Source organism: Bufo bufo, chromosome 2 (assembly GCF_905171765.1).
Source record: "Bufo bufo chromosome 2, aBufBuf1.1, whole genome shotgun sequence".
Lineage (NCBI taxonomy): Eukaryota > Metazoa > Chordata > Amphibia > Anura > Bufonidae > Bufo > Bufo bufo.
This window is the reverse complement of record NC_053390.1, coordinates 625,356,962-625,429,050: the sequence shown is the minus strand read 5'-3', so window position 1 is coordinate 625,429,050 and position 72,089 is coordinate 625,356,962.

Genomic DNA, 72,089 nt, shown 5'->3' with positions numbered 1-72,089 from the left:
CCTCAGATACTGAGGTCAGGACTGTGTCAAATATTCTATATTCTGCCCTTGGGTTTTTACGCCCCAGGTGCATTATCTTGCACTTATCCACATAAAATTTCAGTTGCCAGAGTTCTGACCATTCTTCTAGTTTTCCTAAATCCTTTTCCATTTGGCGTTTCCCTCCAGGAACATCAACCCTGTTACATATCTTTGTGTCATCAGCAAAAAGACAAACCTTACCATCGAGGCCTTTTGCAATATCACTTATGAAGATATTAAACAAAATTGGTCCCAGTACAGATCCCTGTGGAACCCCACTGGTAACATGACCTTGTTTTGAATGTTCTCCATTGACTACAACCCTCTGCTGTCTGTCACTCAGCCACTGCCTAATCCACTCAACAATATGGGAGTCCATGCTCAATGACTGCAGTTTATTTATTAGTCTTCTATGTGGGACAGTGTCAAAAGCCTTACTAAAATCTAGATATGCAATGTCTACTGCACCTCCACCGTCTATTATTTTAGTCACCCAGTCAAAAAAAATATATAAGATTTGTTTGACATGATCTCCCTGAAGTAAACCCATGTTGTTTTTCATCTTGCAATCCATGGGATTTTAGATGTTCCACAATCCTATCCTTTAATAGGGTTTCCATTAATTTGCCTACTATTGATGTCAGACTCACTGGTCTATAGTTGCTCGATTCCTCCCTACTACCTTTCTTGTGAATGGGTACGACATTTGCCAATTTCCAATCTTCCGGGGCGACTCCTGTTACTAATGATTGGTTAAATAAATCTGTTAACGGTTTTGCCAGCTCACCACTAAGCTCTTTTAATAATTTTGGGTGTATCTCATCAGGCCCCTGTGACTTATTTGTCTTCACTTTAGACAGCAAACTTAGAACATCTTCCTCTGTAAAGACACATGCATCAAACGATTTATTAGTCATCCTTTCTACTGGAGGTCCTTCTCCTTTTTCTTTTGTAAAAACTGAACAGAAGTATTCATTAAGGCAGTCGGCTAGCCCTTTATTCTCTTCTACATACCTTCCGTCCTTTGTTTTTAATTTAGTTATTCCTTGTTTTAATTTCCTTTTTTCATTTATATATCTGAAGAATGTCTTATCCCCTTTTTTCATAGACTGAGCTAGTTTTTCTTCTGCCTGCGCTTTAGAAGTTCTTATAACTTGCTTGGCCTCTTTCTGCCTAATCTTGTAGATTTCCTTATCTTCATTGCTCTGGTTTTTTTTATAATTACAAAATGCTAGCTTTTTATTTTTAATGATTTAGGCCACTTCTGCTGAGTACCACAGTGGTCTCTTCCTTTTTTTGCTTTTGTATCATTTGTGTCATCTGTAACCCCCCAGTCACGCTCCAGTGATGCCCATGAGCTGCTTTGGGTGCCACCCTGCTGTGAACACGGTTCCTCCTCCTCATCATTTTCCTTATCCTCCAGAACTGTGCAGGAAACCACCCTCCGAGCCACTTGTGAATTACAGGCCTGATAACCGTGGAAATGATCCTTCTTCCTTCTCCTCTTCCTCCTGTGCCACATCCTCTTCCATCATCGCCCAAAGCATTTTCTCAAGGAGACATAGAAGTGGGATAGTAACTAGTGTTGAGCGCAAATATTTTAATTACAAATTTTAATCTTGAATATCGGCACTTCGAGAATTCGCAAATATTTAGAATATAGTGCTGTATATTCGTAATCACAAATATTTGTATTTTTTTTTCATCCAATGACTCATTGGCCCACAAGCAAAAAGCAGGGAGGAATCATGTGTTCATGTTCAGGTGGAAAAAAAATGACGACTATTCTAAAAAACGAATATAGCACTATATTCACTATATTGCTATATATTTGTTTTTTTTAGAAAATTTGCTATTCGCTATATTGGTATATATTGTACATATTCGCCCGCAAGCTAAAAGAAGGGAGGATCAGTGTCCGACTGTGTACTGAATATTGAATATAGTGCTATATATTCATAATGACGAATATTCAATATTTTTTTTTTTACACAGTACATATCACAATGATGTGTACTGTGTAAAAAAATAAAATAAAATCAGTAGTTATAGATCTTTATGTTAATTAGTTTTAAATTAGAGTGGCAAAGGTTTAAAAGTAATATAAGGAAGTATTACTTTACTGAGAGAGGTGCCGGTCTTCTGTTCCATATTGTAAGTGGGCTTTTCATACCCTGGACGCGTGCACCACGACTCTGCCAGAGGAGTGCCGACTGCTTTCCCCTTTTTGGTATTTACTGAGAGAGTAGTGGATGCATGGAATAGCCTTCCTGCAGAAGTGGTAGCTGCAAATACAGTGAAGGGGTTTAAGCGTGCATGGGATAGGCATATGGCTATCCTTCATATAAGATAGGGCCAGGGGCTATCCATAGTATTCAGATATATTGGGCAGACTAGATGGGCCAAATGGTTCTTATCTATTCTAACATTCTATGTTTCTATGTTTCTATGTTTCTATTATAGTGTTGTTTGCTTAGTGATAGTTTGGATAGAGTATAATGTTATTTATTTGGTTAGTTAATATTTTTAGGTAGTTTACAGAGTTATGGTGCAGTATTGTTGTTTTCTACTACTGTAGTTTCTGTTGTCCCCTCATTGTTGGCACTTTTAAACAATTCACGACCGGCCCATAATAGTACGCCGCAGCGGGACATGACTTGATGCACAGGGACGTACTATTACGGACCAACAAACACCTGGCCCCCAGGCATAATCGCTTGGGAACCGGGGTGCAAAGGCTGCTCAGCTAAACAGGCAGACATGTTAACTAAGGGCTGCTATTGTTCGGATTCCTTACACATGTGCATTACAGCTCCGGAGATGCAGGGTGGTGATGGGATCGTGGGATGTTTGTGAATATGTTATGCATAGAGAATTATATTGATGTGCGCACATATTTACCCTCCTGTGGAGGGTGTAGACATCCTCCTCCTCTTCTGTAGGTGTGGGAAGGGAATCCCATGGCTGGGAGGGTCCGGGCTGCTCTGCCTCTACCTCCACCTCTACAGTATCGAATGCGAAACCAGGCCACACACGTAAATTACGTCATTACGTCATGTGCTTGCGTACTCACTTGATCATTACGTTCCCGATTTTCACGTAAATATCAGGATGTCGAATATAACGAATATTTGAATTCACGAATACGGATGTAGCAGGGTTAACACACATGCTTTATGAGACATGTTATGTAAACTAAATGCAACTAAATGTGTTAAGCAATTGCTTTTCAATGGCTTTTGTTTCAAGATAAGGCGATGAGTTAAGAAATGTAAGAGTGTTTGTGTCATCCCAGCTACATCTGTATATGACGAATATTCTACAAAATATTTGTGATATATCGCAAATTCGAATATTGCCCCTGCCGCTCATCACTAAAGCTGAGGACGGCGTCATTGGCACAGGCCATGTTGGTGGAGTACTTGAAACAGAGCAAAACTGCACATACGTCCCGCATGGAGGCACACTCGGTGGTGGTAAAGTGGTACTGTTCCGCAGAGCGACTCACCCGTGCATGCTGCAGCTGACTATCGCCTGCTGCTTGCACAGTCTCTCCTTCATATGCAAGGTGGAGTTTCACCTTGTGGGTATGTTGCATTTGAGGTGGTGAGCGAGAAGTGTGAAGTTACGCTGCAGCGCAGACAGGTGAGAAACAGCAGGGTGAGAACGCCGAAAGCGCGCACAGATGGCCTGCACTTTCTGCAGCAGCTCTGACATATCGAGGTAATTTTTCAGGAACCTCTGCACCACCAAATTCATCACATGCGCCAGGCAAGGGATATGCGTCAAAATGGTAGGCCAAGAGCTGCTACGAGATTTTGCCCGTTATCGCACACGACCAGGCCGAACTTGAGGCTCAGTGGCACCAACCACTCATCATTCTGCACGGTGTGGGTTTTTTCTCCCAAACAGATAATTTTCAAAACAGCCTGCTGTCATTGGCTGTGCTGTGCTGAAGTGGTGCAGGTGTTACGCTCACCGGATGAGGAGGTAGTAGAGGAGGAAGTGGAGTAGGATCAGGAGGCAACAGGAGGCAAAAAGAAACGTCCTGCAATCCTTGGTGGCGGAAGGACATGCGCCAAACTGCTATCTGCCTCAGGCTCAGCTGCCACTGCATTTACCCAGTGTGCTGTTAGGGAGATATAACATCCCTGCTCATGGTCTCAGTTGGTCTGTATCGGTGGTTATGTGGACCTGCCATAGATGGCGTTGCACAGTGCACACCTGATTTTGTCCGCCACTTGGTTGTGCAGGGCAGGGATGGTTCACCTGGAAAAGTAGTGGTGTCATGGAACCACGTACTGTGGGACAGCCACCGCCATAAGGTTTTGATAAATCTTCGTCTCCACCAGACGGAATTACAGCATTTCAAAGGCCAGGAATTTTGAAATGCTGGCATTCAGGGCCAGGGATCGTGTGTGTGTGTGTGTGTGTGTGTGTGGGGGGGGGTACTTCCTCTTTCTCTCCAGTGTTTGGGAGATGGACAGCTGAACGCTTCCATGGGACAGCGTGGAGATGCTTTGATGATGGTGATGGAGGTGGTGGCGTTGCTGCCACTGCCACATCCTCTGTTTGTGTGACCACCACCTCTTCCTCCAAACTGCACACATCACTCGCATGACCTTGATTCCATGTGGGGTCTAGGACCTCATCATCCTCCACATCATCTTCCACCCACACTTCTCCCCTGCCCTCCTTGCCGGTCTCCACACTGCAGAAAGCCGCAGCAGTTGGCACCTGTGTTTCTTCATCATCAGAGACGTTCAGTGGTGGTCCTCCCATGTCCAAATCCTGAAACATAAGTGGTTGGGCATCAGTGCACTCAATCTTTTCCACTTCTGGGGCAGGGCTAGGTGGATGGCCCATGCCATCAGAGTCATCAAAAAGCATAAGAGACTGCTGCATGACTTAGGGCTCAGACTGCTTGGCTAATTTGCAAGGGGGTTAGGTGAAAGACCCATGGGCTGCAGGTGCCAACTCTGCGCTTTCAGCAGGGGACCGGGTGGGAGACAATGTGAAGAAACTGGAGGCACTGTCAGCCACCCAATCTACTACCGCCTCTACTTGTTCTGGTCTCATCATCCGTACACGTTCTGTCTCGTACGTGCACCTGAGGGAGGTGTTTCATTTGAGCGTGCATCACGACCAGGGCAACGTCCCTTATTTGACACTCATTCTTTGAGGTCACCCACTGAACTAACAGACAGATTAACTATATTAATTTCCCTGTCACGGATGCATTGCAGGCGTACCTCACTCCAAAAAGGGTATATGTCATCCACCGAAAGATATTATATTTATAGTATATATAATATTATATTTCTGTGTCAGGGGTGCAACGATGGTGCATTGTATCAATAAAAGATCGCTATAGGTCACCCACAGAATTAACAACCAGATAAGTTTCCTTAAACTCTCCCTCACTTCAGCTGCCTGTTTCCTGTCCATGCAGTACTCAGAGCTCATGGGTGGTGCTACATGTGATCCAGCTTGTATAGAGGCTGGGTCACATGATGCACCAGCCAATCATAGCCATGCCATTTCTAGGCATGGCTGTGATGACTTCTAAGAGCCCACAACTTAAAAGATTGTTAATTGGCTGCACTGCATCCTTTCAACAAGCTTTATTAAATGCCTGAAGAGCAAACCCGAACTTTTGCATTTCAGGTTCGCTCAACACAAAATATTTGTTTCAGCCGAAATCACGCAATAATTCGGTGAATTAATTCGGTATTCATTTCTGCATCTGTAAAAACATTTCAGATTCGGAATTCGAGGCCAGGTTTGGTACTGGATGGTACCTTGGTACCAAACCTGACTTCGGATTGCTATTTTAAAATGTTTTTAAAGATGCAGAAGTGATTACCGAATTCATTCAACGAAGTGTTGCGCGACTTCGGGTGAAACAAATTTTGCCTCCACGGAGGCAATACATTTTAATTCTGTATGGAGACAGGTCTCCATACTGCATTAACATGAAGTGTTTGAATGAATCGACTTTGGATCGATGATCTGAAGCTTGATTCGCTCAACACCATTTATGAATCATTTCCATCTGGGTCTTACCCCTTGGGATGTGTCCTTGAACAGTATGACACTATCTACTAATTTCTATTTCAGGCGTAGCAAAGGAAGGAAGCTGTCTTACATTTAGAACTGGCGCTGGATGCACTGAAGTTCTGAAGACAGAACCACCGTCAGCTATGGGGCTTTATTAAGACGGGCGTCTAAAACGCTGGTATTGATAAATGTGCCCGATGGTGAATAGATCTGGCAGAATACATTAATTAGCATTACTGTTTCTGTAATTTATTTGCTAGTGCTGTATATGCAAACCCTCTACTGTCATTCTGCAGTAATTAGAGGATATTAAAAAGGTTGATATTATATAGTATATGTCTTTATACACTTCTCTCATCTGTTACAAGATGCTTGTTTATGGACATGACATGAAAGTGATAAAACTAACACAATTGTCCACATGAACAGCAGTTTTAATTTATTGTCCTAAGCTATAAAACAATGCGACATAGGCATGTGTCCTGGGAAAACTCAATAAAAAAAAAAGAAAAGTAAATGGGGGTACGAAGTCTAAGGCCAGCCCTGCTTTGAAGATATTGTAGAGGAGGTGATCAGCACCGACAGAAAGTGCAACATATGGGGGCCACAGTACACTTAATGTGAGTGCTGATCGCTGACCAGAGCTTCCTGCTCTGGTCCTAGTAGTCATGTAATATAATGTTTGAATGCCCCCTTAAAGTGTAAAAAAATTATAAATAAAAACAGGCAGCACACACCACACCGGTTTGTTGCCCCACCCTGGTGACCATAACAAGTGTTGAGCGAAACGAGGCATCCATAGTGGAATTCAATTTGAAGTTTAGGAAAAATTTGATACACCACAAATCTGAATTTCGTCGCACTTCATGGTAACAAATTATTATTATTTTTTCTAAAATAGCTGCTCCACTTGTTACAAAGTGAAAGTAGGAATACTGCGAACACATTATGACCTAAAATGCTGTGCAGCCAGCCATATAAAAGACATCCCACTCGGTCTCCATCATTTGACAGTGAGCTTAGCTTAGGGAAAGGCGTGGCAAGCGTTTATGTGCTATGGGCAGTGTTTCAGAAAGATACTTATAGAAGAATATTCGATAGGGAGAGTGCAGGGACAGTGTAGGGAGATAGTAGGGAGAGTTTTTAGACACTGTAGTGAGAGCATAGGGAGTCAGCAATGACAGTGCAGGTTGAGTGTAAATGCTGTGTGCATCTTGTTGAACTGCTGCCACAATCCCCGTTAATCTGTTACTTTATACATAGAATAGAATTACTGTGCCTCAGTGTTAGGCTACTTTCACACTAGCGTTCGGGGCTCCGCTTGTGAGTTCCGTTTGAAGGCTCTCACAAGCGGCCCCGAACGGATCCGTACTGCCCCAATGCATTCTGAGTGGATGCGGATCCGCTCAGAATGCATCAGTTTGGCACCGTTTGGCCTCCGCTCCGCTCAGCAGGTGGACACCCGAACGCAGCTTGCAGCGTTTTCGTGTCCGCCTGGCCGTGCGGAGCCAAACGGATCCGTCCAGACTTACAATGCAAGTCAATGGGGACGGATCCGTTTGACATTGACACAATATGGTGCAATTTCAAACGGATCCGTCCCCCATTGACTTTCAATGTAAAGTCAGGATTATACCATCAGATCGGAGTTTTCTCCAATCCGATGGTATATTTTAACTTGAAGCGTCCCCATCACCATGGGAACGCCTCTATGTTAGAATATACCATCGGATTTGAGTTACATCGTGAAACTCAAATCCGACAGTATATTCTAACACAGAGGCGTTCCCATGGTGATGGGGACGCTTCAAGTTAGAATATAATGAGAACTGTGTACATGACTGCCCCCTGCTGCCTGGCAGGTGCTGCCAGGCAGCAGGGGGCAGACCCCCCCCCCCTCCTGTATTTAACTTATTGCTGGCCAGTGGGGCCCCCCCTCCCTCCCCAGTATTAATTGTAAGCAGTGCGGCCCCCCTCCCTCTATATTCATCGGTGGCCAGTGCGGATATTAAATATGAGCAGTGCGGTCTCCCCCTCCCTCCCTCCCCAGTATTAAATATGAGCAGTGCGGTCTCCCCCTCCCTCCCTCCCCAGTATTAAATATGAGCAGTGCGGTCTCCCCCTCCCTCCCTCCCCAGTATTAAATATGAGCAGTGTGGTCTCCCCCTCCCTCCCTCCCCAGTATTAAATATGAGCAGTGCGGTCTCCCCCTCCCTCTATTCATTGGTGGCCAGTGCGGATTCAAAGTATTGTGATCAGTGCGGCCTCTCCTCTCGACCCCCCCCCCCCCCCATCATTGGTGGCAGCGGAGAGTACCGATCGGAGTCCCAGTTTAAATCGCTGGGGCTCCGATCGGTTACCATGGCAGCCAAGACGCTATTGCAGTCTTGGCTGCCATGGTTACTTAGCAACAAATAGCAGCATTATACTTACCTGAAGAGCTGCGATCTATGTGACCGGCCGGGAGCTCCTCCTACTGGTAAGTGACAGGTCTATAGGCAATGCGCCGCACAGACCTGTCACTTTACCAGTAGGAGGAGCTCCCGGCCGGTCACATAGATCGCAGCTCTTCAGGTAAGTATAATGCTGCTATTTGTTGCTAAGTAACCATGGCAGCCAAGACTGCAATAGCGTCTTGGCTGCCATGGTAACCGATCGGAGCCCCAGCGATTTAAACTGGGACTCCGATCGGTACTCTCCGCTGCCACCAATGATGGGGGGGGGGGGGGGGGGTCGAGAGGAGAGGCCGCACTGATCACAATACTTTGAATCCGCACTGGCCACCAATGAATAGAGGGAGGGGGAGGCCGCACTGCTCATATTTAATACTGGGGAGGGAGGGAGGGGGAGACCGCACTGCTCATATTTAATACTGGGGAGGGAGGGGGAGACCGCACTGCTCATATTTAATACTGGGGAGGGAGGGAGGGGGAGACCGCACTGCTCATATTTAATACTGGGGAGGGAGGGAGGGAGGGGGAGGCCGCACTGCTCATATTTAATACTGGGAAGGGAGGGAGGGGGAGACCGCACTGCTCATATTTAATACTGGGGAGGGAGGGGGAGACCGCACTGCTCATATTTAATACTGGGGAGGGAGGGAGGGGGAGACCGCACTGCTCATATTTAATACTGGGGAGGGAGGGAGGGGGAGACCGCACTGCTCATATTTAATATCCGCACTGGCCACCGATGAATATAGAGGGAGGGGGGCCGCACTGCTTACAATTAATACTGGGGAGGGAGGGGGGGCCGCACTGGCCACCAATAAGTTAAATACAGGAGGGGGGGGGGTCTGCCCCCTGCTGCCTGGAAGCACCTGCCAGGCAGCAGGGGGCAGTCATGTACACAGTTCTCAGTATATTCTAACTTGAAGCGTCCCCATCACCATGGGAACGCTTCTGTGTTTAGAATATACTGTCGGATCTGAGTTTTCCGAAGTGAAAAATCAGATCTGAAATAACTGTTATGCAAACGTATCCGTTCTGAACGGATGCAAGCGTTTGCATTATAGGAGCGGATCCGTCTGATGAAACATCAGACGGATCCGCTCCGAACGCTAGTGTGAAAGTAGCCTTAAAGGGCGGTCTAATATATTGCCTCATGCATCTTGTTGAAATGATGCCACATTCTTAGTTAATCCATTACATTACTGATACAGTCACTGTACACTATGGCCGACAGACGGTTTCCTGAGCCTTTCAAAGGAATGGGCAGTGGCAAAAATGTTGCTGTAGCTGGCACAAGTAGCAGCATAAGAAAGGGTGGTGGTAGCAGCAGCCGCAGCAACAGGTACAGTAATCCAGTGGTTGTATTTTGACCAACAATGCAACTTTTCCAAAAAAGCTGTACCAGCTCTGCAAATGCATGTTGAGCAGAAGATAGGCCAGTTCTTGGGCCTCTCGCTGTCTGGTAGAGTTCATGCCAGTGCTGATGTATGGAGCTATAACTATGGTCAAGGACAATATATGTAATTCACAGCCCACTGGGTAAATAGGGGATGTAAACTTAAAGTGTAGCTGCAACTGGCTGAGCTTGCTGCTACCCTCCTGATGCCACTCACCTGCTGCCTCTGCTGCCATCTTCTCCCACTGTCATCATCTTGTGCTGTTACTGCCACTGCTGTTGTATCTTCACCACTCTGTGACTGGGCCACTATGTTGACCCCTCATGCTGTTGCCACCCTCCCCACTTTGTGTCTGTGCCACTATGTTGATTCCTCATGATATTGCCATTTTCAACAGTCTGTTATGGGGTCACTAGTGTGCATGTTTGGCCTTATTGATATCACCGTTTATTTTACTATTCTTCTGATCAATTCAATCTATGTGGAAACAGCAGATGGTGTAAAATGAGACAGAACAGGTGTGGCGAAACCAACCTCGCCACGGTGTTTTGGAGAGGCCTGTTTATCCGCCTCTTGCCCCTGGATTATGGGCCATATACTAACTTTTAAACCCCTGAACCTATTCAAGTGAATTTTGGATAGGTTTGTCCCCTGGGAGAGCAGCCCCTGGAGGAATGGGTGAAGGAACTAGAGCACCGGGTATGGCAGGAGCTATGGCTGGAGGATGCCTACCAGGCGCTTTGGTGGTATATGGCACAGTATATACCCTGGACAGCCGAACATGACAAGCCAGAGGGAGAGGAGTTTTATGGTCCTGGCTTGTTATGGGAGTCCTTTGCAGAGCCTGACTTCGGGAGCCCTGTACAGTCCAGACTTCAGGACTTTTTTTTATGAGAGGGAGGCTAGGCATGAGTGGGATGACCCCCATGAGGTAGAGCAAGACCTGGCTCACCTAGCAACCCTGGAGTGGGAACTGGAGCAGGACTACTGAGATCTCTTCCACTCCATTGAGAAGGCTCAGCAGGACGGTAAGGTGACAGACCCAGATCCAGATCCAGACCCATTCAGCTGGGCAGATATTGTAGAGTGTTACTGGGAAGGACCCCAGGTGGCCGGAAGAGATGGGACCGAGGTCTCTCCACCGGTCCTGCAGGGAATTGGGAGCCCAGTCTCCATTCCCCAGCGGCAGTGTGAAGTGCAGGGAGAGGAGAGCAGCGTCCTCCCTCCCCAGCGGCAGGCTGAGTTACAGGGGGCAGAGGTAGTTGTTCCTGCCCCCCATCAGCAGAGTGATATGCCGGGAAGGCAGTGTGAAGTGCAGGGAGAGGAGAGCAGCGTCCTCCCTCCCCAGCGGCAGGCTGAGTTACAGGGGGCAGAGGTAGTTGTCCCTGCCCCCCAGCAGCAGAGTGATATGCCGGGAAGGCAGTGTGAAGTGCAGGGAGAGGAGAGCAGCGTCCTCCCTCCCCAGCGGCAGGCTGAGTTACAGGGGGCAGAGGTAGTTGTTCCTGCCCCCCAGCAGCAGAGTGATATGCCGGGAAGGCAGTGTGAAATGCAGGGAGAGGAGAGCAGCGTCCTCCCTCCCCAGCGGCAGGCGGAGTTACAGGGGGCAGAGACAGTCGGTCCTGTCCCCCAGCGGCAGAGTGTCCAGCAGGGAATAGAGAGCCCAGTCTCCTTTCCCCAGCAGCAGGACACTGTATTGAGAGCGGAGACGGTCGGTCGCCCTCCCCAGCGGCTGGAAGTATGTATGGGAGAGGAGCTCGTTACCCCCCTCTCCCCAGCGGCAGCTTAACGCCCCAGGGGGAGACAGTAAAACCCACAACCGTGCAGATGGGACCGTGGTCTCTGCACTTACAGCACAGGGGGTAGAGACAGTCGGTCTCCCCCTCCAACAACCAGACTCCAAGCCAGGGAGCAACACAGAGACCGGGAGTACCAGCTTCCAACATAACCTTGGTGGACTCACTGGACAGAGACAGGCTACCAAATGCAACAGGTCCAGTATTGGGTTGTGAGTGGGCTGCCAGACTAACTCAGGTACCTGGTTAGTCTTCCCTGGGGGGGGGGGGGGGAGATGTGTGGCGAAACCAACCTGGCAACGATGTTTTGGAGAGGCCTGTTTATCCACCTCTTGCCCCTGGATTATGGGCCATATACTAACTTTTAAACCCCTGAACTTATTCAAGTGAATTTTGGATAGGTTTTTCCCCAAGTTATACTGTTTAAATTGATGTAAGTTATATGTATGGCCAATGTAAACTCACAAAGTTGTAACAATTTATAATAAGTGTAACTTGTCAGCTTGGGAGGAAAATGCTGGGTGTGTTTCTATTGTGCCATTGTCCCATTGTGTGTTTAAATGGTGATGTCTCTTCTGTTGTCCTCACATGTGTATTGGCGATCTCCCTTTGTCCTCAGAGATAATTGGATTATGCCTCAGTTGTCTCCGGGACAGAGAGGAGGAGACCATGATGCATTGTGGGGATATGTTGTATTTGTCCTATGTCACAGTCTTCATTCTGGTCCTCTGGGGGTGTGAACGATTGGTTGCTGTAGTTACATTGTATGTGTTGTAAATTACTGATTGGTTGTATTTCAAACCCCTGTGGGCAGTACTATGTTTGTGGTTTATGAATAAAAGAGGCTGTACGTGAAGTACAGTCAGACCACTGCTTGACCCTCAACACGGAGCCTTGTCTCGTTATTGGGGGGATCCGCTGTATGCTGTTAGAAGACCGATTGCCAGAAGTGTAAGCTGATTCCTGTTCGTCTGCTAGCAGCTATTCGTGAGGTTCCAGTTTGGAATGCTACTTTGTATCCAGTTGGGGAGTTTGGTGTATCCTGCAGTAGCTGTGCCTGTCTCTCAGAAAGGGGCACATCGCCTGAACGGATTTTAACCCCTTGTCTGCTGAAACGGTCCGTTACAATTGGTGGCAAGCAACGGGATTTCAACTACCCAGCAAAGCAACTTTCGGGAGAATTCTAGCGAATAAAAGAAAGGAAGCAGCAATTCGTGAGTTTACTCATTCGGTTGAAAACGGAACCCGGGAACACGTGGAAACTCACGAACGGCCGGTGAATGGGCACGAATTATGCACTTTTGAAATGAAGTACTTTGAAAGAGTTATTGGTGGCAAGCAGCGGGATCGTTCCTATAGCCAGAAGGGCAGCTACAGGAGACACCATTTTTGTGGATTCTACAATTTAAGGACAACGCATGTCCCAGTACAGCGTCCCTGACAGCAGCAGGATGGAACCAGCAGTGTTATACGAGGAGGAGGACCTGGATGGCCGGGATGCATTAAGGAAAGGCATCTGGTACCAGGCCCTGGATAATCTACAATACCAGCGGGGTGAGAGTCTCCCCAGTGAAGAGCAGCGGTTGCAGAAGCAAGTGGCCCTGCGGATGCCCTTCCTGGGAGAGCAGCCCCTGGAGTAATGGGTGAAGGAACTAGAGCACCGGGTATGGCAGGAGCTATGGCTGGAGGATGCCTACCAGGCGCTTTGGTGGTATATGGCACAGTATATACCCTGGACAGCCGAACATGACAAGCCAGAGGGAGAGGAGTTTTATGGTCCTGGCTTGTTATGGGAGTCCTTTGCAGAGCCTGACTTCGGGAGCCCTGTACAGTCCAGACTTCAGGACATTTTCTATGAGAGGGAGGCTAGGCATGAGTGGGATGACCCCCATGAGGTAGAGCAAGACCTGGCTCACCTAGCAACCCTGGAGTGGGAACTGGAGCAGGACTACCGAGATCTCTTCCACTCCATTGAGAATGCTCAGCAGGACGGTAAGGTGACAGACCCAGATCCAGATCCAGACCCATTCAGCTGGGCAGATATTGTAGAGTGTTACTGGGAAGGACCCCAGGTGGCCGGAAGAGATGGGACCGAGGTCTCTCCACCGGTCCTGCAGGGAATTGGGAGCCCAGTCTCCATTCCCCAGCGGCAGTGTGAAGTGCAGGGAGAGGAGAGCAGCGTCCTCCCTCCCCAGCGGCAGGCTGAGTTACAGGGGGCAGAGGTAGTTGTTCCTGCCCCCCAGCAGCAGAGTGATATGCCGGGAAGGCAGTGTGAAGTGCAGGGAGAGGAGAGCAGCGTCCTCCCTCCCCAGCGGCAGGCTGAGTTACAGGGGGCAGAGGTAGTTGTCCCTGCCCCCCAGCAACAGAGTGATATGCCGGGAAGGCAGTGTGAAGTGCAGGGAGAGGAGAGCAGCGTCCTCCCTCCCCAGCGGCAGGCTGAGTTACAGGGGGCAGAGGTAGTTGTTCCTGCCCCCCAGCGGCAGAGTGATATGCCGGGAAGGCAGTGTGAAATGCAGGGAGAGGAGAGCAGCGTCCTCCCTCCCCAGCGGCAGGCGGAGTTACAGGGGGCAGAGACAGTCGGTCCTGTCCCCCAGCGGCATAGTGTCCAGCAGGGAATAGAGAGCCCAGTCTCCTTTCCCCAGCAGCAGGACACTGTATTGAGAGCGGAGACGGTCGGTCGCCCTCCCCAGCGGCTGGAAGTATGTATGGGAGAGGAGCTCGTTACCCCCTCTCCCCAGCGGCAGCTTAACGCCCCAGGGGGAGACAGTAAAACCCACAACCGTGCAGATGGGACCGTGGTCTCTGCACTTACAGCACAGGGGGTAGAGACAGTCGGTCTCCCCCTCCAACAACCAGACTCCAAGCCAGGGAGCAACACAGAGACCGGGAGTACCAGCTTCCAACATAACCTTGGTGGACTCACTGGACAGAGACAGGCTACCAAATGCAACAGGTCCAGTATTGGGTTGTGGGTGGGCTGCCAGACTAACTCAGGTACCTGGTTAGTCTTCCCTGGGGGGGGGGGGGGGAGATGTGTGGCGAAACCAACCTGGCAACGATGTTTTGGAGAGGCCTGTTTATCCACCTCTTGCCCCTGGATTATGGGCCATATACTAACTTTTAAACCCCTGAACTTATTCAAGTGAATTTTGGATAGGTTTTTCCCCAAGTTATACTGTTTAAATTGATGTAAGTTATATGTATGGCCAATGTAAACTCACAAAGTTGTAACAATTTATAATAAGTGTAACTTGTCAGCTTGGGAGGAAAGTGCTGGGTGTGTTTCTATTGTGCCATTGTCCCATTGTGTGTTTAAATGGTGATGTCTCTTCTGTTGTCCTCACATGTGTATTGGCGATCTCCCTTTGTCCTCAGAGATAATTGGATTATGCCTCAGTTGTCTCCGGGACAGAGAGGAGGAGACCATGATGCATTGTGGGGATATGTTGTATTTGTCCTATGTCACAGTCTTCATTCTGGTCCTCTGGGGGTGTGAACGATTGGTTGCTGTAGTTACATTGTATGTGTTGTAAATTACTGATTGGTTGTATTTCAAACCCCTGTGGGCAGTACTATGTTTGTGGTTTATGAATAAAAGAGGCTGTACGTGAAGTACAGTCAGACCACTGCTTGACCCTCAACACGGAGCCTTGTCTCGTTATTGGGGGGATCCGCTGTATGCTGTTAGAAGACCGATTGCCAGAAGTGTAAGCTGATTCCTGTTCGTCTGCTAGCAGCTATTCGTGAGGTTCCAGTTTGAAATGCTACTTTGTATCCAGTTCGGGAGTTTGGTGTATCCTGCAGTAGCTGTGCCTGTCTCTCAGAAAGGGGCACATCGCCTGAACGGATTTTAACCCCTTGTCTGCTGAAACGGTCCGTTACAACAGGCTATCAAGCAATCTATATGGACGGCTCACAAACAGTGAAATGAGACAGCTCTTTCCCACTTTAGTAGAATCAGTGGCTAACAGAACAGGTTAACTAGCAATCTATGTGGAAACAGCAGTCGGTGTAAAATGAGACAGCTCTTTCACTGTTAATATTTGGCCACTTCACTGTTAAGTACATTATACATGACACTAACATAGAACTGTAAGGCTGAGTTCACACTTCAAATATTTGGTCAGTTAGTTGCAGCAGTTACTGTATGATGAGCCAAAATCAAGATCCAATCTTACTCTCAGATAAGCTATCTTGAAAAGATCTGCACCTGTTCTGTGTTTTTGACCCATAACTGATCAGTGTGAACTGAACCTAATAGTGACGCACAATCATTTTACAACAGAAATTATTCAAAAGCATGTGTTTTAACTACCACAACATGGATGAAAAGAACCTTTTTTTTTTCTCCACTACTTTGATGGCACTGTCTCCATGTCCTTTTTTTCCACCATAGATTCATTGGGAACACAGGTCTTGCAGGAGCACACAGCATTTATTTTTACTTTCTTTATTTTTTAACTACCGTTTGCTTTTCTTTTGGTTTAACTAGGGGTTAGCTAGGACTGTTAGTCGTCTGCGTGACGATGCGCACGTCCATATACTGTATAAGATCTGGCTGTCATACTAACGCACAGTGATTGTTTTACTACCAGAAGAGACTAGCTATGCATATTGCTGCAATGTACAGTGATGTACATCAAGATACAATAACCCTGCAGGCCAGGATTTGGCTGATTTAATGTGTTTAGTGACAAATTAATTTGGAACAAATCCCCAAAAAATTCAGCAAAGCGTCCGAATCAAATTTTTGAAAACTTCGCTCGGCTCTACCCACAATTGTAAGGACACTACAAAGTGCTTCCGTGGGCTTCCTATTCGTGCCTCCACAATGTTGCGGAGCTCGGACCCATTCAAGTCAATGGGTCCACATCTGAAAATAGTGTGCACACGGGCAATGCTTGAGCATTGCATTCCGCAGTATGGGCACTGAACAAGTATGCTCGTGGGCATGAGCCCTTAATGCTTTGTTGTTGGAAAAGTTTTGATGTATTGTTTGATGTTTGCCTTCACTGGCTGCTCTTCCTCATCTACCGCACTGTCTGTCTCACCAGCTTGCTAGAAGGGAATTTTTAGTTTCTTTATTGTGACTTACTGTATATCTCTCATCATCTTGGAATCTTGTGACTAAGCAAAGGATAGCTTCTTATTGGCTTTATCACGTTGTGGACCTTTCTCGGTGGCTTCATTATTGGATATTTTTAGTGATTTCCCATTTCACTTCTGTTCCTTACACATTCATTGACAAAAAATTTGGCAAAATTAGGTACCAAGAAGGAGTTGTTGGAATAGAATGAAGCAATCACTCCAATTATTTGTTTTATTTAAAAAAAGGAATAATAAGTTGCTCTCCATCTCACCCACCTTATCCAACTTCTGTGTCGTTAAAAAATGGACTAGGTGCTTCATAAATATGGTCCTTATTCATACCACTGGATTGTGGATAACAAAACTGTGGGACCCACTCATGCTTGTCGGCAGATCAAACAATCTTCTCTACTGGTGGTCAGACTGGGCTGTCTGGAGACGGTTTGTTTTGTGTGCACGCCCTCATGAAACAACTGCACCCAAAACGTCCTAATAGCTATGTCAGTGTGACCTAGATGGGCAATTTGTCAAAATGACCATACTACTTTTTTTTTAGTTCAATGTTTTCATCCCCTCTCAACTGGCCAAAATGTCTTTGATTGCATTGTAGAGGCATATCTAGCAGTTTATGATCTCTTACCAAGAGATACACTACCCAAAAGTAGCCTTTGAGTGCCTTTTTATAGGGCAGTGGTGGAAGCATTTTATGTCCTCTTGTGGCAAGAGCCACTGTCTAATCAGACCACTTCTGTAATCACTAGTGATGAGCAGCAGGGGTCATATTCGAATGTGCAATATTTTGCGAATATTTAGTAGAATATTCGCAAATTCGAATATTCGTTATATTCTACGATCTTTTTTACTCCAAAAATCGGCAAGGTAATGATCGTGTAATATGCAAATTTTCGGATTCGAATTTTTATTGCGAATTTTTTAACTTTTAGACAAAGAAGATTATAGCACTATATTAGCTAATTTGCTCTATATTCGTTATTTTTTTTTCGAATATTCGCTATATTGCTATAACTTCTAAAACAAGAATATATAGCAATATAGCGAATATTCGAAAAAACAAATATAGAGCAATTTAGCTAATATAGTGCTATAATCTTCTTTGTCTAATAGTTGTAATTTTTTTCTCATCTGAAGTTCAGATTGGAAAAAAATTACAACTATAAAAAAAAAAGATTATAGCACTATAATAGCTAAATTGCTTTATATTCTTTTTTTTTTTCGAATATTCGCTATATTGCTTAAACAAGAATATATAGCAATATAGCAAATATTCGAAAAAAAAATGAATATAGAGCAAAATTCGCAAACAACACTACTCCTAAAGTCAAGTATATTGCAGCCTTCTGATTGGCCCACAAGCTAGAAGCAGGGAGGGATCATGTGTACTGATTTAAAAAATAATCGAATATAAAAAAAAAAATTTGAATATTCAAAATTACGAATATATACCACTATATTCGAAATATTCGCGAAGTACCTATATTTGCGATCAACACTAGTAATCAAACATATACATTTCTGTTTGAGACATAACTGCATGCTGAGTTTTGTAGGAATACAGTATGACATTTCTATCTTGAAACAATTTATTTTTTTATTAAAGTGTTTATAATGACAGTGAGTGGTAAGTTAAGAGTGATAAAACATCTTAGAGAATATTATTCTCAAGTATTAAATGCATTCATGTTACAGGGGATATGTCATCAGAAAATAATCTATTCTTTAAATCAAGAGATAAGCAAAGTTTTCAACAATTCGATCCTGCAACTTCGCTGTAGTTCACCAAGAAATTCAAATGGTTATGTTAGTCACAAATCTCTATAAATCAGGTATACCCAGGCCACTCTGACTCATTCACATGTCAGTGTTTTGGTCAGTGATTTCGAGTCAAAACCCGGTGCTGATCTTTCCCTTAGGGCTTATGCACACGACCGTGTGCTGCCCGTGGTCGCATTGCAGCCCGCATACAGCCGTTCCGCAATACACGGGCACTGGCCATGTGCATCCCGCATCGCGGACCTATTCACTTCAATGGTTCCGCAGTCCGGGAGATGCGGAACGGAGGCACAGAACGGAAGCCAGCAAAAGATGAGGATGGTCATCATTAAGATCAGTGGAATAATAAAGGCTTCCATCTTATTGAATTACATACAGTATCTTAGTTTATGGCTGAAGTAGGAATAAGTACCGTATTTTTCGTTTTATAAGACGCACTTTTTTTCCCTCCAAAGTGGAGGGGAAAAGTCACTGCGTCTTATAAAACGAATAGAACTAAAATTAGGTGGCTCAGGAGCTCTCACTAACAACTCCTGAGCCTGCCATTAAACTGTTGGGCGGGCTGGCGGCTTCACTAAAGGCTTCTGCCGCTTCCTTTACAAGACTGCACCAGGGATTGTCGGGCCGGCGGCTTCACTTATTGTGCTCCGCTGCTGCCAGCCCGCCCGCTATTATAGTAAACTGAACTGAATTTTCTCCTGGTCTGGAGATTTCAGAGACTTCCACTTCTGTTTTACCTCTTGAATCAGTAACTCTGGGCTTGTCTCCTCCCTTTTGACAATGTCCGCTTCTTGTATGAATTCAGGAAAGAAGCTCAGGACTTGCAGCTGGCTGCACAGCATCTAATGCTTTCTGCGTCGCTCCATGGAATCATCCACCCAGACTGGCTGGGATCTCGCATCACCTTCTTTACGCCGCACGTCCAGACTCCAGACAAGGGCGGTTAGAGAGGGAATCCAAAAACCCTCCGCCATCCTGTCACTGCTTCCTGCTCCCGAACTACTTGTCTGGACGTGCGGTGTAAAGAAGAAGGTGATGGCGAGATCCCAGCCAAAGTCCTGGTGGATGATTCCATCGAGCGACGCAGAAAGCATTAGATGCTGTGCAGCCAGCTGCAAGTCCTGAGCTTCCTTCCTGAATTCAAGCGGACATTGTCAAAATGGAGGAGACAAGCCCAGAGTTACTGATTCAAGAGGTGTCACGGAACCATGAACCAGACGTACAACAAGAGGTAAGTGAAAATAAGAAGGCTTTATTGAAAATAAAGCTGTAAAGCAAAAGTCCAAACGGATGGTGAAACCGAGCAGAGTCTTTGCGAAGCCAGAGGTCAGGAACCAGAAGGGTAGTCAGACGAAGCCAGGATCAGGAACCAGCAGGGTAGTCAGACGAAGCCAGGATCAGGAACCAGCAGGGTAGTCAGACGAAGCCAGGATCAGGAACCAGCAGGGTAGTCAGACGAAGCCAGGATCAGGAACCAGAAGCAGCAGCAGTCTTAGAAGCATGTGAACACAAGAGGACCAAGCAAGGAACTGAAGCCACAGACCTCCTATATATATGAGCTAGGCATCCAGCTCCTCCCAGGGGAAGGAGGAGCCGCAGGGTGGAAGGCTACAAGAAACCCAGGACCCAAGATGGCCGCCAGCACATGTCAAACGAAGGAGAGCAGCAAGCAGGTAAGACCATGACAAGAGGTAGAAGAGGTAAAACAGAAGTGGAAGTCTCTGAAATCTCCATACCAGGAGAAGGGGAATGAACCGTTGGGCGGGCTGGCAGCTTCAATGAATGCGCTCTGCTGGCGCCAGCCCGCACTTCTTTAGTCCTGCTGATTAGTGGTGAGCGCAGTGGTGCTGCCCTCACCTCCATCAGCTTCCTTCCAATTTCCCGCTGTACCCAGCTCTGCTCCTGCTGTGTACAGCGGTTTTGTGTACCCAGTCCCCGGGTGAGTGGAGCTCAGGGCAATATAAAAATGACTGCAAATGTGTCTATGACTACAACCCCCCCCCCCCCTTCCTTCCCCCCTCATCCATAGGTATCCACCCAGATACTGCAGTATATGAGTGGATTCCTATGGATGAGGGGGGTTATAGTCATATTTAATATAAACACTGTCCAGGGACTGTTCTGTAATTGTCATGTGTTTATATTAAATAGGACTATAACCCCCCTCATCCATAGGAATCCACGCATGTGCTGCAGTATATGAGTGGATTTCTATGGATGAGGGGGGTTATAGTCATATTTAATATAAACACATGCCAATTACAGATCCCTGGATAGTGTTTCTATTTAATATGACTATAACTCCCCTCATCCTTGAGAATACACCAATGTACAGTACCTACAGTACATCAGTGTATTCTCTAGGATGATGGGGGCATAATCACATAAGTGTCATCCATAGATCCCTCATAACAGTGCGTCATCCACAGATCCCCTCCATAGAAGTGTCATCCACAGATCACCCATAATAGTGTCATCCACAGACCACCATTAGTTTAAAACCCACCAAAAGCACACCTTTTGGTTAAAAATATTTATTTTCTAATTTTCCTCCTCAAAAACCTAGGTGCGTCTTATAAACAGGTGTGTCTTATAAAGCGAAAAATACGGTAAATGTAGAAATAAATAAGTAAAACTAAAACTGACACAGAATAAGTCGCCCTGTACTCTCCCTCTCCAATATTCTTCTATTAACCCCTTTCAGGACTCTGCCATTTTTCACCTTAACCCCTTCAGGACCGGGCTCATTTTCACCTTAAGGACCAGGCCATTTTTTGGAAATCTGACCAGTGTCACTTTAAGTGCTAATAACTTTAAAACGCTTTGACTTATCCAGGCCATTCTGAGATTGTTTTTTCGTCACATATTGTACTTCATGACAATGGTAAAATGAAGTCAAAAAAAAGTTTTTTTTTGCACAAAAAAATACCTAATTTACCAAACATTTGGAAAAATTTGCAAATTTAAAAGTTTCAGTTTCTCTACTTCTGTAATACATAGTAATACCCCAAAAAATTGTGATGACTTTACATTCCCCATATGTCTACTTCATGCTTGAATTATTTTGGGAATGATATTTTATTTTTTGGGGATGTTATAAGGCTTAGAAGTTTAGAAGCAAATCTTGAAATTTTTCCGAAATTTACAAAAACTCAATTTTTAGGGACCAGTTCAGGTCTGAAGTCACTTTGCGAGGCTTACATAATAGAAACCACCCAAAAATGACCCCATCTAAGAAACTACACCCCTCAAGGTATTCAAAACTGATTTTGCATACATTGTTAACCCTTTAGGTGTTGCACAAGAGTTATTGGCAAACGGGGAGGAAATTTGAGAATTTAATTTTTTTTGTCTAATTTTTCCTTTTAACCCATTTTTTCCACTAACAAAGCAAGGGTTAACAGCCAAACAAGACTGTAACTTTATTGCCCTGACTCTGCCGTTTACAGAAACACCCAATATGTGGCCGTAAACTACTGTACGGCCACACAGCGGGGCGTAGAGTGAAAGGTGCGCCGTTTGGTTATTGGAAGGCTGATTTTTATGGACTGGTTTATTTACACCATGTCCCATTTGAAGCCCCCCTGATGCACCACTAGAGTACAAAACTCCATAAAAGTGACCCCATCTAAGAAACTACACCCCTCAAGGTATTCAAAACTGATTTTACATACGTCATTAACCCTTTAGGTGTTGCACAAGAGTTATTGGCAAATGGAGATGAAATTTGAGAATTTCATTTTTTTGCCTAATTTTCAATTTTAACCCATTTTTTCCACTAACAAAGCAAGGGTTAACAGCCAAACAAGACGGTATCTTTATTGCCCTGACTCTGCTGTTCACAGAAACACCCAATATGTGGCCGTAAACTACTGTACGGCCACACAGCGGGGCGTAGAGTGAAAGGTGCGCCGTTTGGTTTTTGAAAGGGCTAATTTTGCTGGACTGTTTTTTTTAAACCATGTCCCATTTGAAGCCCCCCTGATGCACCTCTAGAGTAGAAACTCCATAAAAGTGACCCCATCTAAGAAACTACACCCCTCAAGGTATTCAAAACTGAAGCAAGGGTTAACAGCCAAACAAAACTCTTTATTTATGGCCCTGATTCTGTAGTTTACAGAAACACCCCATATGTGGTCGTAAACTGCTGTACGGGCACACGGCAGGGCGCAGAAGGAAAGGAACACCATATGGTTTCTGGAAGGCAGATTTTGCTGGATTGTTTTTAGACACCATGTCCCATTTAAAGCCCCCTGATGCACCCCTAGGTTAGAAACTCCAAAAAAGTGACCCCATTTTGGAAACTACGGGATAAGGTGGCAGTTTTGTTGGTACTATTTTAGGGTACATATGATTTTTGGTTGCTCTATATTACACTTTTTGTGAGGCAAAGTAACAAAAAATAGAAATTCAGAAATTTCATCTCCATTTGCCATTAACTCTTGTGGAACACTTAAAGGGTTAACAAAGTTTGTAAAATCAGTTTTGAATTCCTTGATGGGTGTAGTTTCCAAAATGGGGTCATTTTTTGGAGTTTATACTCTAGGGGTGCATCAGGGGGGCTTCAAATGGGACATGGTGTCAAAAAACCAGTCCAGCAAAAACTGCCTTCCAAAAACCATATGGCATTCCTTTCCTTCTGCGCCCTGCCGTGTGCCCGTACAGCAGTTTACGACCACATATGGGGCATTTCTATAAACTAAAGAATTTTTGGCTGTTAACCCTTGCTTTGTTATGGGAAAAAATGAATTAAAATGAAAAATAGCTGTTTTGGCACTGTTTTTATTTTTTATTATTTACAATGTTCATCTGACAGGTTAGATCATGTGCTATTTTTATAGAGCAGGTTCTTACGGACGTGACGATACCTAATATACTTGTATACTTTTTTATTTATTTAGGTTTTACACAATAATATCATTTTTGACACAAAAAAAAACATGTTTTAGTGTCTCCATTGTCTGAGAGCCATAGTTTTTTCAGTTTTTTGGCGATTGTCTCAGGTTGGGTATCATTTTTGCGGGATGAGATGACGGTTTGATTGGCACTATTTTGGGGTGATTATGACTTTTTGATCGCTTGCTATTACACTTTTTGTGATGTAAGGTAACAAAAAAATAGCTTTTTTGACACCGTTTTTATTTAATTTTTTTTACAGTGTTCACCTGAGGGGTTAGGTCATGTGGTATTTTTATAGATCAGGTTCTTACGGACATGGCAATACCTAATATGTCTACCTTTTTATAATTTATCAGGGTTTTACACAATAATATCATTTTTGAAACAAAAAAAAATCATGTTTTAGTATCTCCATAGTCTGAGACCCATAGTTTTTTTATTTTTTGGGCCATTGTCTCATGTAAGGGCTCATTTTTTGCGGGATGAGGTGACGGTTTGATTGGTACTTTTTTGGCGTCCATGCGACTTTTTTGATCATTTTTATTACCTTTTTTGGGAAGTAAGGTGGGCAAAATTTCAATTTCCTCATAGTTTTTATTTTTTTATTTTTATGGCGTTCACCGTGCGGGGAAAGTAACATGACCGTTTTATAGATCAGGTCGTTACGGACGCGGCGATACCTAATATGTGTAGTGTATTTTTTTTATTTATTTTTTATTCAGTGATAAATGTGTTTTTTGAAACTTTACTTTTTTAACTTTTTTTAACTTTTTTTTTTACCCACACCCACTTGGTTCTTGAAGATCCAGTGGGTCTGATGTCTATATAATACAGTACAGTACAATATATATTGAACTGTACTGTATTTTACTTACACTGAACAGATCTATGCCTTTTAGCCTGAGAGGCGTCCTGTTGCCATGGGAACCTTCCCAGTCTGCTCAGTACTGGTCAGAACTGCGCAGACGGGGAAGGGTAAGCACAGGGCTGAGGGGGGCTCTCTGGGGGCTCTCTCCCTCTCCCATCGGGGGGCTGCAAAGGCACAGCAGCCCCCCGATGGGAGAGGGAGGGAGCTCCCTGCGCTGTTAACCTTTTCCATACAGCGGTCCGTACGGACCGCTGTATGGAAAGGGTTAAATGGCTGACATCGCATCGCAGATGTCAGCCGTTTATACCAGGGTGCCAGCAATGTGCTGGCACCCTGGTATACCCACTAGACGCCAACGATCATTGAAAGGGAGGCGGGCGGGGGATCGCGATCCCGCCTGCCGCACCGCCCGCCTCCCGCACCTTACCGCACCTCCGCACCGCCTGCGAGACCCCCCCTGCACCACCCGCCCACATATCATCATTCAGGGGTGCAGGGGGGGTGAAACATCTTTATTTTAGACATACTAAAGTTTCTGATCCCCGCGGTCAGGGACCGCGGGGATCAGAAACCGCAGAAAGCGCTACAAACCGCAGGTCTGAATTGACCTGCGGTTTGCAGCGATCGCCGATAGGGGCGGGTCACAGGACCCCCCTCGGCATTTACCCAAGGTGCCCGGCTGTGTGTGACAGCCGGGGTCTCAGTGCTGTCACCATGTCTGCAGACATGGTGACAGTTTACAGCCATGATGTGTATACTCATCATGGCGCGCTAAGTAGCAGTGCGCCATGACGAGTATACTCGTCATAGGTCGGGAATATTTTCACACTTTCTCCTTCTCTGATCGCTTCCCTGACAGGAATTGGGGCGATCAGAGAAGGAGAAGCACATAGTCCCTCCCTAACCCCCCCTTACCTGCCCCGATGCGCTGCGATTGGTCCCTCTGCAGTAATGGACCAATCACAGCGATCGTGGGCGGGTCAGAGCTCCAATACAGCTCCTGCCGGCTTCTCTGGTTGCCTAGCAACCCCAGCACGCCTGCTTCACTGGAGCTTCAGCGCTTCGCTCCCTGCGCTGACAGTGAAAGCCGATCACGTACATGCACGTGGGGATGCGGTGAGGCACCACATTCACCCACGTACATGTACGTGATGTTGCGTGAAGGGGTTAAAGACCAGGCCATTTTTTGCAAATCTGACATGTTGTCACTTTATGTGGTGATAACTTTAAACTGCTTTTACTTATCCAAGCCATTCTGAGATTGTTTTCTCGTCGCATATTTTACTTCATGACAGTGGTAAATTTGAGTCAAAATATTTTATTTTTATTTATAAAAAAATACCAAACTTACCAAAAATTTAGAAAAATTTGCAGTTTTCAAAATCTCAATTTCTCTGCTTTTAAAACAGATAGTGATTAGTGATGAGCGAGCACCAAAGTATTTAGGTGTTCGGCCCGAACACATTGCTATATTCATGTGCTCGGCCGAGCACCCGAGTATAATGGAAGTCAATGGAAGACAACCAGGCACCCCCTGCTCGGAAGAGAAGAAGGTGTCTGGTTCATAAAAAAAAGGTTAGAAATTGATGGAAACCCCATCAAAATGGTTTGGAAACAGCATTAAGAAGATAGCTGGATGCATCTTACACTCCTATTATGTACGACATACAATAGTTAACCACACAAAGGCTGTATGCCAAAAGCCAGGTATGTGCAAGCCATCAATCTATCCATGAGAAAGATAACAGGCTTAGTCAGCATACCTTACAATGGCAGCCTTGTGCATTATGAGATATTCCAAACCAGCTCTCATCTGACTGAGAACCAGTAAACCTCAAAGTTATTTTGAATCTGTTGAATGGCTTGGGTGGACCTGCACAGCTAGATCAATATCATTAGGGCGACAAAAAGTTTTCTGATTGTCAAAACATAATATCCAATAACCTTTCTATACAGTTTTGTCATGTAAAAACTTTAAATATTCTTGTCAGAAGACTATGAAACCAATAGAGGGCGCTGTTCATAACTCAATAGCGCTATATATTGGTTTCATAGTCTTCTGACAAGAATAAGCTTATTAGTGTAGCCTTTTACATGGGAAATTCGCGATTAGAATATTTGCGATCTACACTAGGATGATATCTGACACTGGGAAAGCTGGGTAATAACTCAGTGATAAAATCTGACACTGGGAAAGCTGGGTAATAACTTGAGATCTACACTGAGTTATTACCCAGCTTTTCCAGTGTCAGATATTATGACTGACTTCTAAAAAAAGAAATATATAGCAATAAAGCAAATATTACGTAATAATTATGTAGTAAGTCAGTGATAATATCTGACACTGGAAAAGATTTTACAAACTTTGTTAATCCTTTAGGTGTTTCACAAAAATTAAAGGAAAAAGGTAGATAAATTTTCAGAATTTCACTTTTTTGGCAGATTTTCCATTTTAATCCATTTTTTCCACTAACAAAGCAAGGGTTAACAGGCAAACAAAACTCAATATTTATTACAATGGTTCTGTAATTTATGGAAACACCCCATATGTGGTTGCAAACTGCAGTACGGGCACACAGCAGGGCACAGAAGGAAAGGAATGCATTATGGTTTTTGTAAGGCAGATTTCACTGGGATAATTATAAGTTGCCATATCACATTTGAAGACCCCCTGATGCACCCTAGATTTGAAACTGCCAAAAAGTGACTCCATTTTGGAAACTATGGGATAAGTTGGCAGTTTTGTTGGTACTATTTTAGGGTACATATGATTTTTGGTTGCTCTATATTACACTTTTTGAAAGGCAAGGTAACAAAAAATAGCTGTTTTGGCAACTCTTTTATTTTTCATTTTTTACAATGTTCAACTGACAGGTTAGATCATGTGCTATTTTTATAGAACAAGTTGTTACGGACGCGACAATACCAAATATGACAACATTTTTTGGTTGTTTGTTTCAGTTCTACATAATAAAGCATTTTTTAAATAACAAATGATTTTTTAGAGTCTCCATATTCTGAAAGCCATAGTTTTAATACAATTTTTTTTGGCGACTGTCTTATGTAGTGGCTAATTTTTTTGCGGTATGAGATGATGGTTTGATTGGTACTATTTTAGGGTGCATATAACTTTTTGATCGCTTGATATTACACTTTTTGTTATATAAGGTGACAAAAAATGGCTTTTTTGACACCGTTTTTTTTTTACGGTGTTCATCTGAGGGGTTAGGTAATGTTATATTTTTATACAGCAGGTTGTTACGGATGCGACAAAACCTAATATGTATACTTTTTTTATTTATTAAAGTTTTACACAATAAATGCCTTTTTGAAACAAAAAAAATCATGTTTTAGTGTCTCCATATTTTGAGAGCCATAGTTTTTTTTGTTTTTTTTTGGGCGATTGTCTTAGGTAGGATCTCATTTTTTGTGTGATAAGATGACGGTTTGAGTGGTATGATTTTGGGGTGCATATGATTTTTTGATCGCTTGATATTACATTTTATGTGATGTAAGGTGACAAAATATTTCTTTTTGGAGTTTTTATTTTAATTTTTTTTACGGTATTCACCTGAAGGGTTAGGTCATGTAATATTTTAATAGACCTGGTTGTTACAGACAGGGTGATACCTAATATGTCAGCTTTTTTTATTTATTTCAGTTTTACACAATAAAAGCATTTTTGAAACAAAAAAAAAAAATCATGTTTTAGTGTCTCCATATTTTGAGAGCCATAGTTATTTTTTTTGTGCGATTGTTTTATGTAGGGGCACATTTTTTGTCGGGATGAGGTGATGGTTTTATCAGTGCAATTTTGGGGGGCATACACCGTTTTGATCGCTTGGTTTTGCACTTTTTGTGATGTAAGGTGATAAAAAATTATTGTTTTAGCACAGTTTTTATTTATACAATTTTATGTGTTTTATTTTGGGGGGGGGGGATTCTTGCAACTTTTTTTATTCTGAAAAACACTTTTTTTTTCCATTTTTTTTTTGTATTACTCTGGGACTTCAACTTCTGGGGTCTTATCGCCCATACAATGCATAACAATACAACTTGTATTGTGATGCAATCGCTGTCAGCTTTTATGCTGACAGCCTGCCTGTGAGACCCAGCCTAAGGGCTGGATCTCACAGGCTTCCATAGAAGGCAAGCTCCGATGCCTATGAAAGGCATCAGGCTTGCCTTCTCTGCCATAGGGTCTCTGCCACTGCAGCGCGGCGACCTGATGGGGAAGCGGAGGGGACCAGTACCCTCCGCGAACACGCTGCATGCCGATGTCACCTTGACCGCGGCATACAAGGGGCTAACATGCCGGCATCGGTGAAAATACTGTATGCAGCAATTGCCCTATCAGCCCGTCGTACATTTTAGATGCAGTTTTTAAAATAATTTAAAAAATTTCCAATATCAACTTTTTTAAGGACCAATTCAGTTGGAAGCTCCTCAAAGTGACTTCATAACTGAATTGGTCCTTAAAAAAGTTGATATTGGAAATTTTTTTAATTATTTTAAAAACTGCATCTAAAATGTACGACGGGCTAATAGGGCAATTGCTGCATACAATAGAAATCACCCATAAATTACCCCATTTTAGAAACTACACTCCCAAAACTATTCAAAACTGATTTTTAGAAATGTTGTTAACTCTTTAGGTGTTCCCCAGAAATTAAACCAACATAGAGTTGAAATGTAAAAATTTAACTTATTTGCAGATTTTCTATTTCAATCAAAACAAACCTCAATATTTATTACTGTTATCCTAGAGTTTACGGAAACATACAATATGTGGTCATAAACTGCTGTATAGGCACAAGGCAGGCCTCAGAAAGCAAGGAACACCATATAGATTTTGGAGGGCAGATTTTGCTGGAATGGTCTTTGGGTGCCATGTTGCATTTGAAGAGACCCTGAGGTGCTCCTACAGTGGAAAACCCCTCAAAAAAGTGACCACATTTTGGAAAGTACACAACCCAAGGATTTTTTTAAGGGGTGTAGTGAGCACTTTGCACACAACAGGAGTTTCATAAAACCTATGAAACTTGCCTGTAAAAAAATAAAAAATGTATTATAGATTATTTTTTTTGCTAGAAAATGGTGCTTTAGACCCAAAGGGATAGCAGGAGAATGTCACCCCACAATTACTTATCCATTTTCTCTTTAATACAGCAGCACCCCATTTGTGGTTGTAAACTGCTGTTTGGAGGTTAACCGAGCTGTGTGTGGGCTCATTTTTTGCAGGACAAGCTGTCGTTTTTATTTGCACCATTTTGGGGTCCATTTGGCTTTCTGATCACTTTTTATCTCACTTTTTGGGAAGTGAGCTAGTCAAAAATTGAAACTCTGTCAGCGTATTTTACATGTATTTTTTATGGGTTTCACCATGTAGTCGTGGCCAAAAGTTTTGAGAATTACATAAATATTGGAAATTGGAAAAGTTGCTGCTTAAGTTTTTATAATAGCAATTTGCATATACTCCAGAATGTTATGAAGAGTGATCAGATGAATTGCATAGTCCTTCTTTGCCATGAAAATTAACTTAATCCCAAAAAACCTTTCCACTGCATTTCATTGCTGTCATTAAAGGACCTGCTGAGATCATTTCAGTAATCGTCTTGTTAACTCAGGTGAGAATGTTGACGAGCACAAGGCTGGAGATCATTATGTCAGGCTGATTGGGTTAACATGGCAGACTTGACATGTTAAAAGGAGGGTGATGCTTGAAATCATTGCTCTTCCATTGTTAACCATGGTGACCTGCAAAGAAACGCGTGCAGCCATCATTGCGTTGAATAAAAATGGCTTCACAGGCAAGGATATTGTGGCTACTAAGATTGCACCTCAATCAACAATTTATAGGATCATCAAGAACTTCAAGGAAAGAGGTTCAATTCTTGTTAAGAAGGCTTCAGGGCGTCCAAGAAAGTCCAGCAAGCGCCAGGATCGTCTCCTAAAGAGGATTCAGCTGCGGGATCGGAGTGCCACCAGTGCAGAGCTTGCTCAGGAATGGCAGCAGGCAGGTGTGAGCGCATCTGCACGCACAGTGAGGCGAAGACTTTTGGAAGATGGCCTGGTGTCAAGAAGGGCAGCAAAGAAGCCACTTCTCTCCAAAAAAAACATCAGGGACAGATTGATCTTCTGCAGAAAGTATGGTGAATGGACTGCTGAGGACTGGGGCAAAGTCATATTCTCCGACGAAGCCTCTTTCCGATTGTTTGGGGCATCTGGAAAAAGGCTTGTTCGGAGAAGAAAAGGTGAGCGCTACCATCAGTCCTGTGTCATGCCAACAGTAAAGCATCCTGAGACCATTCATGTGTGGGGTTGCTTCTCATCCAAAGGAGTGGGCTCACTCACAATTTTGCCCCAAAACACAGCCATGAATAAAGAATGGTACCAAAACACCCTCCAACAGCAACTTCTTCCAACAATCCAACAACAGTTTGGTGAAGAACAATGCATTTTCCAGCACGATGGAGCAACGTGCCATAACGCAAAAGTGATAACTAAGTGGCTCGGGGACCAAAACGTTGACATTTTGGGTCCATGGCCTGGAAACTCCCCAGATCTTAATCCCATTGAGAACTTGTGGTCAATCCTCAAGAGGCGGGTGGACAAACAAAAACCCACTAATTCTGACAAACTCCAAGAAGTGCTTATGAAAGAATGGGTTGCTATCAGTCAGGAATTGGCCCAGAAGTTGATTGAGAGCATGCCCAGTCGAATTGCAGAGGTCCTGAAAAAGAAGGGCCAACACTGCAAATACTGACTCTTTCCATAAATGTCATGTAATTGTTGATAAAAGCCTTTGAAACGTATGAAGTGTGTGTAATTATATTTCACTACATCACAGAAACAACTGAAACAAAGATCTAAAAGCAGTTTAGCAGCAAACTTTGTGAAAACTAATATTTGTGTCATTCTCAAAACTTTTGACCACGACTGTATATATGATATGATAACTTTAGTCTGCAAGTTGATACGATTATGACATACCAAATTTATATTATATTTTTTTCCTGGTTTACTACTTTTGCATAATAAAATCACTTTTTATTAAAAATCTGTTTTATTTTGCATTGCCATATACTAACATTCTTAAAAATTTTATTTTTTTGCTAAGGTAGATGTCTGAGTGCTTGCCTTTTGGAGGACAGATTGTACTTTTTATTGGTGCCATTTTGGTGTAAATACAACTGCTTGATTGTTCTACTGTATATTATTTTTTTGCGTGGTAAGGTGACTAGAAAATAGCTGTTTTGACATCGTTTTTATTTATTTTTTGTGTAGTAGATCATGTGATTTTTTTATTTTTATATAGCCAGTCGTTATGGGCGCAGCAATACTAAATATGTCTATTTTTTCAGGTTTTACACAATAAGAGCATTTTTGAAAAAGAAATCATGCTTTTGTGTCACTATTTTCTTAGAGCCATATTTTTTTTTCCATTTTTATGGCAATGGTCCACAATCTCGTCCTATTTTTCCTCAATAATAATGTGGTGCCTACTGGAAGCAAATAGAACTGTGGCCTGATGCTACTACTACTACTGTCCAGACGACTGGTGCTGCTACTGCTGTTTGCACTTCTACAGCCACCCATATTCTTGGACTCTTGGACGACAAGGCCTGATTCTTTTGTTTTTCCACTCTTCCATTTACCAGTCATTTTATTATGAGGCCTATAAAGATAAAGTCACAAGATTTGTAGTGTTTTTTCTGTAATTTACAGACAGAGGCACTATTAAACATGCTTCGTTTTCTACAAGCACACTGGTATTGCCAATTTAAAACAGTATACCACATTAAATAATACTGCACAGTATCTAGATGCAATGCATAGAAGGATACTGCTAGATTAACTCTTCTGGGACATGGCCTAATTTTATTCTTTCAATTTTGTTTTTTCTTCCCTGCCTTCCAACAGCCACAATTGTATAAAGGCTTGTTTTTTACAGGGCAAGTTTTATTTTTAATGACGCTGTTTATTTACTATAGCTTGTATTGTAAAATGGAAAAAAAAAAACTTTGTGTGGTGAAACTTGAAAAAAAAAAAGTCAATATTTAAAGTTTTTGTGTTTATGCCTTTCACAGTTTATGGTGATACCAAATTTATATATAATTTTTATTATGTTTTACTACTTAAAAATAAAAAGGTGAAAAACTCACTTTTTTCACTCAGTGGTGTGCCTATGGTGTTTGGCACCAGGGGCGGGTCCTTTCTCTGGCACCCTCCTCCTAAACTTTAAAACATTGCACTTCTCACAGTGGTTATTCTCCCATCTGCCCTCTGCCCTGTTATGCCCTGTGTGCCCCCTTCACAATAGTAATGCCCTCTTTGTGCCCCTTCACAGTAGAAAAGCCCTCTCGGTGTCCCCTTTGCAGTAATAATGCCCTCTCTGTGCCCTCCTTCACAATATTAATGCCCTCTCTGTGCACCCTTCACATTAGTAGTGCCCTCTCAGTGCCCCTTCACAGTAGTAATGCCTTCTCTGTGCCCCTCACCATTAAAAAAATACAGTAGAAAAAAACATCCATGATGATCACCTCCAGCTCTCCCCTGCAGACACAGATCGTGCTGCAGCACTGTGTGGGAGGACTGCACAGACAGATTGCCGGGCTACTCCCACACAGCCCGGCAGCATGATTTGTGCCTGCAGGACTGAATAGGGAAGTAGCCGGCCGGCAGAGGGGAGGAATGTGGGGAGCTGAGCGGTCAGTAAGTGAAAGCACCACAGCTCTAGCATTGAGCACTTCCATCTGTATTGATGGAAGCGCTCATTGCATCCAGCACCCTTATGACAGTTAGGACCTGGGGTGGACCCCCCTTCTCCCTTGGCACGCCACTGGCATCACTATATTCTGATATCCATAACCTTTTTTTTTTTTTTTCTGTCTACAAAACTGTATGAGGGCTATCTTTTATGTGGAGTGAACTGTTGTTTTTAATGGTACCATTTAGGGGTACATTTGACGTTTTGATTACTCTTTATTCAAATTTTTTACTGACAAAGTGACCAAAAAATTGGAAATCCCACATTTTTATACAGCTGGCACTCCCCGAGTACTCCCTGAGTATGGAATGGGCTCTGATGATGATCCTTTTTTATTTCCTTCACACTGCACTACAATATAACTGTATGCCATGATGCATATAAGGTTTAATACAGTAAGTGGAGCACAAATAGTTTGGTAAAACTGCACGTAACTTGATGTAATACAATGTGTGATGTTTTTACAAAAAAGTGCTGGCTGGCTGTTCATTTAAGAAAAAATGAGGCTGTTGCAGGATTTTGAATGCAGAATTTGCACTGCAAAATATACTTCTCAATTGCCAACAGCTGTTTGAAACACAAAACTCGAGTGAACAGTTCTTCCCTAGATAAAATCCTGATCTACGTAATTAAATATTTCCCTATACTGTCTGTGTAGATTTAATTGCTTTTTGGCAGGCACAGCCAACACACATGCTCTTGTTTAGCAAGCTGAGCTCAGAATGGTATTCCTCCAGCCCAGAGACTGAAGGACCTTCCAGAATCCTGTCCCTGATTAGTTCACAGGTGGTCTGTCAGCCTGTGAGCCGATCAGGGCAAGCCCCCTCCCTCCAACGGTAATGTGATCCTCTATCTTCATGCTTTGTATCATTTCCCTGCTAGTTTTCACTATAAAATGGGGCAGGTGCTCTTTTTGTGTGATTTGTCCAAAGCAAATCGCTAAACGGTCAGATTCTCTTGGCAGCAGAATTTTAGTGAAATGTGTAAAAAATATGTGTAGTTCAGATTTAGAATCAATTCTGTCATCTCAGGTACAGATCACAATAATATTTAGCAGTGCAGTAATCAATGATTTTTGGGAAGGTGGATACATTTTTATCACAAAAAGTAAATTACTTTTCAAGCTGACGGTATCAGGGGGGCCTGATTAAACAACTTAACTTTTCCTGTTTCTTTGTTTTTGTATAGCGTGAAGGATGGACTACATACATAGTAGACCCTGATTATCTAATATATAAAGCTGAGTGTATGTGTGTATGTATGTCCGCTAAAGGAATCTGCACCGTTGCATTTACAATCACAAAATTTGGCACACAGGTACATCAGGTGTCCGGGAAGGTATTAGACCAGGTCTACCGTTCCTGAGATATTCCCAAAAAATGCATTAGCCAATAGAAGCTTGGTCACATGACACTTATCAGCCAATAGAAGCTCTCAGGTCCTTCAGTCTCCACATACAGTTTTACTCCAGGTTTCCATAATAACCCAGCCATTTATCTTCACTGCTATAGATGAGCTTTAAAGGAAATCTGTCACCAGGATAATCGCTATTGAAGTAAAGCCATGACCTAATAGCACTTAGTACCTTATTTCCAGATGTGCCTTTGTTCCAGCAATAGATGTTTTTATCCTCTGAAAATCCAGTTTACTTGAAATGCAAATGAGCAAGTAAGGTGCCCAGAGGGGCGTCACTCTTGCAGGAAGGAGCCCAGACATGCCCCCTGCCACAATGTGTCCACCCTCAAAAGACTTAAAACCCCGCCCCCCAGGTCCTGCTAAACCACGCCCCTGATCCTGTTAGGCCACGTCCCCTCCCACTCCTGAGCCGACGCAGATTGAAAAGATAAAGGTAAAAATCTACTTCTGTCAGCTGAAGAGATGGGAGGGACGGTGACTTTCTCCCTGCAGCTCATACTCAGACAGCACAGTGCTGCTGTCTTAGAGTGAGCTGTTCAAAAGGACACGTTCCCGATCCAGTAAAGGCCACTGTTAAGGGGCGAGCCCCTGTGGAGGTAACTGTCAAGGGGGTGGTATGCTCTGAAAGTCACTCTTAAAGGGGAAGGCTGCTGTAAAGTTCAAAGTTAAAGGGGTGGGCTGCTGTGGAGGTCCAATTTTAAAGGGGTTATCCCATCATAATGATCACTGTTAAATCTGTTAATGATTTGACAGTGATCATTTTTGTAAATATACTCTATTAACAAATTCCCACCGATTAGGATAAAATTCATCCCCACTTACCTTATTGTTGTGACTCGGTCTCCCCTGGTTATGACCACCGCTCTTCTGCAAAATCCCGATGGTCGCGCTTGCCCAGAAGACTCCTTCTTTTCTCCCGGCCGGGCCACTCGCTGTCCTGAACGCGCACGCTGCCGCGCATGCGCGACGGTGACTTCTTCCCGGCCAGAATAGTACAGAGCTGCGAACGCGCACGCCGGCTCTGTACTATACTGGCCAGAAATAAGTCACATGGCGCATGCGCAGCGGCGTGCGCGTTCAGTCCAGTGCGCGGCCCGGCCGGGAGAAGACTTCAATCAAGATGAAGCCCGCCCCCAGCCAGAATCCAGGAAGTGAACGCGCGGTGGCAGCAGGTAAGTATAAAAACGCAAAGTGGGATAACACCTTTAAGGGACGGGGCACTGTGGGTGGGTCAGTGTTAAGGGGTGGGGTGCTGTAGATGTCACTGTTATAGTGGATAGTGTTGATATCTTTTAACGACACACAAACATTAAATGAAATAGATTAAATATACCCGAGCGCACCCGGGTCCTTCAGCTAGTAATTAATATGAATCAGTTTCTTTTACCATTGTGATGATAGGAGATATTTTGTTTTGTAATACAAAGAATCTCTTCTTTTGAATGGATGGGGGCTCATGATTAATAAAAGGAATATGTGCCTATTGAACTATATTTAGACTGCCTGCAATTAAGTCTACTTTCACACTCGTGTTTGGTGCGGATCCGTCATGGATCTGCACAGACGGATCCATTACAATAATACAACCATCTGCATCCGTTCAGAATGGATCCGTTTGTATTATCTTTAACATAGCCAAAACGTTTTCTATTGTGCCATATTGTGTCAGTGGAAATGGATCCGTCACCATTGACTTACATTGTTTGTCAGGACGGATCCGTTTGGCTCAGTTTCGTCAGATGGACACCAAAACGCTGCAAGAAGCGTTTTGGTGTCCGCTTCCAAAGCGTAATGGAGGCGGAACGGAGCCAAACTGATGCATTCTGAGCGGATCCTTATCCCTTCAAAATGCATTAGGGCAAAACCGATTAGTTTTGGACCACTTGTGAGATCCCTGAAGAGATCTCACAAACGGAAACCAAAATGCCAGTGTAAAAGTAGCCTTATATCATATTCATTGATATCCCTGTACTTTCATCCAGTGGCGTAACTACTGGGGAAGCAGGGGAAGCAGCTGCTTCGGGGCCCGGCGTCCCGGCAGCGTGTGTGACAGTTTATTTTTAAGTTAGTTAAATATCGATGTCTTAATGTTCAGGGCCCCTTCACAGCAGCAGCTGACCAGGCCCCCTCGCTAATGTGATCTAATCTTACTGTCTCCTAAAGTCTCCTGATGTGTCTGAGATTCAAACCCACAACCTCCAATGTATCAGAGGCAAAGCATTTACCCTCACAACCATAAAGGCTGCATTACAACTGACTGAAAATATATGAGACTTCTACTGTTATAGCTGGCTAAGTGTACATCTATACACATGACAGCTGCCCCAACACACCCAGCACTGCTATATCTCTATATGAAGTATGTATCCACTGGACTCTGGGGTCGAGTGGAGGGTGGACCATAGGCGCAAAACACAACCAGAGTTTGTTTCAAACCAATAGGTTTTTTTTTATTTATTGTTTTTGTTATCATGACAACGCGTTTCGGGGTACTGTGGACCCCTTTTTCAAGTCTGTGAAAATGCTGCTGATGGAAATTGCGCTGCTTCCAGCTTCTGGCACGTGCGGCGTCCAGATGACAGCTTTCCCAGCACACTCAGCTCTGCTATATCTCTATATATGAGCAGCTGTCATGTGTATAGATGTACACTTAGCCAGCTATAACAGTAGAAGTCTCATATTTTTTCAGTCAGCAGCAAGGCAGCTGTTATGGTTTTGTGGTTAAATGCTTTGCCTCTGATACAGAAGGTAGTGGGTTCGAATCCCAGCAGAAACTTTTCTGAAATACAAGCACTGAGGGGGGGGGGGGGTTGGCACCTGGTTGGCACCTGATACTGGCACATGGGGGGGGAGAGAGGCACCTGATATTGGCACCTGGGGGGGAGGGGGGTTGGCACCTGATACTGGAACATGGGGGGGGAGAGAGGCACCTGATACTGGCACATGGGGGGAGGCACCTGATACTGGCACCTGGGGGGGGAGGGGGGGTTGGCACCTGATACTGGCACATGGGGGGGGGAGAGGAACCTGATACTGGCACATGGGGGGGAGAGGGGCTGGCACCTGATACTGGCACCTGGGGGGAGGGGGGGGGGGTTGGCACCTGATACTGGCACATGGGGGGGAGAGAGGCACCTGATACACTGGCACATGGGGGGAAGCACCTGATATTGGCACCTGGGGGGGGAGGGGGGGTTGTCACCTGATACTGGCACATGGGGGGGAGAGGCACCTGATACTGGCACCTGGGGGGGGAGGGGGGGTTGGCACCTGATACTGGCATATGGGGGGGGGGAGAGGCACCTGATACTGGCACATGGGGGGGAGGGGTTGGCACCTGATAGTGGCACCTGGGGGGGAGGGGGGGTTGGCACCTGATACTGGCACATGGGGGGGGAGAGAGGCACATGATACTGGCACATGGGGGGAGGCACCTGATACTGGCACCTGGGGGGGGAGGGGGGTTGGCACCTGATACTGGCACATGGGGGGGGAGGCACCTGATACTGGCACATGGGGGGAGGCACCTGATACTGGCACATGGGGGGGAGAGAGGCACCTGATACTGGCACATGGGAGGGGAGAGGGGTTGGCACCTGATACTGGCACCTGGGGGGGGAGCGGGGGTTGGCACCTGATACTGGCACACGGGGGGGAGGGAGAGAGGCACTTGATACTGGCACTTTTTTTGTGGGGGGGGGGGAGATGGCACTATGATACTGGGACATGTGGGGGGGAGGAGAGAGGCACTTGATACTGGCACATGATGGGGGGGCATCTATGGGGACACTTACTGGCACATTATTGGGGGGCATTATGGGGGACACTAGGCCGGCAGCCTATCAGAGGCCGGACACTGAGGGGCATCTACTGGGGCACTATATATGGGGCATTTTATACTGGTACATTATGGGGGGCACTAGCAGGAAGGGGGGAGAGGAGCACTATGGGGGAATTTACTGGGGGCACTATATAGGGGTATTTTATACTGGGACATTATGGGGGCACTATGGGGACATTAGCTCAACTGGGGGCATTACAAGGGGGTATTTTTGCACTGTCACATTATAAGGAGAATTATTACTACTGGGGGGGGGGCATTATGGTGGGCTTTATTACTCCCCCATGGTATGACCCCCTAGTAGCAGCCTCTCCCTGCTCTGCTATCCCTCTGCCCCTTCTCCAAATCCTTATTATGAAATCTTTCTCATTAGGATAAAGCACAACATCAGCTCCGCTGAGCCCCCGGCCAAAGTGTTAAAGTGGTGTTCGAGATCCCCAAGGGCCAAGTAACTGTAAGTTTTCATGTGAAATATGTTTATGTTATACACATATAGCATCCACTGTGCCACACAATATACAGTATACCGCTACACTGTGCCAAAGGAGTGGGGTTTACACAGGAGGAGGGAGGTGCGAAGCGCGTTGGGGGGGGGGGGCCCAGTCACTTCTAGTTACGCCCCTGCTTTCATCAGTTAACTACGGTATTTTCACTGTAGAATAATAGTATTTATAGTAATAATACACTGCGTGCAGAATTATTAGGCAAATGAGTATTTTGACCACATCATCCTCTTTATGCATGTTGTCTTACTCCAAGCTGTATAGGCTCGAAAGCCTACTACCAATTAAGCATATTAGGTGATGTGCATCTCTGTAATGAGAAGGGGTGTGGTCTAATGACATCAACACCCTATATTAGGTGTGCATAATTATTAGGCAACTTCCTTTCCTTTGACAAAATGGGTCAAAAGAAGGACTTGACAGGCTCAGAAAAGTCAAAAATAGTGAGATATCTTGCAGAGGGATGCAGCACTCTTAAAATTGCAAAGCTTCTGAAGCGTGATCATCGAACAATCAAGCGTTTCATTCAAAATAGTCAACAGGGTCGCAAGAAGCGTGTGGAAAAACCAAGGCGCAAAATAACTGCCCATGAACTGAGAAAAGTCAAGCGTGCAGCTGCCAAGATGCCACTTGCCACCAGTTTGGCCATATTTCAGAGCTGCAACATCACTGGAGTGCCCAAAAGCACAAGGTGTGCAATACTCAGAGACATGGCCAAGGTAAGAAAGGCTGAAAGACGACCACCACTGAACAAGACACACAAGCTGAAACGTCAAGACTGGGCCAAGAAATATATCAAGACTGATTTTTCAAAGGTTTTATGGACTGATGAAATGAGAGTGAGTCTTGATGGGCCAGATGGATGGGCCCGTGGCTGGATTGGTAAAGGGCAGAGAGCTCCAGTCCGACTCAGACGCCAGCAAGGTGGAGGTGTAGTACTGGTTTGGGCTGGTATCATCAAAGATGAGCTTGTGGGGCCTTTTCGGGTTGAGGATGGAGTCAATCTCAACTCCCAGTCCTACTGCCAGTTTCTGGAAGACACCTTCTTCAAGCAGTGGTACAGGAAGAAGTCTGCATCCTTCAAGAAAAACATGATTTTCATGCAGGACAATGCTCCATCACACGCATCCAAGTACTCCACAGCGTGGCTGGCAAGAAAGGGTATAAAAGAAGAAAATCTAATGACATGGCCTCCTTGTTCACCTGATCTGAACCCCATTGAGAACCTGTGGTCCATCATCAAATGTGAGATTTACAAGGAGGGAAAACAGTACACCTCTCTGAACAGTGTCTGGGAGGCTGTGGTTGCTGCTGCACGCAATGTTGATGGTGAACAGATCAAAACACTGACAGAATCCATGGATGGCAGGCTTTTGAGTGTCCTTGCAAAGAAAGGTGGCTATATTGGTCACTGATTTGTTTTTGTTTTGTTTTTGAATGTCAGAAATGTATATTTGTGAATGTTGAGATGTTATATTGGTTTCACTGGTAAAAATAAATAATTGAAATGCGTATATATTTGTTTTTTGTTAAGTTGCCTAATAATTATGCACAGTAATAGTCACCTGCACACACAGATATCCCCCTAAAATAGCTAAAACTAAAAACAAACTAAAAACTACTTCCAAAAATAATCAGCTTTGATATTAATGAGTTTTTTGGGTTCATTGAGAACATGGTTGTTGTTCAATAATAAAATTTATCCTCAAAAATACAACTTGCCTAATAATTCTGCACTCCCTGTAGTAATAATACAGTAATAATAATTGTATGCAGTCAGGCATGTATCTTTTCTTTGTTCTCATACTCGTCTTATAAGAGGACAGCAGTATATTTGGTATATAAAGGCATCATGTATGGTGGATGCCAAATTTGAAATATGTAGGGAGAATGGGGGAGTATGTAGGGGATAACGGGTTGAAATTTCTGCTTGGGACTGCTTTGTCAAAGGAATTATCTCCCTTATATAAGAAGGGAATGATTAGGAACTGAAAAGGACTTAGTGGTTGTTAAAGGCTATGGACACTTATGTGCACTAAAAATCAATAACCCCATGTCTTACCGTTATGCAGCACATAATAAAATTGCACTTTTTGTTTACTGGTATCAGCTTTGCTTCACATGCTCTCAGAAATGCTCTTCTATGAGTTTTACTCACTGCTATCATCTCCTGTGATGCTGTGTGGGTGTTCATGTGGATTTCACATTCATCAGCACAAGTTCTGCTGCCCCACCCCCACACCCTGTTACATAGCACAGCTAGCAGCCACTTATATATATGCTGCTGGAACTTGCAAGTAACTTGGTAGTAAGATTACATTCCAATCCACAACATGGTGAATCTTACAGTATGCTACAGCCTGTAATCAGATCTATTTCTCACTTTCCATTCTGTAGAAAGTAAATTTTTTGTAGACACAATAGATATTTCTGCTGATAACGTTAGTGCATTGATCTACAGTCAGAACCATGGTGTTATATATATACACTCACCTAAAGAATTATTAGGAACACCTGTTCTATTTCTCATTAATGCAATTATCTAGTCAACCAATCACATGGCAGTTGCTTCAATGCATTTAGGGGTGTGGTCCTGGTCAAGACAATCTCCTGAACTCCAAACTGAATGTCAGAATGGGAAAGAAAGGTGATTTAAGCAATTTTGAGCGTGGCATGGTTGTTGGTGCCAGACGGGCCGGTCTGAGTATTTCACAATCTGCTCAGTTACTGGGATTTTCACGCACAACCATTTCTAGAGTTTACAAAGAATGGTGTGAAAAGGGAAAAACATCCAGTATGCGGCAGTCCTGTGGGCAAAAATGCCTTGTGGATGCTAGAGGTCAGAGGAGAATGGGCCGACTGATTCAAGCTGATAGAAGAGCAACGTTGACTGAAATAACCACTAGTTACAACCGAGGTATGCAGCAAAGCATTTGTGAAGCCACAACACGTACAACCTTGAGGCGGATGGGCTACAACAGCAGAAGACCCGACCGGGTACCACTCATCTCCACTACAAATAGGAAAAAGAGGCTACAATTTGCACAAGCTCACCAAAATTGTACTGTTGAAGACTGGAAAAATGTTACCTGGTCTGATGAGTCTCGATTTTTGTTGAGACATTCAAATGGTAGAGTCCAAATTTGGCGTAAACAGAATGAGAACATGTATCCATCCTCTGATGGCTACTTCCAGCAGGATAATGCACCATGTCACAAAGCTCGAATCATTTCCAATTGGTTTGTTGACCATGACAATGAGTTCACTGTACTAAAATGGCCCCCACAGTCACCAGATCTCAACTCAATAGAGCATCTTTGGGATGTGGTGGAACGGGAGCTTCGTGCCCTGGATGTGCATCCCTCAAATCTCCATCAACTGCAAGATGCTATCCTATCAATATGGGCCAATATTTCTAAAGAATGCTATCAGCACCTTGTGGAATCAATGCCACGTAGAATTAAGGCAGTTCTGAAGATAAAAGGGGGTCCCAACACTGTATTAGTATGGTGTTCCTAATAATTCTTCAGGTGAGTGTGTATATATATATATATATATATATATATATATATTAGGGTTATTCCTTCAGTATAGAAATATTTTGCTAGAGGTAGTTGTGCATTGTGTGTGTGTGTGTGTGTGTGTGTGTGTGTATATATATATATATATATATATATATATATATATATATCATTTTATTATTATTTTTTACTCTTTTTGTGAGGCATGGTAACCAAAAAATAGCTGTTCTGGAACAGTTTTTATTTTTTGTTTTTTACAATGTTCATCTGACAGAGTAGATAATGTGATATTCTTATAGAGCAGGTTGCAATGACACGGCAATACCTAATATGTCTATTTTTTTTTTTTTATTTGAAGTTTTTTATGTTTAAATATTTTATGTTTTTGCGGGATGAGATTGATTGGTACCATTTTGGTCGGCATATGACTTTTTGATCACTTGGTATTACACTTTTTGTATTGTAAGGTAATAATAAAATGGCTTTTTAGGCACGGTTTTTATTTTATTTAATTTTTTACGTTGTTCACCAGACAGGTTAGCTAAGAGATATTTTTATAGAGAAGGTTGTTACGGACGTGGCAATACCTAATATATCAGTTTTTTTATAATATATATTGGTTTTGCACCATAAGAGCATTTCTGAAAGAAAAAAATTATGTTTTAGTGTCTCAATTTTCTGTAAGCCATATCTTTTTTTTATTTTTTGCGCGATTGTCTTAAGTAGGGGCTCATTTTTTGCGGTATAAGATGACGTATGATTGGTACTGTTTTGGGGTACATATGACTTTTGATCACTTTTTATACCATTTTGTGGGAAGTGTCAAAATTACAATTCAATCATAGTTTTTCTTTTTTTTTCTTTTTTTTTTATGGCGTTCACCGTGTGGTAAAAGTACGTGATCCTTTTATAAATAAGGTTGTTACGGACATGGCGATATCAAATATGTTTATACTTTTTTATTTCTTACATTTTTAACCAATTATATGTGCAGATATAGGATCAGGATCAGCTGCTATACCATGGTAATCTTGATGCCTGTGAAGGCGTCCGGTTGCAATGGTAACCATCAGGATGCTGCAGCGCGATGGGGGAGGGAGCTCCCTCCCTCAGTTTACCCTTCAAGCATTGGGCCGCAAGTATTGGTTATCCCCTCCATGCAGAGGTCCCTAAGGACCAGGATATGAAAGGGGTTAAATGGTCGACATCAGTGCCAGCACTGATGTCAGCCGTTTCAAGCAGAGTGGGGGGAAGGAGGCTTGCTGCATTGTTGGCCATCCTGGAGAAGGGGGGGCTTGTTGCAGCGTCAGATGACGGATTCTCTGTAAACTCACTAAGAGCAGCCTGCTGTGCATGGAAAGCACAGCAGGCTGTACAACAAAAACGAAAAAAGATAGATAAATAGAAACAGTTGGAGAAATGATTTTCTCCACAAAATAAATTATTTAGTGTCATTTTTTTTTTTTTTTTTACAAAGCTGTCCATATCCTTTAACCACTTGCCGTCACACTAACGCCGAAAGGAGTCATCTCTGCGGCGCTCCCAGGTCACACTAACGCCGATTGGCGTCATCTCGCGTGAGCCGAGATTTCCTGTGAACGCGCGCACACAGGCGCGCGCGCTCACAGGAACGGAAGGTAAGAGAGTGGATCTCCAGCCTGCCAGCGGCGATCGTTCGCTGGCAGGCTGGAGATGTGAGTTTTGATAACAGCGTCTAATATACCTGCTACCTGGTCCTCTGGTGGTCCCGTTTGTTTGGATCGACCACCAAAGGACACAGGTAGCTCAGTAATATGTTGCACCAAGCACCACTACACTACACCCCCCCTGTCACTTATTAACCCCTTATTCACCCTTGATCACCCCTGATCACCCCATATAGACTCCCTGATCACCCCCCTGTCATTGATTACCCCCTGTCATTGATCACCCCCCTGTAAAGCTCCATTCAGATGTCCGCATGATTTTTACAGATCCACTGATAGATGGATCGGATCCGCAAAACGCATACGGACGTCTGAATAGAGCCTTACAGGGGCGTGATCAATAACTGTGGTGATCACCCCATATAGACTCCCTGATCACCCCCCTGTCATTGATTACCCCCCCTGTCATTGATCACCCCCCTGTAAAGCTCCATTCAGATGTCCGCATGATTTTTACGGATCCATTGATAGATGGATCAGATCCGCAAAACGCATACGGACGTCTGAATGGAGCCTTACAGGGGCGTGATCAATGACTGTGGTGATCACCCCATATAGACTCCCTGATCACCCCCCTGTTATTGATTACCCCCCTGTCATTGATCACCCCCCTGTAAAGCTCCATTCAGATGTCCGCATGATTTTTACGGATCCACTGATAGATGGATCGGATCCGCAAAACGCATACGGACGTCTGAATGGAGCCTTACAGGGGTGTGATCAATGACTGTGGTGATCACCCCATATAGACTCCCTGATCACCCCCCTGTCATTGATCACCCCCCTGTCATTGATCACCCCCCTGTAAAGCTCCATTCAGATGTCCGCATGATTTTTACGGATCCACTGATAGATGGATCAGATCCGCAAAATGCATACGGACGTCTGAATGGAGCCTTACAGGGGCGTGATCAATGACTGTGGTGATCACCCCATATAGACTCCCTGATCACCCCCCTGTCATTGATTACCCCCTGTCATTGATCACCCCCCTGTAAAGCTCCATTCAGATGTCCGCATGATTTTTACGGATCCACTGATAGATGGATCGGATCCGCAAAACGCATACGGACGTCTGAATGGAGCCTTACAGGGGCGTGATCAATGACTGTGGTGATCACCCCATATAGACTCCCTGATCACCCCCCTGTCATTGATTACCCCCCTGTCATTGATCACCCCCCTGTAAAGCTCCATTCAGACGTCCGCATGATTTTTGCGGTTCCGATCCATCTATCAGCGGATCCGTAAAACACATACAGGCGTCTCCCTGGAGCCTTCCAGGGGGGTGATCACCCCATATAGACTCCCTGATCACCCCCCTGTCATTGATCACCCCCCCTGTCATTGATCACCCCCCCTGTCAGGCTGCATTCAGATGTCCGTATGATTTTTACGGATCCACGGATACATGGATCGGATCCGCAAAACACATACGGACATCTGAATGGAGCCTTAAAGGGGGGTGATCAATGACAGGGGGGTGATCACCCCCTATAGACTCCCTGATCACCCCCCTGTCATTGATCACCCCCCCCTGTCATTGATCACCCCTCTGTAAGGCTCCATTCAGACATTTTTTTGGCCAAAGTTAGCGGAATTTTTTTTTTTTATCTTCCAAAGTCTCATATTCCACTAACTTGTGTCAAAAAAATTAAATCTCACATGAACTCACCATACCCCTCACGGAATCCAAATGCGTAAAAATTTTTAGACATTTATATTCCCGACTTCTTCTCACGCTTTAGGGCCCCTAGAATGCCAGGGCAGTATAAATACCCCACATGTGACCCCATTTCGGAAAGAAGACACCCCCAGGTATTCCGTGAGGGGCAAATTGAGTCCATGAAAGATTGAAATTTTTGTCCCAAGTTAGCGGAAAGGGAGACTTTGTGAGAAAAAAATAAATAAAATCAATTTCCGCTAACTTGTGCCAAAAAAAAAAAAAATTCTATGAACTCGCCATGCCCCTCATTGAATACCTTGGGGTGTCTTCTTTCCAAATTGGGGTCACATGTGGGGTATTTAAACTGCCTTGGCATTTTAGGGGCCCTAAAGCGTGAGAAGAAGTCTGGGATCCAAATGTCTAAAAATGCCCTCATAAAAGGAATGTGGGCCCCTTTGCGCATCTAGGCTGCAAAAAAGTGTCACACATCTGGTATCGCCGTACTCAGGAGAAGTTGGGCAATGTTTTTTGGGGTGTCATTTTACATATACCCATGCTGGGTGAGATAAATATCTTGGTCAAATGCCAACTTTGTATAAAAAATGGGAAAAGTTGTCTTTTGCCGAGATATTTCTCTCACCCAGCATGAGTATATGTAAAAAGACACCCCAAAACACATTGCCCAACTTCTCCTGAATACGGCGATACCACATGTGTGACACTTTTTTGCAGCCTAGGTGGGCAAAGGGGCCCACATTCCAAAGAGCACCTTTAGGATTTCACAGGTCATTTACCTACTTACCACACATTAGGGCCCCTGGAAAATGCCAGGGCAGTATACCTACCCCACAAGTGACCCCATTTTGGAAAGAAGACACCCCAAGGTATTCCGTGAGGGGCATGGCGAGTTCCTAGAATTTTATATTTTTTGTCACAAGTTAGCGGAAAATTATGATTTATTTTTTATTTATTTTTTTCCTTACAAAGTCTCATATTCCACTAACTTGTGACAAAAAATAAAAACTTCCATGAACTCACTATGCCCATCACGAAATACCTTGGGGTGTCTTCTTTCCAAAATGGGGTAACTTGTGGGGTTGTTATACTGCCCTGGCATTTTAGGGGCCGAATGCGTGAGAAGTGGTTTGAAATCAAAATCTGTAAAAAATGGCTGGTGAAATCCGAAAGGTGCTCTTTGGAATGTGGGCCCCTTTGCGCACCTAGGCTGCAAAAAGTGTCACACATGTGGTATCTCCGTACTCAGGAGAAGTTGGGGAATGTGTTTTGGGGTGTCATTTTACATATACCCATGCTGGGTGAGAGAAATATCTTGGCAAAAGACAACTTTTCCCATTTTTTTATACAAAGTTGGCATTTGACCAAGATATTTATCTCACCAAGCATGGGTATATGTAAAATGACACCCCAAAACACATTCCCCAACTTCTCCTGAGTACGGCGATACCACATGTGTGGCACTTTTTTGCAGCCTAGGTGGGCAAAGGGGCCCACATTCCAAAGAGCACCTTTCGGATTTCACAGGTCATTTACCTACTTACCACACATTAGGGCCCCTGGAAAATGCCAGGGCAGTATAACTACCCCACAAGTGACCCCATTTTGGAAAGAAGACACCCCAAGGTATTCCGTGAGGGGCATGGCGAGTGCCTCGAATTTTATATTTTTTGTCACAAGTTAGTGGAATATGAGACTTTTCCACTAACTTGTGACAAAAAATAAAAAAGTTCTATGAACTCACTATGCCCATCAGTGAATACCTTAGGGTGTCTACTTTCCGAAATGGGGTCATTTGTGGGGTGTTTTTACTGTCTGGGCATTGTAGAACCTCAGGAAACATGACAGGTGCTCAGAAAGTCAGAGCTGCTTCAAAATGCGGAAATTCACATTTTTGTACCATAGTTTGTAAACGCTATAACTTTTACCCAAACCATTTTTTTTTACCCAAACATTTTTTTTTATCAAAGACATGTAGAACAATAAATTTAGAGCAAAATTTATATATGGATGTCGTTTTTTTTGCAAAATTTTACAACTGAAAGTTAAAAATGTCATTTTTTTGCAAAAAAATCGTTAAATTTCGATTAATAACAAAAAAAGTAAAAATGTCAGCAGCAATGAAATACCACCAAATGAAAGCTCTATTAGTGAGAAGAAAAGGAGGTAAAATTTATTTGGGTGGTAAGTTGCATGACCGAGCAATAAACCGCTAAAGTTGTGGAGTGCCGATTTGTAAAAAAGGGCCTGGTCTTTAGGGGGGTATAAACCTGTGGTCCTTAAGTGGTTAAGATCACATGTCTACAGAACCACAGTAAGACTGTTTCTTTGTTAAGTAACTAGCTTCACATTGTAACTTTTGCTCAGATTAGTATGAAATACTCGTTTGTGATGCCTTTCAGTGATTTCAAGAAAAGTTATAATTTAGTTTACTCTTATCTGGTGTTCAATCTCATTTTGATAGGATCTTGATAGGGTTTTGATGCAGGCTATTCAGCAGCCTTTGAATTATCTGTTTCTTTTATATGAAAAATGTCCCCTCTATGAGGTACTCATTATTGCCTGGAAGATTTATGCAGTTGTGTAGGCATTGCAGTTTACTCTCAGTTGGCTGCAATAAGGCCTCTCAATAAATTGTCTCAAATTGGGCTGTGTCCTCTCTATTAATTTCACTTGAATGAGCTGCAAATGTAACTTGAATCTTCCTTAGCTTTTAGTTTTTATTTTGGCCAGGTTTTGCAGCTGGTCTCTTCTTTCATCAGTGCACTGATTCTCTCTTATTGCCCTGTGAGGTATCCACATGGTGATGACCACTAGAGATGAGCGAAACGAATCCCACAAATTGGAATTTGATCAGAATTTCAGGATAAATTAGATTAACCTCGAGGCCAAATTTCCTTGTGCTTCGTGTCAGCGAATCGATTTAACCTGAAATAGTGTAAAAAACAAAAAAATTCTAACTTACCTCCTCCATTTGCTCACGACGGGCTGCCAGCCTCCATCTTGATATAAGATCTCGGCCGAAATCCCGTGTGTGGTGACATTTGATGTCACCATGCCGGCCGGCGTGATGACGTAATCTTGCGCCGTGCGAGATTTTGCTACAGATCTTCAAGCAAGATGGCGGCGGCCAGCTCGTCGCGAGCAAATGTAGGCGGTATGTTTGCTAAAAAAAAAAAAAATATTGTTAATTTTACACTGTTTTAACACTCGGATGCCGCGATCATGTATGAACGTGGCATCTGAGGGGTACAATTATGTGGGCAAAGCTATCGCAGCTCCCTGTCATTGCACCCACTACTTACAAAAGAATGTGCTTCGTGACAAAGAATTTGTCACAAATTTTTTGTAAAAGTGAAAATGAAAGTAGAAGTACCATTCACACAGCTAGAAAAACAGTTAACCCTTTGTGACAAAAGAGCTCAATATTTTTAATAAAGGCCATTTTATTTATTTTTTTGCTAAAAATGAGTAACATGTGATCATAAAAAAATTGCCTCCGAAGGTGACATAGCCTTTAAAGGGGTTGCCCGGATAGGTCATCAATATCAGATTGGTGGGGTACGACAGCCTGCACCTCCGCTGATCAACTGTATGAGGAAACCGTGCGCACTGCGCATGTGCTGTCTTCCCTTCTTTCTTCTTGCTTGCTGCTGCTTCGCCATAGACAGCAGCGGTGAGTAGGAAGAGAGACGGGAGATGGCACATGCACATTGCATGCCATTTCCTCATACAGCTGATCGGCAGGGGGTGCCAGGTGTCGGACCCCGCCAAACTGATATTGATGACCTGAGGATAGGTCATCAATATTAAAAGCATGGACAACCACTTTAAGCTGACTACTAATATGTTGGTGGTGTTCTAGGATTCAGATGTCTGTTTTGTGGTGAATAGAGCTTTCCGTCTAAATTTAAAGGTTGGATTTACCTGGATTAAAGTTCTTAAGATCTGAGACTTAATCAGTGGTGGTGATGATACCTGGTTCCCATAGGTGTATTCAGTTTGTGCGACTCCCGGGAGCCACACTTGTTCTGCAAGGGGAGCAGGTCACTGCTGCAGCCTGTAATTAGCCTGTAATTAGCTGATGGATGTTTATATCGGTGCAGAGGGGAGCTGAAGTGCCGGCCCTGGAGCCACAACCGGGACCAGGTGTGGGTCAGCCTTGTCTGGAGGTATGATTTAGTCTCGGACAACCCCTTTAAGATCTAGGAGCTTGGAGCTCAAAGCATGTGTCTCTTACTCCTTCTTGGGTCAGGCCATGTCTTTATTAAAGAGGACTTTTCATCAGAATCAAGTATGTAACTGAATATACAGACGTGTAGAGCGGCGCCCAGGGATGCCCCTGCACTTACTATTATCCCCGGGCGCCGCTCCGTTCTCCGGTTATAGCCTCCGGTATAGTCATAGTTAGGCTTCACCCAGGGGAACCTGCCGCGGTCTCCTTCTCCTATGCTGTAGCGCTGGCCAATCGCAGCTCTCAGCTCATAGCTGAACTTGATTCTGGTGAAAGGTCTTCTTTAACACTTATTTATTGCACTTTATATTTTCATTTGCAGTCCACAACTTTGCCAAATTAGCAAAAATCCGAACGTAAAAAAAATAGGCATAGTTATAGTATAACGATATAACTTTACTTTTAAGTTTATTAAAATTTTTAAATATATTTCAATGCGGCATTGCACATTTATTTGCATAGGAGATTTAGGTTTCTCAGGGGCCTTGTTTATACAATACCTCCTAGGCACTGTGCCTAAGTCCCCTTTCACACGGGCGAGTTTTCCGCGCGGGTGCAATGCGTGAGTTGAACGCATTGCACCCACACTGAATCCGGACCCATTGATTTCTATGGGGCTGTTCACATGAGCGGTGATTTTCACGCATCACTTGTGCGTTGAGTGAAAATCGCAGCATGCTCTATTTTGTGCGTTTTTCACGCAATGCAGGCCCCATAGAAGTGAATGGGGCTGCGTGAACATCGAAAGCATCCGCAAGCAAGTGCAGTTGCGGTGCGATTTTCACGCACGGTTGCTAGGAGACGATCGGGATGGTGACCCGATCATTATTATTTTCCCTTATAACATGGTTATAAGGGAAAATAATAGCATTCTGAATACAGAATGCATAGTAAAATAGGGCTGGAGGGGTTAAAAAAAAAAGAAAAAGAATTTAACTCACCTTAATCCACTTGTTCGCGCAGCCGTCATCTCTTCTGTCTTCATCTGTGAGGAATAGGACCTTTGATGACGTCACTACATCACAAGTGGATTAAGGTGAGCTAAATCATTTTTTATTTTTTTTTAACCCCTCCAGCCCTATTCTACTTAGCATTCTGTATTCAGAATGCTATTATTTTCCCTTATAACCATGTTATAAGGGGAAATAATACAATCTACACAACCTTGAACCCAAACCTGAACTTCTGTGAAGAAGTTCGGGTCTGGGTACCACATTCAGTTTTTTTATCACGCGCGTGCAAAACGCATTGCACCCGCGCGATAAAAATTGAACAATGGAACGTAATCGCAGTCAAAACTGACTGCAATTGCGTACCTACTCGCGCGGGTTTGCCGCAACGAATCCGGACCTTATCCGGACACGCTCGTGTGAAAGAGGCCTAAGACTTAGGCCCCTTTCACACGGGCGTTGCGGGAAAATGTGCGGGTGCGTTGCGGGAACTCCCATGATTTTTCCGCACGAGTGCAAAACATTGTAATGCGTTTTGCACTCGCGTGAGAAAAATCGCGCGTGTTTGGTACCCAAACCCGAACTTCTTCACAGAAGTTCGGGCTTGGGATCGGTGTTCTGTAAATAGTATTATTTTCCCTTATAACATGGTTATAAGGGAAAATAATAGCATTCTGAATACAGAATGCATAGTAAAACATCGCTGGAGGGGTTAAAAAAATAAATAAAAAAATTTAACTCACCTTAGTCCACTTGTTCGCGGCCCGGCATCTCCTTCTGGCTTCATCTAATCTCTGTGCAGCAACAGGACCTTTGGTGACGTCATTCCGGTCATCACATGATTCATCACATGATCTTTTACCATGGTGATGGATCATGTGATGACCGGAATGACGTCACCAAAGGTCCTGTTGCTGCACAGAGATCAGATGAAGCCAGAAGGAGGGAGATGCCGGGCTACGCGAACAAGTGGATTAAGGTGAGTTAAATTTTTTTCAAAATTTTTTTAACCCCTCCAGCGATGTTTTACTATGCATTATGTATTCAAAATGCTATTGTTTTCCCTTATAACCATGTTATAAGGGAAAATAATAATGATCAGGTCTCCATCCCGATCATCTCCTAGCAACCGTGCGTGAAAATCGCACCGCATCCGCACTTGCTTGCGGATGCTTGCGATTTTCACGCAACCCCATTCATTTCTATGGGGCCTGCGTTATGTGAAAAAGGCACAAAGAGATATTTTCATGGAACGCACAAGTGATGCGTGAAAATCACCGCTCATGTGAACAGCCCCATAGAAATGAATGGGTCGGTATTCAGTGCGGGTGCAATGCGTTCACCTCCCGAATTGCATCCGCGCGGAATACTCGCTCGTGTGAAAGGGGCCTTAGAATTTAACCACCTCAGCTCCCCTAGCTTCAACCCCTTAATGACCAGACCACTTTTTACAATTCTGCACTACACTAATTTCACGGTTTATTGCGCGGTTATACAACTTACCACCCAAATTAATTTTACCTCCTTTTCTTCTCACTAATAGAGCTTTCATTTGGTGGTATTTTATTGCTGCTGACATTTTACTTTTTTTTGTTATTAATCGAAATTAACCGAATTTTTTGCAAAAAAATGACATTTTTCACTTTCAGTTGTAATTTTTTTTTTTAACTACATTTCTATATAAATTTTTCTCTAAATTTATTGTTCTACATGTCTTTGATTAAAAAAAATGCAATAAGTGTATATTTATTGGTTTGCGCAAAAGTTATAGCGTTTACAAACTATGGTACAAAAATGTGAATTTCCGCATTTTGAAGCAGCTCTGACTTTCTGAACACCTGTCATGTTTCCTGAGGCTCTACAATGCCCAGACAGTAAAAACACCCCACAAATGACCCCATTTCGGAAAGTAGACACCCTAAGGTATTCGATGATGAGCATAGTGAGTTCATAGAACTTTTTATTTTTTGTCACAAGTTAGCTGTGATGATGATTTTTCTTTTTTTTTTCTTACAAAGTCTCATATTCCACTAACTTGTGACAAAAAATAAAAACTTCCATGAACTCACTATGTCCATCACGAAATACCTCGGGGTGTCTTCTTTCCAAAATGGGGTCACTTGTGGGTTATTTATACTGCCCTGGCATTTTAGGGGACCTAAAGCGTGAGAAGAAGTCTGGAATCCAAATGCCTAAAAAATGCCCTGTGAAATCCTAAAGGTGCTCTTTAGAATTTGGGCCCCTTTGGGAACCTAGGCTGCAAAAAAGTGTCACACATGTGGTATCGCCGTACTCATAAGAAGTAGGGCAATGTGTTTTGTGGTGTATTTTTACATATACCCATGCTGGGTGAGAGAAATATCTCTCTAAAAGTCAACTTTTCCCATTTTTTTTATACAAAGTTGTCATTTTAGATAGATATTTCTCTCACTCAGCATGGTATATGTAAAAAGACACCCCAAAAACACATTGCCCAACTTCTCCTGAGTATGGCGATACCACATGTGTGACACTTTTTTGCAGCCTAGGTGCGCAAAGGGGCCCAAATTCTAAAGAGCACCTTTAGGATTTCACAGGGCATTTTTTACGCATTTGGATTCCAAATTACTTCTCACGCTTTAGGTCCCCTAAAATGCCAGGGCAGTATAAATACCCCACAAGTGACCCCATTTTGGAAAGAAGACACCCCAAGGTATTCCATGAGGGGCATGGCGAGTTCCTAGAATATTATTTTTTTTGGCACAAGTTAGCGGAAAATGATGAATTATTTTTTTTTTTCTTACAAAGTTTCATATTCCACTAACTTTTGACAAAAAATAAAATTTTACATGAACTCGCCATGCCCCTCACGAAATACCTTGGGGTGTCTTCTTTCCAAAATGGGGTCACATGTGGGGTATTTATACTGCCCTGGCATTTTAGGGGCCCTAAAGCGTGAGAAGAAGTCTGGAATATAAATGTCTAAAGAATTTTACGCATTTGGATTCCGTGAGGGGTATGGTGAGTTCATGTGAGATTTTATTTTTTGTCACAAGTTAGTGGAATATGAGACTTTGTAAGAAAAAACAAAAAAACAATTAAAAAAAATCAATTTCCGTGACAAAAAAAAAATCTTCTATGAACTCGCCATGCCCCTCAAAAGTGATCTTTTTATAGCGTCGCAGCGATTTTACGGTGGTTTTGCAGTGATCAGAAAAAAATAATTCTGTCACTGCGGTGGGACGGACTGAACACAAGTGTGCGCACAAGATCAGGCCTGATCGGGCGAACACTGCGTTTTTTGTAGAGCCTATAGAACATGTCCTATTCTTGTCAGCAATTGCGGACAAGAAAAGGTATTTTCTATATAGCTCTGGCAATGTGCGGATCCGCAAAATGCGGAAAGCACATTGCCGGTGTCCGTATTTTGTGGATCTGCGGTGTCCGTGTTTTGCGGATCCGCGGTGTCTGTGTTTTGCGGATCCGTGGATCCGCAAAACACATACGGGCGTCTGAATGGAGCCTTACAGAAGGGTGATCAATGACAGGGGGGTGATCAATGACAGGGGGCTGATCAGGGAGTCTATATGGGGTGATCACCCCCTGTAAGGCTCCATTCAGACGTCCGTATGTGGATCCGCAGATCCATAAAACACATACGGACGTCTGAATGGAGCCTTACAGGGGGGTGATCAATGACAGGGGGGGTGATCACCCCATATAGACTCCCTGATCACCCCCCTGTCATTGATTACCCCCCTGTAAGGCTCCATTCAGACGTCCGAATGTGTTTTGCGGATCCACGGATCCGCTAAACACGAACACCGTGGATCCGCAAAACACATACGAACGTCTGAATGGAGAATTACAGGGGGGTGATCAATGACAGGGGGGTGATCAGGGAGTCTAATATGGGTTGATCAGGGGTTAATAAGGGGTTAATAAGTGACCAGGGGGGGTAGTGTAGTGGTGTTTGGTGCTACTTTACAGAGCTGCCTGTGTCCTCTGGTGGTCGATCCAAGCAAAAGGGACCACCAGAGGACCAGGTAGAAGGTATTTTAGACGCTGTTAACAAAACAGCGTCTAATATACCTTTCAGGGGTTAAAAAAATCGGATCTACAGCCTGCCAGCGAATGATCGCCGCTGGCAGGCTGTAGATGAGCTCGTTTACCTGCAGTTCCTGTGTGCGCGCGTTCACAGGAAATCTTGCGTCTCGCGAGATGACGCGCCGGCGCGTCTAGGAGGAATGAATCGACCGCCTCCGGAATGCAATCCTGCATTAGGCGGTCCGGAGGCGGTTAAAAAAATCCAGTACTGGATAATGGTCTTAACCCCTTAAGGACGTAGGACGTACCGGTACTCCATGTTTGCCGAGTCCTTAAGGACTCAGGATGTAACGGTACGTCCTAACTTTAAAAGTGCATTGCGGCGCGGTGGGGTTAATAGGAACAGGATGCCCGCTGAAATCATTCAAGTCCCAAAGTGGGACAAAAAATAAAGTAAAAAAAAGTAAAAAAAAAAAAAAAAGTTTTTCCCAAAAAAAAATTAAAAGTTTCAAGTAAAAATAAACAAAAACGTAATCTTCCCCAAATAAAGTAAAAAAAAATTGAAAAAATTATAGTATACATATTAGGTATCGCCGCGTCCATATCGACCGGCTCTATAAACATATCACATGAACTATCCCCTCAGATGAACACGTAAAAAAAAACTGTGCTAAATAAACCATTTTTTGTTACCTTGCATCGCAAAAAGTACAACAGCAAGCGATCAAAAAGGCTTTGCCCACCAAAATAGTACCAATCTAACCATCACCTCATCCCGCAAAAAATTAGCCCCCACCTGAGACAATCGCCCAAAAAATAAAAAAAACTATGCCTCAGAATATGGAGACACTAGAAAATCATTTTTTTTTTGTTTTAAAAAAGCTGTTATTGTGTAAAACTTACATAAATAAAAAAAAAGTATACATATTTGGTATCGCGCGTTCGTATCGATTGGCTCTATAAAAATATCACATGACCTAACCCCTCAGATGAACACCGTAAAAAATAAAAACTGCTAAATAAACAATTTTTTGTCACCTTACATCACAAAAAGTGTAATAGCAAGCGATATAAAAGTCACACGCACCCCAAAATAGTGTCAATCAAACCATCATCTCATCCCACAAAAATTATACCCTACCCATGGTAATCGCCCAAAAAACTGAAAAAATTATGGCTCTCAGACTATGGAAACACTAAAACATTATTTTTTTTGCTTCAGAAAAGAAATCATTGTGTAAAACTTACATAAATAAAAAAAGTATACATATTAGGTATCGCCGCATCCGTGACGCATCCGGTGCCAAAACAGCTATTTCTTGTTATCTTGCCTCACAAAAAGTGTAATATAGAGCCACCAAAAATCATATGTACCCTAAACTAGTACCAACAATACTGCCACCCTATCCCGTAGTTTCTAAAATGGTGCCAGATTTTTGGAGTTTCTACACTAGGGGTGCATCAGGGGAGCTTCAAATGGGACATGGTGTCAAAAAAAACAGTCCAGCAAAATGTGCCTTCCAAAAACCGTATGGCATTCCTTTCCTTCTGCGCCCTGTCGTGTGCCTGTACAGCTGTTTACGACCACATATGGGGTGTTTCAGTAAACTACGGAATCAGGGCCATAAATATTGAGTTTTGTTTGGCTGTTAACCCTTGCTTTGTTACTGGAAAAAATTGGTTAAAATGGAAAATTTGCCCAAAAAATTAAATTCAGAAATTTCATCTCCATTTGCCAATAACTCTTGTGGAACACCTAAAGGGTTAACGACATTTGTAATATCTGTTTTGAAAACCTTGAGGGGTGTCGTTTCTTAGATGGGGTCCCTTTTATGGAGTTTCTACTCTAGGGTTGCATCAGGGGGGCTTAAAATGGGACATGGTGTAAAAAAAAAACAGTCCGGCAAAATCTGCCTTCCAAAAAAGTATGGCATTCCTTTCCTTCTGCGCCCTGCCGTGTGCCCGTACAATAGTTTACGACCACATTTGGGGTGTTTCTGTAAACTACAGATTCAGGGCCATAAATATTGAGTTTTGTTTGGCTGTTAACCCTTGCTTTGTTACTGGGAAAAATGGATTAAAATGGAAAATTTGCCAAAAAATAGAAATTCTGAAATTTCATCTCCATTTGCCAATAACTCTTGTGAAACACCTAAAGGGTTAACAACGTTTGTAAAATCTGTTTTGAATACCTTGAGGGGTCTAGTTTTTTAGATGGGGTCACTTTTATGGAGTTTCTACTCTAGGGGTGCATCAGGGGGGCTTCAAATGGGACATGGTGTCAAAAAAAAACAGTCCAGCAAAATCTGCCTTTCAAAAACCGTATGGCATTCCTTTCCTTCTGCGCCCTGCCGTGTGCCCGTACAGCGGTTTACGACCACATATGGGGTGTTTCTGTTAACTACAGAATCAGGGCCATAAATATTGAGTTTGGTTTGGCTGTTAACCCTTTCTTTGTAACTGGAAAAAAATTATTAAAATGGAAAATCTGCCAAAAAAGTGAAATTTGGAAATTATATCTCTATTTTCCATTAATTCTTGTGGAACACCTAAAGTGTTAACAAAGTTTGTAAAATCATTTTGAATACCTTGAGGGGTGTAGTTTATAGAATGGAGTCATTTTTGGGTGGTTTCTATTATGTAAGCCTTGCAAAGTGACTTCAGACCTGAACTGGTCCCTAAAAATTGGGTTTTTGAAAATTTCAGAAAAATTTCAAGATTTGCTTCTAAACTTCTAAGCCTTGTAACATCCCCAAAAAATAAAATATCATTCCCAAAATGATCCAAACATGAAGTAGACATATGGGGAATGTAAAGTAATAACTATTTTTGGAGGTATTACTATGTATTATAGAAGTAGAGAAATTGAAACTTGGAAATTTGCAATTTTTTACAAATTTTTGGTAAATTAGTTTTTTTTTAATAAATAAAAATACATTTTTTTTTACTTCATTTTACCAATATCATGAAGTACAATATGTGACGAAAAAACAATCTCAGAATGGCCTGGATAAGTCAAAGCGTTTTAAAGTTATCACCACTTAAAGTGACACTGGTCAGATTTGCAAAAAATGGCCAAGTCCTTAAGGTGAAATAGGCTGAGTCCCTAAGGGGTTAATAAAAATATGAGCGTGTGATTCTTGTGCAATATAAAGGTTTACTTTAACTGGTATTAAGCATCTCAATAATTACAGTATACTTAATCAAAAGGGATTTTCCTCTGCTGATTATTTAAACCCTTATCAGTGATATGTTCTCCACATGATGCCAGATAGACGGAATAAACAATATATGTATTTTTTTTCCTGCATGTAGTAAATACCATTTTCTCTATTACCAATCATAATGCTATTTATTTTCATTAGGCACAGTTGGAGGCTACCTAGAGAGAGGAAAGACTTTTTCTTACAGCCCAGAGAGTGCAAACATTAGATATAGCTGTTCCTCATAAGGGAGCTTCAAAGCAAATAGTTTGCTAAGCATCATGAAGAACATTACAATTTTTTTTCATACATCTTAATAAAGCATTTGCTACTGAAGTGTACGATGAAAACTTCTGCTATATACAAAAATCCTAGCATTCTATAAAAAATGCTTTATTAGCAGTTATGGCCTCATTCAGAGGAATATATGATGTTGTAAGTTCGGGTCATTAAACCCACAGTCGGGCAGAGAATTATGTCCGTAATATGATAAAATATGCCCAAATTATAGCTGCCTGATTTATACCTTAGTCTGGTTTCACACTCAACATTTTTTGCGAAAAATATGTTTTTTTTGTGGCATTTTTCATGCTGTTTCTATATGCATTTTTATTACCTACAATTCTGTGACAAGATGAAATATAAAATAAAATTCATACAAAGCATTTTGGTTTGTTACTACTTTTGTGGCGTTTTGGAGGTCAATGGCATTTTTCTAGATGCAGCTGGCTCTGGGTATGTCAGTTTCTCCAATAGATTCTCTTTAGAGTTTGAAAACACAACATAAAAGTTGCAACTAAAAAGACTGTGACAATGCATGTAATATGTAAAAAATGCTGGTATTTTAAAAAATAACATACATTTCAAGTTTTTTAAACGGCTTTTTACACACATTTTTGTAGCATTTTTCTTACTTTCTAACCTTATGTGCATTCACTTCTTTCTGGCCTTTTTGAAATCCTTTAGAGAAGCCTATGGATTAAAAAAAAAAAAAAAAAGGAAAAAAATGCCATACCTAGATGGGGTTAGCCGCTGTGGATGTCACTTTTAAGGGGTTGGGCTCTGTGGAGGTCACTGTTAAGGGGGGACCGCTGTGGAGGCCTCTGTTAAGTGAGTGGGGCATTGTGGGGGTCACTGTTAAGGTGGCAGGCTGCTGTGGAGGTAACTGTTAAGGGGATGGGCCATTGTGGAGGTCATTATTGAGGGGGAAGAGCGCTGTGGGGATAAATCACTGTTAGGCCCCTTTCACACGGGCGAGTATTCCGCGTGGATGCGATGCGTGAGGTGAACGCATTGCACCCGCACTGAATACCGACCCATTCATTTCTATGGGGCTGTTCACATGAGCAGTGATTTTCACAGCATCACTTGTGCGTTGCGTGAAAATCGCAGCATGCTCTATATTCTGCGTTTTTTCACGCAACGCAGGCCCCATAGAAGTGAATGGGGTTGCGTGAAAATCGCAAGCATCCGCAAGCAAGTGCGGATGCGGTGCGATTTTCACGCACAGTTGCTAGGAGACGATCGGGATAGAGACCCGATCATTATTATTTTCCCTTATAACATGGTTATAAGGGAAAATAATAGCATTCTGAATACAGAATGCATATTAAAACAGCGCTGGAGGGGTTAAAAAAAAAAATAATAATAATTTAACTCACCTTAGTCCACCTGATCACGGCCCGGCATCTCCTTCTGTCTCCTTTGTTGAATAGGACCTGTGGTGAGCATTAATTACAGGACCTTTGATGATGTCACTCCGGTCATCACATGGTACGTCACATGATCTTTTACCATGGTGACGTACCATGTGATGACCGGAGTGATGTCATCAAAGGTCCTTTACCCAGGTCCTGAAGAAAGAATACAGAAGGAGATGCCGGGCTGCGCTATCAAGTGGACTAAGGTGAGTTAAATTATTTTTTTTTTTAACCCCTCCAGCGCTATTTTACTTTGCATTCTGTATTCAGAATGCTATTATTTTCCCTTATAACTATGTTTATAAGGGGAAATAATAAAATCTACAGAACACCGATCCCAAGCCCGAACTTCTGCGAAGAAGTTCGGGTTTGGGTACCAAACATGCGTGATTTTTCTCACGCGAGTGCAAAACGCATTACAATGTTTTGCACTCGCGCAGAAAAATCGCGGGTGTTCCCGCAACGCACCCGCACATTTTCCTGCAACGCCTGTGTGAAAGAGGCCTTAAGGGAGCGGACCGTTTTGGAGGTCACTATTAAGGAGGACAGGGTTACATTTTAAGGGGACAGGCTGCTTTTAAGATCAATGTTAAGGGGGCGGGGCACTGTGGAGTTCCCTATTTTGGGGGGACACTGTTGATATCTTTTAACCTCACACACAAACATTAGATGAAATAGACAAAATATACTGCAAAGTCGGGTCATTCTGTGTATATATATATATATATATACACACATACCATATTATATATAATTTCTGTTCTAGGGAACTTTCATCTTAGCCTCTAGATGCAGTAAGAGGAGATGATGTGTCATAGTACCTCCAGTTCCCATCCCCTCTGGCTCATGTCACATTTGCATTCATGCACTGGGGAGGTGACCTCTGATGTGAGCCATCGAGCACGGGGCTAAGGGAACTGTTGCGCATCTTCTCCTTTCACTGCATCCAGAGACAGAGAATAACTAGTGTAAAATCAGTAGCTACAGGACTTCCTGTGTGGCAGAGGGCGGATAAACTGTCACACAATAGCTCAATTAGCAAACAGATACTATATTAGTAAGTGTTTTAGTTGTATCATTCATTTAGTTGTATCATTCAATAGTTAATAGCTTTTTCTCTCTCCGGACAACCCCTTTAACTTGTACATTAACAAAGGTTTTGGTTAAAAAAAAACTGGTTTTGCTTGTGTGTGTCAATACTTTTTTATTATATGGCCATGTAGACATGTGGTAAATATTATTTATAACAACAGAAAGTACAAGGAATTATTTGTACAGTACTTTAGCAATGATCGATACCAACCTGATGATAAATCAATGAACTTAATTTCCAAACTGTGGATTTCTAAGAAACATCTCCTGAGCATCCTTACCACAAAATCTATATTCAGGCCTGTATTCAGATGGTTGATTTATGCTCTGGTACCACTCGTATCCAAGGCCTTCCATTTTCCTTAGGATTGCCTCTTTGTTGTCTATTTATATAAATATCATCAATCAGCACATTATTAATATCTAAAAGGACTGCATATATTTAGAGATGAAAATAGTCTCTGGAGTTATAGCACCATGAACATAGCCGAATCATATGCTATTAACTATTAGCTTGCAGAGCAGAATGCTTCCATACATGTCAAGTTCTATTACATATGATACCACGTTTTACTTAACTTGACAAATAGCTAACCTTAAAAAGATGGTGTAATGTTATACCACAGACGAGGTCAGACACAGATTAAGAATAGCAATAGAAGGGGTAGGGGAGGCCTGGAGGGCCACTTTTACAGACCAAGATTGGAATTTTATCTGATCCCTTCCATTGCTAACGGTACCTTTACACCGCTCAATTGAGCCGACAATTGTCTGGAAGGAAACATTCCTTCCCCGCAATTGTCTGCTCATAGCGTTTAAATTTATCATTTACATGTAGCGATCTCCTCCACAGTATGGAGAGGAGTGATCGCTAATGCCATCGCTTGTACCCATAAAGAATCATGGTTTGCCAGCAGCAGATGCTGTTTAGTCGACACAGTTTGCTGCCGGCAAACAATGATTTTGGTGTTCACACCAGCGATCCTATTACCCGATAAACGAGTGTTTGGTTTGTCCATTAGGTAATCAGCAACACCTGTACACTGACAGATTATTGCTAATGAGCATTTGTACAAACACTTGTTAAGCCGGGTTTTCATTGGCGTTATTGAATTCCTTTAAATGTTCCCTTATAACAGTTATAACGGAATATAACAGAATTCTAGGACGGAGTGCAAAACGGAAGCCTTTAAGAGGCATTCTATTTTTGCTCTGTTCTATGGGGACACATAACGGTTCCGTTTGTTTCCGTTATACATGACAGAAAAAATAGTCCTGTCAACAGGACTCTTAAAGGCATCAGTTTTGCATTCCGTCCTAGAATTCCTTTATATTCCTTTATAACTCTATCATAATGGAACCTATAACAGAATTCAATAATGTGAACCCGGCCGTAGTGATGATTTCCCATTTTCGGGCAGTGTAAAGCACCCTTAAGATATGGCAGCTGTCTATCAAAGCTTCTCCCCTGTACAAGTGATTGTTCAGGGATAATTGCTGGTTTATTTGTAGCTGGAGTTCTGCATGACCAAATACTGAATGGCCAAACCACATATGGTTTTGTGATATGGTTTTTAGCTGCGCATTTTTTCCTTTTTTTATGAATGTTTTTACATATGTAACATGTTATTCTAACATGTTTCATTTGTGAACACTGCAGAAAAAAATAAATCAAATAAAATGAATTGGTAATCTTACAATTGCATACACATTTTGTGAGAGGCACGTAGAAGGCATCCCTACTGTTCAGATGATTGAAAGATCCAAGATATTTCCGCTACCTCCAATCAACTGAAGGCAGGAGTTGGACCTCTTTGATCTGATTAAGGATAAGCCATCAATATAGTAGTCCTATAAAACCCTATAAGGGTCCAGGTCTTTGATAGATATATTCAAGTTAGAATATATAAACTATTTAGGAAAATTAAAGGGCTTTTATCAGAAGATAAAATAGAAAAATCAGCGGTCTTCATTCCTTTCTTTATTGCAATAGCAAAAAACATGCAGACATAGCAGGGCTGAGGCGGACGGACGAGCCTTCACAACAAACAAAAGCCGCCTGAGCGGCGAAGGGCAGCAACGGCCGTTTCGCACAAATGTGCTTCTTCCGGCTACCTGTATGACGCAGGCAGGTGTGCCAGCCTATTTAAGGAGGAGCGTAAGGTTAACCCTAGAAGGGCATGGCTCTAAATCCGCAGAGGACATTACCTGTATGCGTGTTACAATTCAATCAAACATAGCAATCAAATTACATCTCATCGATACCTTTTATAAAAGGATACTCCGTGATGTGAAGGCATTAGTTTACCCTCGGACTCCCTTTAATGTTAGTCCAGGGGGATTTAAAGCCATACGGTGGTTACGGAACCACCCTGATATTGTAGTAAAACCTGCAGACAAGGGGGGGAACATTGTGTTGATGTCCCTTGAATACTATAGATCAGAAGCCTTGAGCCAGTTGGAAGATACAGGGACATATCAAAAACTACCCAGTGACCCCACCTCCATCTTACAATTACAATTAAAAGAGTTGCTACAGAAATACATAAATAGTGGCTTCCTTGCTGGCACTAGTATTGACAAATTGGTACCAGCATATCCCAATTTTTTGCCAAAGGTACATAAGTCACCCACCCGACCCCCCCGGCCGCCCTATTGTGGCGGGGATCGGGTCGGTGACTGAATCTTTGTCGAAGTACCTTGACTGGCTATTGAGACCGGCCCTGAAAAAATCTGTCACTTATCTAAAGGACACCAAGGATTTTCTTCTGGCACTGGAGAATTTCCAGTGGCAGAGTAATTGGAACCTGGTGTCATTAGACGTGGAAAGTTCATATACCCGCATTCCCCAGCATGCGGGAGTAGAGGCGGTCGTGGATATGCGCAAATCTACTGACAAGGACAAAGTTTATGTCCATTTTGTTGAAGAAGCACTACTTTTTGTATTGGGCAACAATACTTTCAGGTTTAGACAACAGTGGTATCGGCAGGTACATGGCACGGCGATGGGGACGCCAGTGTCGTGTACGTTTGCCAATATATACCTCAATAACCTTGAGAGCAGATATGTATTTAATACAAATATTTAATACAAATGTTTTTGCGCTACGTGGATGATGTCTTCATGGTGTGGAGGGGAACTCGTGCTTTATGTGAGGAATTTGTTTCCTATTTAAATCGTGAGAATGACATGAACATGCGTTTCACCTTAAATTTTGGAGGGGAGACGTTAGATTTTCTTGATGTTCGTGTCATTATACGTGATGGGGAAATCGTAACATTGGGTTATCGGAAACCCACTGCCTCTAATTCCCTTCTACACCATGGAAGCTTTCATCCACGTAGCGTAAAAACAGGCCATACCCTATAGACAATTTACACGGTTAAGTCGCATTAATAGCAGAAGGGATGGTTACGTAAGACAGGCAACTGAACTCAAGAATCGCTTATTGAAGAGGGAATATCCTTTGAAAATGCTGGGTGAAGCATTTGTTAGGGCAGATAGAAAGACACAGTATGAATTATTACATCAAAATAAGAAAGTGGAGGAAGATAACCGCTTTGTGTTTGTATTTAAATATAGCCCCATGGCCGACTCAATCAAAAAAATTATCCACGATAACTGGGATCTATTAAAGAATGAGAGCAGTCTAGATAAATTTACGGACAAAAAGCCTCTCATCGCTTTCCGAAAAACACATACTCTGAGGGATCATTTAGTTAGTAGCCGCATGAAATGTGAACAGAATCCAGATCAGTGGCTAGGTGTGAAAAAACCTATAGGGAACCATCGTTGCGGTAATTGCTCTTTCTGTGGATATATCCTCCGGGACAAGATCCTCATTTTAGGAGGTGTATCACACAGAATGAGACAATTCTGCACGTGTAAAACCACGTACGTTGTCTATGTAGTCAAATGTGAGTGCGGAGCATTCTATATAGGCAAGACAATCAGGCCCAGGTTAGAGAGATTCCGGGAACACCTCAATTCCATCAGAACAAGAAAAGGCTGCCCCCACCTTATAGATCATGTATGGCAAAAACATGGGGGGGAGATAAAAAAATGCTTGGGTTTTGCTGGAATTGAGGCGATTCCAGTAATGACACAAGGAGGTGATAGACATCGCCTCCTATTACAAAAAGAAGCGCGATGGATAATCCGTATGGATGCAATGGGTTCTTTAGGCCTTAATGATCGCAATGACCTTAGTGTATTTGTCTGAGATGTAATTTGATTGCTATGTCTGATTGAATTGTAACACGCATACAGGTGATGTCCTCTGCGGATTTAGAGCCATGCCCTTCTAGGGTGAACCTCACGCTCCTCCTTAACCTCCTGCCATCTCGCTAACGCCGAAAGGCGTGATTGCGGCGGCTCTCCCAGGTCACACTAACGCCGATCGGCATCATCTCGCGTGAGCCGAGATTTCCTGTAAGCACGCGCACACAGGAGCGCGCGTTCACAGGATCGGAAGGTAAACTAGTTCATCTACAGCCTGCCAGCGGCGATCATTCGCTGGCAGGCTGTAGATGCGATTTTTTTTTAACCCCAAAAAGGTATATTAGACGCTGTTTTGTTAACGTCTGAATGGAGCCTTACAGGGGGGTGATCAATGACAGGGGGGTGATCACCCCATATAGACTCCCTGATCACCCCCCTGTCATTGATCACCCCCCTGTAAGGCTCCATTCAGATGTCCGTATGCGTTTTGCGGATCCACATGTAGCACAATAAATTCTGACACAAACTTGTATAGAAATGTAATTATATTTGAACAATTTAACCAGAGAAAGTTAAAAATACACTTTTTTTGAGAAAATTGCGGCCTATTTTGATTAATATCGGAAAATGAAAAATGTCAGCAGCAATCAAATACCACCAAAAGAAAGCTGTATTTGTGAGAAGAAAAGGAGGTAAAATTCATTTGGGTGCCAAGTTGCATGACCAGGCAATAAACCATTAAATTTGTGCCGATTTGTAAAAAAAGGGCCTGGTCACTAGGGGTGTACACAGAGGACTTTTTATGTGCTTATCAGCGATTTATTGGGTGTAGTGCTGCCTGAATTTTTCTTCTGTTTTGGTAAAGGGCTTTTATATATTGTCTTTATTTGTATAGATCTCTTGCTCATGAAGAATGAAAGGCAGTCCCCTGGTTTTCACCCTCAAACCCCTATAATATTATCTGGTCTTTGCTGCAGGGGAGGCACCAGGCTGCAACTTCTTGGACTAGTCTTATGTGGTTGACAGATGACCCATGGGGTCAGAGACACCAGTGCATGGCACCGAGGGCTAAGGCAGAATCATGATCAGGGACAGACTGAGGTAAGACCAAGTAGAATATGTGTGAATCTGGGAAACAAGTCCAAGTTCAGTGCAGGTAGAGTATGTGCAAAACTGTGAAACAAGTCTGAGGTCACTGTGGACTGCAATGGGTCAATACAGTAATCAGTCAAAGGTCAGGTCAGTGGAGAGTCAAAGTTAGGAAACAGACAGAGTTCAAATCTTCGCAGTAACTAGCAAGTTAGATAAGCTTTTGCTCGGCAGAGAATGAGACAAACAGCACTGCAATATAGCAGAGACTGATTAACAGCCTAGCAAACAAGGGGTCAACCCTTGAAATACTGCAGAATGAAGTGAGGTTCAATGAAGAATATCAGAGCACATTTCCCCCAAAAGACACACAGGGCACTGCTGCAGATTGCCAGAACTCCAGACCTGCGAAAGACACAGGGTGAGTGGAGCTGCACCTGTGCCCACCCAAAGTAGCAGGACGGCGGTGGTCACAGGAGACCAATGTAGCAGTCATTTCAATACTCTAAAGCAGGCATCCTCAAACTGTGGCCCTCCAGCTGTTGTAAAACTACAACTCCCACAATGCCCTGCTGTAGGCTGATACCTGTAGGCTGTTCGGGCATGCTGGGAGTTGTAGTTTTGCAACAGCTGAAGGCCCGCAGTTTGAGGAAGCCTGCTCTAAAGAGAAGATTGACCTAAGCATTGTTGCATGTGTATAAAATGAATTTCTTCTTCATTTATTAATTGGTTGATTTTGTAAACAAAACCTTTTTATCCCCGAGCTAATGTAAGGTTGCTGAATATTTACCTTTTATTAATAGCTGGTTTGAAGTAAATCTCTGGACATTTTCAAAGAAATGTGTTTTACAATGTATCTTTGGAGAAACTGTCTACATCAAAGATTATGCTCCAGTGATGATGAAGCTGAATAAAATATCCTTGTGTTGACAGGCTGTGAAGGGATGCAGCTTTTGTAAGGTGCTGCATTCTTACAATGTCAGTAAACCTAAATAGCAAACCTTGAAAATATTTTACACATGTCAGCAGCATTCTCAGATATGATTAGTCTCCACTTTCTGCCAGCTCAGCCGTCATCTAGTATGTAATTTGTGGGTTTTCAAGAAAACTACAAAGGTAGATTAAATGTGTAAAGATTGTAGAAGGAATTTAAAATTTAATTCATTTAAAATTCCTGTTCTTGATTGAACACATGGCTATAACCACAGTAAAATAAGCAAAATAGATACTGTATCTCTTTCTGTATATACAGTACAATGCAATGTGTGTGTTCCTGAAGAGCCTGTACCCTTACCACTTCAGTGAGTACCTACTTTTCACAGCAACAATTGCATTATGCAATCATCTTTATTTTGGCAAGGAGTCACAAGTACATTTTACTATAAAGTCCCTTAGACACCATTTTTATCTGACTGTTGAATATAGTTTTTATCCCAAAATAAGTACTCACATTTATACTGTATGTAATGTACCCCGTTGAATCCCAGTTAATGCCAAGTGTCATTTTGGCATATGTGTTTGTGATATGCATACATATCTTTCCTTAGCATAGGCAATAACATATGTTTCTTTTTTGGAAAAAAAATAAAGCATAGGTTAAATAGGCTATCCGAGCTTCAGATATTGATGACTTATCTTTAGGTTCCTTACATTGAGTAGTTTCTGGTGCCAGTTTACTGCAACTCGGTTCCCATTCACTTGAAAGAGAGCTGAGCTGCAGTACCCTGGAATGGCCCTGTCTGGTTTTGTATAGTTTCCAGCACTGGCAACCAGTGATGGTCAGTTCGCAGTGTTCGCCAACGAACACATGCGGGCTGCCATATTGACTCACCCGTCCGGCGATGCACAGGTAAGCACTTACCTGTGCCTGTGCCGGGAGCCGGTCTGAAATCAAATGCGGTCCCCGGGAGCAGGCAGTTCCGAGAACAGCCGCCGGGGGCCTTCATCGGGCTGTTCTCAGAACTGCCTGCTCCCAGTGACCGCATTTGATTTCAGACCGGCTCCCGGCAAAGGTAAGTTCATAAGATTTGACATCAATTCTACACATTTTTTTCCAAGTTCTGACGCACTTATTCATAAGTTTCTGAAAATGAAAACAATGTAACTTTGTAAGTTGTTTTTCAATCCTGGTAAGCTAAGGACTTTAACTCTTTAAAATTCTCACCTGTTTCTCTTCAGGTTTTAAATAGCAGACACCCGGGCTAATGTCTGTGATTGTCGATAACGCCAGTCGCAGAAGTTTAACCCATCAGATACCTTTTTAAATTGGCATCTGAGGCGATGCACTAAGATTGGGGAAGCTGTTTGTTTGTGGCTGGACCCTATACAAGGCTAATGATTGCACATTCAGGTCACCCTAGGGGTGGTGGCTTAAAAAAAGTAAAGCATGTTTTTGAAAATATAAAGAAAAAAATATATAAAAATTCAATTAAGTAGTAAAAATAGAAACACACAATAAAAAAATATATATATATACAGTACTGTATCCCAAAATGTCCAAACTATGAAAAAATAGACATATTTATCCTGTGCAGTGAATGGTGTAACATAAAAAAATCTAAATGGCTGATTTGTAAAATGGGCCAATTCTCTTTACACCACAAAAAAATTAATAAAAAGTGATCAAAAACTTATACACACAGCTTTCTAGATACATATTTTAAAATGTTATGGTGGTCAGAATATGACAATGCAAAAAAATATATATCTTTTTTGAAAGTTTTCATTATATATTTTTTTTTTCAAACACAAGAAAAACTATAACTATATTATCTCTGTAATTGTAGCGACCTGTGGCACAGTTGCATTTTTTTCAAATTCCACCCCATTTGGATTTTTTTTTCTAGCTTCACATTACATAATATGCAATATTACATTGAGACATTAGAAAGTGCAACGTATCTTACAAAACGCAATAACCCTTATATATTTATATGAATAGGAAAATAAAATAGTTATGGCTCTTGGAATGCAGGAAGTAAAAAAGAAAATGCAAAAACGGAAAATTGCTACCCACACAAGCTTTTTTCAGTGGTCATTAAAGGAGATGTCACATTAAAAATAATATACTTTTTTTAAACCAGCTACTGGATTTGAATACTTTTGTCATCTCATGTACCGTATTTTCCACTTTAGAAGACACACTTTTTCTCCCCCAAAAGTGTGTGGGGGGAGGGGGAAATGGCAATGCATCTTATAAAGCGTATAGTGCGATTTTTACATGGCTGACGTGGCATAGTGCCCTGCGATGTACCAGTTACAGTTAAGCTCTATCACATGGGGTGAGAGGAGGGGCTGGAGGCTGTCAACTGCTGTTGCACTCGCATTTGGGCCCAGTGCAGTCACTGTACTCCATTACATCAGGCCCCGCTCACAGCAGTCTTCACATGTAAAGTCTATTAATTTAATCCTCTAGCATTGGCACTGCTTTGTTAAACTAATCGCCTGTAGTAGTACTCACTTTCAAAGCAGCGGGCAGGCCGGCAGCGTCAAGTCGCTCACTAAGTCACGCTCTTTCCACTTCATTAATGACGCTGGTGGAGCAGGAGTGTGACTGAGTGAGTGACATGACGCTGCCGGCCTTTCAAGAGATTATGTTCTATACGATGTTTGATTTTCATATTTACATGTGTCATGGAATATGGGGCTTAATTTTGCAGCACTATAAACAAAAATTTGTGCAGCAGCAGGTCAGATGTCTCATTTATCCTTATTTTTATTATACCATCATTAAGGGTTTCTTCACATAGGGTGGATATCCTGCAGATTTTTTGCCCCGTATATGCAGGTGGAAAACGTGTTGCTTATTAAACTAGTAAGGCCCCTTTCACATGGGCTAGTTTTCCGCGCAGGTGCAATGCGCGACGTGAATGCACTGCACACGCACTGCATCGGGACCCATTCATTTCAATGGGGCTGTGTACATGAGCAATAATATTCACACATCACTTGTGCATTGCATGAAAATTGCAGCCAATATAATATGTTAACCCTCCCCCCCCCCAGAATATAGCCCATGTCATATGTTATCCTCTGTATAAATTAATAATTGCCTACATTGTCCTTTCTTGTCTTTTTATTACCAGTTGAAGAGGTCAAGAATCGTTGTCGGAGCTGTCGTGACCAGTTTCGCAAAGAGATGAAGCACCATGGGCGAAGTGGGTCTGGTCCACTTAAGAAAAGGATATATATTTTAAAGGAGCAGCTGATGTTCCTCCATGACGTCATGGAGCTGCGTCCGTAAGTACATTATACACACTGACCACTACATGTTAAGCAATACACACTGTATGTAGAATACTTAGGTACTGTGATTGGTAACAATAGTTAAATGTGAAATGTCATAGGTGTCGATAGCAACCAGCGACCTCCAGAACGATTATAGAGAACCAGCTCTTGAAATAGTTCTGGAGGTAACCACTCCCCCCACAACCCAGTTTAGATGTTTTCGGCCTTAGAAAATCTGCGCCTCCATGGGCACATGTTTGGCCCCCGGCCAATGCAAATGTCTCAGCCCTCACAGGGTCCACACCAATTCCCTCCTCCAAGGGATCATTATGGGCCACCGATGCTGCCATATGGGCACCAGTATCAGGGGATATCTAGCTATTGCTAGCAGGTCCCCTCCTAATCTCAAGCTGGGCCATCCCAGTACTCTGGGCACCTTCCCAACCAGCCTACTCTGGCCCTCAGCATCAGGGCCCCCCCTCTGCATCTAGGCGTTATGTAAATTTATAATAAAAAAAATCCAGAGTATTTTATTTTATTACTTGTATACAAAAATATAGTTAGTGGACTATTTTGTGTGAAAATAAACACATTTTTTGTTCAAGTTTATTATAGTTGGGTCCCTTTATTATATAAAGTGCATAATTATCTTTATGTCACACCAACACCTACAACACAATATAGATTTGAAACTTTTACTAAACATAAATATCATCAAAATACACGTAACTATTGTAACGTTTGGTAAAAGTCACTGACACACACACTAATGTTATGGTAGTTTTCTAATAGAATTTAGTAGTATAAACTTTGGCATGAAAAAATTGCTTAATTACATATACATTATATAAATTTTACACTTTCTATGAATGAGGTATTAGTAAATATTTCACATACCGTCTAATAAACAATATCTGTAAGCTCGCAACCCACATCAAGGGTCCTCGTTATCTTGCGAGTCCCTAACTAAAAAATTCAAAAACGAACAAAAAAATAACCATCCAGGTTAGCTAAAAATACTGGCAAACTCAAACTTCCATGAGTCGAGTTCTACTTCTGAAAAGGGAATGAACCGATAGGGGACATAAAATAATCTGAAAATAACTCCCTCACTCTCAGTGCAGCAGATCCAGATCGTCCAAGTGGTAAAGTGTCTGTTCCTGATGGCAGACTGTAGACTTGGGCATCTTCATCAGGTGTCGACTCATAGGTGCGTATGTAGTTGTGCAGCACTACACACGCCTTGATCACCAAATTTACATTTTGTGGGGCCAGCTGTATGGGTGACAGGAAAACCCACCATTTATTTGAAAAAATACCAAAAGCGCACTCCACAAACATTCTGGCTCTACTTAAGCGATAATTAAAATTGCGCGTCTTGGCATCCAAATCTTCCCAAGGAAAGAGCCGCATGAGGTGGCTAGAAGGGCAAAACCCTCGTCCCCTACAACCACATAAGGGGCTGGTGGGCCAGTTGAGCCAGGAAGGTTTGCTGACTGTGGTACATCCAGTTGGTTAGACTGAAGCCAGCGACCCATTCT